Source organism: Schistocerca gregaria, chromosome 2, assembly GCF_023897955.1.
Source record: "Schistocerca gregaria isolate iqSchGreg1 chromosome 2, iqSchGreg1.2, whole genome shotgun sequence".
Lineage (NCBI taxonomy): Eukaryota > Metazoa > Arthropoda > Insecta > Orthoptera > Acrididae > Schistocerca > Schistocerca gregaria.
In genome coordinates, this window is record NC_064921.1 from 325,146,958 (window position 1) to 325,219,046 (window position 72,089).

The 72,089-nt window shown below is 42.0% G+C and overlaps 1 protein-coding gene across 1 annotated transcript; it reads right to left on the minus strand.

Moving 5' to 3' along the window:
- Nucleotides 1-2,243: 2,243 nt before the first annotated feature.
- LOC126336141 (insulin-like growth factor-binding protein complex acid labile subunit) lies at nucleotides 2,244-55,641 on the minus strand. The gene is made up of 4 exons (XM_049999634.1): nucleotides 55,442-55,641; nucleotides 35,165-35,385; nucleotides 22,193-23,494; nucleotides 2,244-4,269 (listed from the first exon to the last, which is right to left on the minus strand). Exons 1-4 carry the CDS (start codon nucleotides 55,443-55,445, stop codon nucleotides 3,865-3,867), a joined length of 1,932 nt encoding a protein of 643 aa, XP_049855591.1. The 5' UTR covers nucleotides 55,446-55,641; the 3' UTR covers nucleotides 2,244-3,864.
- Between the last annotated feature and the right edge of the window lie 16,448 nt (nucleotides 55,642-72,089).

Here is a 72,089-nt window from a genome sequence, read left to right on the forward strand (position 1 = left end):
GAGCCTGGTATTCATCCAGTGGAAAGTGAGAAACCACCTAAAATTCACATTCAAGCTGGAGACTCGCCAGTACCCTTCCTGAGTCCGCGAGGTGGGTCCGATTCGCGCCACGTCCGACTTTGCCAATATCGGAGGCGGCACGTAACGCACTCGTTTCTTCGAGCGCAAGGGTGTATCTGCAGATACCCACAATAATAATTACTGTTGGAAAATAATGTACAGCGTCAGTATTAACATTTTCGTCAAGTTTTCCAATAAAAGCGATGGATAAAAAGATTTTTTTATTTGTTTAAGGCATTAATATTACGCATTTGGGACGGACTGCCATTGTATTGCTATGGGTGTGTAGTATCCTGGAGATGTAAAATGCTTTTATCTTCTTTGAAATGCTAAAGAAGGTGATTTGGTGATTTTACTGGTTTCCCGCACTGGTACTCGTACATGCCGCTTTCGTAGTATTTTACTTCTGGCAGTTACCAAAAGCCACAACAAAGCCACATGAAGGCAGTTCTAGCACACTCCATCCACTGGAATATCCACTTTATCCTTTGACTCCTGTTCGTGTACCACATGCGACATAATGTTCGGTATAAAATTAGTGAATTAGACAACGTTTCTCTTAAATACACTGTAATGTGACCACCACTTATGTTCGACATCAACGCGCAGCAACCACTAAAACACGGCATTTGGCGACAGGTCGCAGCACTAGCAGTGAGGTTGTAGATAGACGGTCGGCGGACGCGGAAAACAGTGTTGTCGTTGTTGTAATACGAAAGCGGAGCGTTGCACCTGACTTTATAAGGCCGTGGTCATTGACTTTAAGCACAAGAGTGGATGCATTACCGTAACGGCTAAGTTCGTAACAAGTTCCCGTGCCGCCATGGTTAAAGCATACCATGCATGGCAAAATGGCACAATCCAAAACCAGCGCCATAGCAACTGTGGTACACCACCGCCCATAGATGACAGACGTGAACAACGGCTGTGGAATTGTGTACTAGTGAATAGACGTGCAAATGCTGGCCAGCTGACCGCCCAGATGAACCGAGGCGCTACCAACGGTGTCTCCTCAACGACCGTTTAGCGAACATTGCTTCTTACGACCTCCGCAGCGGGCGCTTGGTTCATGCACCCATGGAATTTGCATCCCATTTTTAAAACTGAACCTCCACTGATTGGTGGCAGGTGGCATTTTCAGATTATGTTTTAATCCATCGGACGGATGGCTGTTGGCTCTACGACCCTGCAACTACTACCCGTTGATCACAGACCGTAGGAGGAAACCTCATGGCCTGGGAAATGTTTTCGCGCATTTCCTGCGTTCTGAAAGGAACAATGGATCAACACAAGTATGCGTCTATCTTTGGGGACCGTGTCCACTCCACCATGCAGCTTGTTTTCCTCAGCAAGACGACGTCTACCATCAAGACAATGCAACATGTCACACAGCTTGCAGTGTACGTGCGTGATTCGAAGGGCACCTGGATGAGTTTATCGTGCTGGCCAGCAAACATTGCGGATTTAAACCTAATCGAGAATCTATAGGACCAACTCGATCGAGCTGTTCACGCCATGGATCCTCAAGCGAGGACCTAACGCAGCTGGCCACGGCACTGGAGTCTACATGGCTCTACATCCCTGTCAGTACCCTCCAGAAGCTCACTTCCTGCGTGCCCGCGCTGTAAATCTGGTTATTCAGAGGTTGGACGGTGATTACATCAATGTGACTGTACCTAGTATATTTAAAAGTACACATAGCCAACGCTTCTTACATTGAGAAATGTACCTAGCCACCACCTTACCATCGGTTGACGTAGCGTATATTTAATAGTCGAACTGTATGGATTACAAGACAGCCCGGCCAGCCGAGCGGTCTAACGCTCTGCTTTCTGAGCGGGAAGGCGTGACGGTCCCGGCACGAATTAGCCCGGCGAATTAGTTTCGAGATCCGGTGTGCCGGCCAGCCTGTGGATGGTTTTTAAGGCGGTTTTTCATCTACCTCGGCGAATGCGGGCTGGTTCCCTTTATTCCGCCTCAGTTACACTACGTCGGCGGTTGCTGCTCAAACAGTGTCTCCAGGTACACACACACCACCATTACTCTACCAAGCAGACTTTTGGGGTTACACTCGTACAAGGCGTTCCCGGAGGGGAGGGAGGGGGTGGGGGGATGAGTGAGGCGTCCACTGGGGGCCGAACCACACAATAAATTTGGAATCGGTGTGGGGTGGCGGTGGGGTGTATGGACTGCTGTGGTCTGTTCTGGGGTTGTGAACCACTGAGGGCTACGGCACGACGAAATCTCTCCGTCGTTTCTAGGTCCTCAGTTTCAACACACAATACATAATACAAAGGATGACATCCAACACTAAGCAAAATTTAAAGTATCTTCAGTGGTCAGGTTTTTTACTCCTACGCTGTTTCCGTCCATTATTCTACAGAAAGGAATTCGGTTGTTAGCATACTGCACTGCAGTGAAACACATTTTGCGTTCTTTTATAAATCTACGTTCTCCTCTTACACTTTCTGACTGCGCGGAATGGGATCGCACAGTGCATCTTTAAAAAAATGCAAACGAAAACTACATGCCTGTATGCAGAAGAATTGATGAATATAATGTAGGAGCCAGAAAACTAACCACTGAAGATTAAGTAAAGCGAAAGAAGTCTGGGCAAAATGAAACTTGTATCAAAGTCGCATAAGACAGAATTGTTGTAAAACTGCGACTTGCAGATGAAAGCCCCAAAAACAAAAAAACACGGATGTACAAGATGTGACGACAGCGTGTAACGAGGCATCAATATTGCTGAAACACTCTGCACAAAATTTCACAAAACCGGTTTCCGTAATTACTTCAAAAAGTAAGAACTAAACGAGAATACCAAACATACCACAATCTGCTTTGTATTAAAATGAGGCGATGATCGACATATTCTTTCTTAACTGTGGACTGAAAATTAAGGCCGGCTACTACAGTCCAAAATTCACGTCCGGTTCACACCTAACAACAAAACTCCATGGTACCGAACGTGTAAAAGGATTGTGCCTATAGTAACTTACCATCGACGTACGCAAATGCCTTGCATATGTAAGAAGCGATATGAAGGCAGTTTTTCTTTTTTTTTTTTTACCCGTGCAGATCTGCAATCACAAATGTCTGCTATCTGGAGAACAGGCGCTAAAGTAACGTGTGAGCGCTACGAATGATCTGTCCAGGCGGATGGATATCACTCTGGCTTTTCTGCTCTTCAGAAAGACTCATGGTCTGCCAAGAGCGGGGTCGGCATTAAACACAGATGGTAACAGATATCGCTTTAGTTCTTTCGCAGCCCAATAGAGTAAACTTTTGCTCTTCATGCAGTATCCGCAAAGCATTAACTTACTTTGAATTCTCTAGAATTGGAATTGGGCAGCTTACGAGTCGCGTTTTGAGGCTGTGTTACCTTCAAAGGTCTGAAAATGAGTCATTCCGTGGCATGTAAATGTAAGTCAGCTGCACAACGGTAAATAACGAGCTATAAATTGGTTAAAAATGTGGATAAATTTGACAATGCGCTGCCCTCACGCTGTGCATTTCAGTCGAGAATTGAAACCAATGCTATACGTACATTGCATGAAGGACAAATGTTCTTTCTTTTCGGCTGTAAAAGACCTAAGGCGATATCTTTACCATTTGTGTGTAAAGCCGACAAAGCTCTTATTTAACAGGCCGTACAAGTATCTCCCTACAGTCCAGCTGGCGTACTTACTCCACGGCACTTTACGTGTCCATTGAATATCTAATACTAATCCTAAAGCTAGCACCACTGACGGCTAGTGAGAGAGATGAAGAAAGTAGCCTGTCGATTCTGTAAGCTGCAGGCTACGTCCTGTGGCTCGCCGGTGGAGACGTAGGAGTGCCCCGTACTGAGTGTGGCTGGCTGTAGAACCAGGACCACGAGCCAGAGCGCAGCGCAGGGCTCTCGGCAGTGTCGGGCCTCCTGAAGACGATGGGCGACGTGGGAGCCGAAACGTCGGGCTCTTGGTCCGGCGGCTGGAACTGGCGCAGCGCGTCGGTCAGCCCGGTGGGGCGGCCCTCCTCCAGCGCCCACCAGGAGGAGACGCGCCTCTGGGCAGCCTCCAGTTGCCGCTGCCGCCCCCGCCGCCTCCGCAGCTTCACCTGCTGTCTCCGACGGCAGTGGCTCAGACAGAGCGCGGTTCCCAGGACCGCGTTAGCAACCAGCAGCACCGCAGCCACGACGCACGTCACGACCAGGATTGCCATGCGCTGTCGAAGGAAACTCTGATAAACTGCTGATAATGGAGTTCATTGTGTGGACTTTCAAAAACAACACACTGTATGAGGGCCACTCCGAAAGAAACGTACAATATTGTTCAAGAATCCAATTTTTTTTCTACATCTCATAAAAGAACTGCTTGGAAGGGCACTTTCATTTCTAGTATACAACACGATACACACATAAAATCACCACTCAATCCAGAAAATTTTTTCACAAAACTTCGAATTCTGATTTCCATTTACGTTCAAACAGGTGGTAAAAGAGTAATTTTTTCATATTCATATGTAGAAATATGATGTAAAAATGTTTGAAACAGGGGACTGTAACATTAAAAATATGTCAAAAACATTTTATCATCAGCCATCTTCACTTCAAGCATTCAGCCTTTTTTTTCTTTTTACCGTACCCATCCATTTCTTCTTAAATATTATATGCAGTGGTGGTCTTCCTCCACTCATTCTTTCGAGTTGTTTATTCCATTTGTAGGACATTAAATATGTTCAGTTCTTCCTCAAGTGCCGAATTTCGAAATCTATCGGCTCTTGTGCATTCCTTTATTGCTCTTACAAGCCTCATCTCTGTTACTCGTATGCAACTTCCCTAACGTTTACTTACAACCTACGATTTACTTCCGTAAGTAAGCACTGGAACTGCACATTATGTTATAAAATTTCATTCTTTCTTTTTAGACACCTGTTTGTTGTTCTACGTATATTCCCAGACTTTCCTTATTTGTTCTCTACGTCTTCTTCATACTCATATTTTATAATTTTTAAAATACAGCAGTAATAATAATTTATTATTGTCTCTACAATTTAATGATCACCTATTACATTTGTTATCTCAAGCAACAGAATAATAAATTAAAAATAAAATTGTCTTTGCCTTCCAGAGATTGAATTCAAACATATTTGTGTAACTAAATACGTCGCTAACTTATTTGCGTTTTCGACGCGCTTTTGGTAGTTGTGAGACGAGCTTTGTAACACGTGGTGGGGGTGGTGTGTCGTTAGCCGATGTGGTTTATACAAGTACCTGTAATCCAAGATTTTGTGCGTTATTGTGTGTTCTTTGAGGTGCAGAATTAATGGATGCAATTACTTATGAGAAAGAAATTCCCAACGAAACATTTCTAAAGTCAATGCATAACGGCAGTTACCGTCCTGGATTTCTGATCTTTAAGCATGAGCTTACTTTTAGATGTTCTGTGGCGTGAGAAACATCGAGAGAACCATGAAGGAGAGAAAAAGATAAGTAAGAAACAATGTTATAAGTTCGTGAATTATTATACCTCACAACGCCTATTGATTCTCTTTTATTTCCTCGGAGACTTGGGAATTAGTTACGCAAAGCAAACCGCTCTTTCCAAGCGAGACTTATCGGTAATTTTTAAGTTTGTTTCTTTATCCCTCTCCATAAAGGTAAGTCAGAATCTTTTGCATTATGGACGTCACAGAAACATTCTTCCAGCTTGTATTAAAGTTTAATAGAACATGATCCGGCAAGTTGTGCTGACGTAGCACTCCGTTCAGACAGCTGCTGTGTTTCATGTTCATCTGAAGCAACACGCTATGATATACGTCGTGTATTCTGACAACAAGACAGTGAGAAACGTTAACAAGAGATTGGGCAAGGTGTATAGGGGTCACGTGGTGTATCGCAGCAGAGCTAATCGTTGCGCAAGCTGATTACCTGGTAAGAATGAACGAACTGTCGATCCGAATGGGAGTTAAAGGAGTGTGTGCGAAATATTGAGAGAGTTGAAGTTGAAAAGGTCAAAGCCAGATGCGTTCCAAGAATGTTGACTGATGCCCACAAAGATTCACTGAAGACAGAGCACAGAGAACTTTTGGAACACTATTGCAATTCAGGAGATGACTTTTTTACGAAAATTGTGACGGAAGAAGAAACTCGTTTTCATCACTCTGAATAGGAGACGAAAAGGCAAGCGATGCAATGGCGTAATGAAAATTCGACGAAGAACAAGTAATTCAAAACTGCATCTTTAGTAGTAAATGTGACGGCTACTGTGTGTGTTTTTTATATACTTTTTATTTAGAAGGAACCGCCATCGATTCTGACGCATGAGGCAACTCTTAAAAACTTAATGCTCGAATGTGTCGCGTTCTACATCATCAGCAAACACAAGATGTTTTACTGCTGCATGATAATGATCACCATATGTCAATGAGAAAGCCACCCCCCGACAATGCAAAGTTTGGTTGGACAATTTATAGCCATTATCTGACGCTGTGTGATTATCACCTCTTCCGTAAACTGAAGAAATCCCTTCGTGCAAACGAGATTTGAAGATGACTCATACTGTAAAAATATCAAAGTCATGGAAAATAAATTGCCTGTTAAAAACATTGTGCTTTTGTGCTGGAGTGACTGTCGTAATGTATCATTCCACGGCTGTGCTTGTTTGCTCTTTCTGCAGCTATTCGACAGGCTGTTTCCAGGAGAAGGAGACTTTCTTCAGCCATGAATTAACGGCGGATTGCATTTCTGCCAAACATACTAGCTTCACCGCAAGACATCTTAGTTTCATTACCGCAAAATTGACATATCTTTACCGCAAAATGTCAGAAATCACTACCGCAACTATAATGAAACAATAGTTTACTTTTAAAAATGGCAGAGCAGCAGACTACTTGGGTTAAAAATTTTAGTGCACAAATTACGAATACCGTGCCACAAGCACTATTAGGCTGATATAGATTGGTAAAAATGAACAAAGGTATAAGTACGTAGCGTGTAAATCTGATAAAAGCGTTAAGGTGAAACGTAAAATCTCCCATCCGCTGCTATAGTATGGATATTAATACACAGATATTAAAGAGTTTTTTCGCAAGTGAAAAAATGCTATACACTATTTGGCAGGCCTACTAAGAAGCACCCTTCGTCTCGATTGTTAAAAAACCTAATCTGCTGAACTGCTCTAATGCCTTCTTTGCAGGACAAGGGTGGTGGCCATCTGTTTCCTTCGGATTGTGCACAGCGATAAACGAAAATTAGTTGTCTGTGTTTTTCATAAGTAATTGGCTTAAGTAATTGTGCTTGTATTATTTTACTGTAATGTGAAGTTTGTTCTTCATACGCTTTTATTTGAAATAACTCCGCGTAACATGTGATTCATCGCATGAGAGGTGTCTCTCCATTGCACCATTTCACTCATTTCCGCAATAGTTGCTACACAATTGTCCATGCACCACACGAAATGTTACTCATCCTCATTTTACGTTCTGTCCTGTACTTAAATTTGTCCTTAATAATACAGCCCCCCCCCCCACGATTTGTAGTAGTTTTTATGAAGTCCATTGTTTAAACGATTAAAGCAACAAGAAAAGGATAAATGCACATCTATACCAATGTCGGAACATCGTTCCCACCACTTACGTACCCGATACACACCGAACACAACGTTGTGTGGCCCCATCTACAGTAATTTTCGCCTGTGGCCATAGAGTCATTAGACAATCTGCGATTTAGAGACACTTACAAGCAGCAATACTTATGTATGAGGGATGGGATACTATAAAGGCACAGCTGCAAAGCTTACGTAGTATGTAATTAGGAATTTAATGTAGCGATATTGAAAATTTCTCTTTTGCAATAACGAAAAAGTATTTTTGCGGCGAAGAAAATGAATTTTTGAGGAATTTCTTTTCCGTTCTTGGGCATTTGCTATCCAGCTGGAATTAATGAAAAGGGCTTTCCTGAAACCTCATAAAAGGATATAGGGCCAAGCATAAGAGGCAAGATGACGTCGATATGATTTCTGCACGATGACCGTTGTTGTCCAATACCCACTACAGTTCTGGCCGGAAGCAGTACCTTACGAGGTGTTACAAGTGTGAGAACGAAATAACCAGCGAAAATGTCTACATTCTGTTCCTGATTGTGATTGGCTGGAAGGCCTAAATGTTAAATGGTTTCGTAGACCAGTTTGGAGTTTGCGGAATCTTGGAAATAAATAACAACAGCTGTAGGATATGTATTTCCAGAAAAAAATTGAGAGAATTGGAAAGAACTTTGCCTTGGCCGTACATAGATAACTGCTGAGAGAGGATGAGTCACTCTCTCACTTTCCTCCATCACAGTCTCGCCACTTGTTTTCAGCTGTACCAAAGTAGTATAACTTCTGAATAAAATAAATCCAGCAATGCCTATTCAGTGTTAGATAATTTCAGATTGCGTCTCTCTCTCTCTCTCTTTTTTTTGTTACCATTTCATATGCAGATTAACAACAGCGAACACAGTCCAAAGAAATAATAAGTTTAGCAGACACGTGGGCCAGATAGTCAAGTGAAAGGCTTACTAGCTGAAGTGATTGCTGTCAGGCCAACTCATAGTCACCGTAGGCTTTCAAAACATACCAAAAGTCGAATGTGGTCTCGCATCGTTGAGTCCTATCCGGTTTTCTAGGCTAGCGCTGTCGTTTAGCGACTGTGCACTCGCTCAGCAACCAGAGACCTCAAATTAGTTTGCGGAGTTAAGTAGCTAACTGGACAGGGTGTTTAATCAACGAAATGGACTTAATTATATTATGTATTTGTTTCCATGAAAATCTGAGTGTGGTGTTTTCGTGTGGCTTGTTCCTATTGTTTATCGTGTTCCTGTTTTATTGTTGGCTACCTTGCTCTGCAACACTAAGTCTAAATAGTGGATTGTGTAAATAATTTCTCGTTTTTCGGTTATGTTTATGAATAGTATAGTTTTTTTCAGGTTGTAACGGTTACTGACAGCAGACATCATGAGGGAATAAATGTACTGTGGTGCTGTTGGCTGTATACCAAACTGTTCATAGAGCTGTCCACAACAGGTCCTAGAGTTGACGTCACATATTATCCTTATTACTCGTTTATGTGCTACAAACATATGTTTTGTCAATGACGAGTCACCCCAGAATATTGAGTCATAAGATGTTATAAAGTATTATTCATAAAGAGAACATTGCAGAGCTTAGACATTTGAAAAGATCTGTAACACAAGACTTCGGGTTCAGGCTGTTACCTACACAAACAGCTAAGAATGTAGAATATTATGTCTCATTTATTGATTTACCATCATACTTTATTTCTAATGGTGTGGTCACTCATTGTGGACTATATTGCAAATATTGAGTTTTAACTAAACTAGCCTTCGGATTTCATTATTAATAAAACTGGCACCTAACAGCGTCAAAAGTCGAGTATCTTACTGCACTGATTTTACTGCAGTACAGTTTATCAGCTTAACAAATCAGTGACGTTACGCCTCTTCTGAGTACATTATCTCATAGTCAAGATTTGCTGGTAATAAAAATTCGCGGTTAACGTTGCCATGCACAAGAATTTAAAATCTGCATAGTTTTGACTTTTAAACTAATGAAACCAGTTGCTGCCTATTGAGCTTAACTAGCGTTATCTGGAACAATTTCAATGCATAAACTACAGGGCGGTCGTCGCACATTGGATGTCGTTTTATGGCCCTCGCTAGAAATCAGTCCACATCGGACATATGGTTATCTGTAATATTTAGCTTGAATCGACGACCCTCACTTTTCTCTGACCTTATTATCAAATTATTTTTACGAACTTCCACCATGCTGGAGTAGTTTGGGTCAGCAACTTCTGTCAATCAGTAGAACGAAAGACCAGTCCGAGTTACAAACTTTTACCTTTTATTCATTCGATGACTAGTTTTGAGCCGAGACACGCTTTCGAATCATTACAACAGAGCTGAAATTGGTATTTCCGAAGACGTCAAAAATGTGTAATAAACATTTACAGCGCATACAGATTTGTCTGTATGCTCTGTAAATGTTGATTGCTCATTTGTGACATCATCAGAAATGACATTTTCGACTATTTTATGATCATTTGAAAATGGGTCTCGGCCATAAACTAGTCATCCAATACATAAAAAGTAGAAGTTTGCAGCTCAGACTGGTTTATCGCTCTACAAATTGTTTTTCTTCGTCCTATGATGTAGATATATGCTTTCTCTCCGTCAGTTTTCCATATACGTGGCGACAGATGTGGTTAGGTTTGGCACTACCATTCTAAAACAAAAAGAGATGGTTGAACATAAATTTAAAGCGAAGTAGCAGGTGATGGGAAAACATGAAAACCTGTGAGGCCATGTTACCACCATGTCGACCAGTTTGGAAGCCACGATCTTGCATGCAACTCGTAATTTCCAAATAGAAAGGGGGTCATATGACATATCAGATAGGAGATCTGAAGGGTACAATAATGGTACGTTTGATTTTGGCATAACTTCATTTATTCTCGAAGTATGGCTGATGATTCTTATTTGCAAGTGACGTGAAAGCTGATGGTAACACTTCTCGAACGCACTGAGATCGTCCCGATATAAGGAAAATGGAGCACTCGTGTCTTGCAGAGCTTTTCAACGGACGACTCCGAGACACAACACCCAACACCCACAGTGCGGTGCTAAACCTTCCTGCTGAACCCCGTGAAACTACCTGTCATAGACATACCACAAACTGGACGAACGAAAACGGCTACGCTTGAAGCAACACCGACAGCTGTCCTGGCATCAAAAATGGTTCAAGTGGCTCTGAGAACTATGGGCCTTAACATCTGAGGTCATCAGTCCCCTAGAACTTAGAACTACACTCCTGGAAACTGAAATAAGAACACCGTGAATTCATTGTCCCAGGAAGGGGAAACTTTGTTGACTCATTCCTGGGGTCAGATACATCACATGATCACACTGACAGAACCACAGGCACATAGACACAGGCAACAGAGCATGCACAATGTCGGCACTAGTACAGTGTATATCCACCTTTCGCAGCAATGCAGGCTGCTATTCTCCCATGGAGACGATCGTAGAGAAGCTGGATGTAGTCCTGTGGAGCGGCTTGCCATGCCATTTCCACCTGGCGCCTCAGTTGGACCAGCGTTCGTGCTGGACGTGCAGACCGCGTGAGACGATGCTTCATCCAGTCCCAAACATGCTCAATGGGGGACAGATCCGGAGATCTTGCTGGCCAGGGTAGTTGACTTACACCTTCTAGAGCACGTTGGGTGGCACGGGATACATGCGGACGTGCATTGTCCTGTTGGAACAGCAAGTTCCCTTGCCGGTCTAGGAATGGTAGAACGATGGGTTCGATGACGGTTTGGATGTACCGTGCACTATTCAGTGTCCCCTCGACGATCACCAGAGGTGTACGGCCAGTGTAGGAGATCGTTCCCCACACCATGATGCCGGGTGTTGGCCCTGTGTGCCTCGGTCGTATGCAGTCTTGATTGTGGCGCTCACCTGCACGGCGCCAAACATGCATACGGCCATCATTGGCACCAAGGCAGAAGCGACTCTCATCGCTGAAGACGACACGTCTCCATTCGTCCCTCCATTCACGCTTGTCGCGACTCCACTGGAGGCGGGCTGCACGATGTTGGGGCGTGAGCGGAAGACGGCCTAACGGTGTGCGGGACCGTAGCCCAGCTTCATGGAGACGGTTGCGAATGGTCCTCGCCGATACCCCAGGAGCAACAGTGTCCCTAATTTGCTGGGAAGTAGCGGTGCGGTCCCCTACGGCACTGCGTAGGATCCTACGGTCTTGGCGTGCATCCGTGCGTCGCTGCGGTCCGGTCCCAGGTCGACGGGCACGTGCACCTTCCGCCGACCACTGGCGACAACATCGATGTACTGTGGAGACCTCACGCCCGACGTGTTGAGCAATTCAGCGGTACGTCCACCCGGCCTCCCGCATGCCCACTATACGCCCTCGCTCAAAGTCCGTCAACTGCACATACAGTTCACGTCCACGCTGTCGCGGCATGCTACCAGTGTTAAAGACTGCGATGGAGCTCCGTATCCCACGGCAAACTGGCTGACACTGACGGCGGCGGTGCATAAATGCTGCGCAGCTAGCGCCATTCGACGGCCAACACCGCGGTTCCTGGTGTGTCCGCTGTGCCGTGCGTGTGATCATTGCTTGTACAGCCCTCTCGCAGTGTCCGGAGCAAGTGTGGTGGGTCTGACACACCGGTGTCAATGTGTTCTTTTTTCCATTTCCAGGAGTGTATTTAAACCTAACTAACCTAAGGACATCACACACATCCATGCCCGAGGCAGGAATCGAACCTGCAACCGTAGCGGTCGCGCGGTTCCAGACTGAAGCGCCTACAACCGCTCGGACACACCGACCGGCGTTCTGACATCTTTCATTATCGGTCTCGTTATGAGTCCAGAACGTACTACTCGCATCATCTCTCGAGGAACTGCAGTCAGCCGTTCTTCAGCAATGAGAATATCGGTTTTACAGTAGTGACACATTTACATTATCTCACTCTGGAGGGGTCAGATCGTTGGGTTCAAATAGCAGAGTGAGTGTGATACGTAAGGTGGACCAAAATCGTCATTTCTCTATGATGTACTGTCTGCGGATGAAAGTTATAAGAACGGACGATTTTTTTTTCTGATTTCATGCTGCCCGCCACGATTTCGTCTCCTGTACCAAACACTTCATCTCAGAGTAGCACTTGCAACCTACGTCCTCAATTATTTGCTGAATGTGTTCCACTTTTTTTCTTCCTCTAGAGCTTTTATTCTCTACAGCTCCCTCTAGTACCACGGAAGTCATTCCCTGTTGTCTTAAAAGATGTCATACCATTCTGTCCCTTCTTCGGCTCAGCGTTTTCCATACATTCGTTTCCTCGCCGATTCTGGCAAGAACTTCCTCTTTCCTTACCTCAGCAGTCCACCCAATTTTTAACACCCTTCCGTAGCGCCACATCTCAAATGCTTCGATTCTCTTCTGTTCTAGTTCCCACAGTCCACGTTTCACTACCATACAATGCTGGGCTCCAAACGTACATTTTCAGTAATTTCTTCCTCAAATTAAGGCCTTTGGTTGATACTAGTAGACTTTTCTTGGTCAGGAATGCCCTTTTTGTCAAAGTCAGTCTTCTTCTCATATCCTCCTTGTTCCTTCTATCGTGTGTTATTTCGCCGCCTGGGTGCACAATTCCTTAAATTCTGCTACGTCGTATGCCAATTCTGATGTGAAGTGTCTTGCTGTGCTCATTTCTGCACCTCTAATTGGTTTCTTCAATTTAATCTCAATCAGTGTTCCTCAGATCTGGTAATTCTTCACTTTCACTGAGGTTAGCTAAGTCATCAGTGACTCTTATTGTTGATATCCTTTTACGTTGAATTTTTTAATCCCACTTTTGACCCTTTCTTTTATTTCCGTCGATATACAAACTGAACTGTAGATCTGGAAGACTGATCCCTTTCTTACTCTTTCCAATCCCAGCTCTTCGTTCTTGGTCTTCCACTCTGACTGTTCTCTCTTGGTTCTTGTATATATTCTATATTACATGTCTTTCGATATTGATTCCCCCTATCTTTCTCAGAATTTCGAACATCTTGCACCATTTTACATTATCGAACGCTTTTTCTTCAGTCGTTCTTCCACTGTCAAACGCAACGTCATAAATGCTTCTCTGGTTCCTTTACCTTCCCTAAAGCCAAACAGATCGTCATCTGTCTTCAATTTTATTTTCCATTTATCTATATTTTATTGATGTTGGCAACTGGGCTGTGTGAGATGTTAAGATGATAGTGCGATAACTCTCGCCCTTTTTAGCTCTTGCTTTTTTCGGAATTGTATGGATGATGTTCTTCGGAAAGTCTGTTGGTAAATCGGCAGTATCATGCATTATACACCCCAATTTGAACAGCCGTTTTGTTGACAGCCGGCCAGTGTGGCCAAGCGGTTCTAGGCGCTTCAGTCTGGAACCGCACAACCGTTACGGTCGGAGGTTCGAATCCTGCCTCGGGCATGGAAGTGTGTGATGTCCTTAGGTTAGTTGGGTTTAGCTAGTTCTAAGTTATAGGAGACTGATGATCTCAGAGTTAAGTCCCATAGTGCTCAGAGCCATTTGAACCATTTTTGTTGTTGACATTTCCCCAAACGATTTAAGGTATTACGATGATAGGTCATCCATCCCTTCTATCTCATTTGATCTTGAGTAATACAAAGGTCTTTCAAATTCTGACATTGGATTCCCTATCTCTTCTATATCAGCTCCTCTTTCTTCTTCTATCATCTTATCACACAACATAATTCTTCCCCCTTTAATGTACTCTTTTCACTTATCCGCTATCTACTCTGCATTTAACAGTGGAATTCCCATTGCACTCTTAATGTTACCATCATTGCTTTTAATTTCACCGAAGGTGTGTTTGACTTAGATGTATGCTGAATTAGTCTTTCCGACAACCAATTTCTTGCAATTTTTTCATATTTTTCATGCAGACATTTCCCCTTAGTTTTCCTGTACTTCATATTTATTTCGTTTCTAAATGACTTGTATTTCTGTATTACTGTATTTACGTGAAAATTTTGTGCTTTCTTGTTTCATCCGTCAACTAAAGTATTTCCTCTGTTACCTATGCTATGGATTCTTCTTTGTACCAAAGTTTTTCTTTCCAACTTCTGTGATTTCCCTTTTCAGATAAGTCAATTCCTCTTCAATTGAACTGCAACTGGCCTATTCATTGTCTCAGTACCTGTAGCCATTGTACCTCCGCGCCCCACTTCTTTGCGTGGTGATTCTTTATGACTAGTCTGTTTAACTACACCCTAGTTTTCATGATTACTACATTGTGATATGAGTCTATATCTGGTTCTGGATATGCCTTACAATCCAGCATCTGATTTCGGAATCTCGGCCTCACCGTGATGGAATCTAGACGGAATCTTGCCGTATTACACGGCCTTTTTCATCTCCTTCTCTTGTGACTCTTGAACAGAATATTCGCTTTTATAAGCTATAATGCAGAACTTAGTTTTTCTCATGTCTCATTCCTTCTACGAAGTCCGCATTCTCCCTACTTCTTTCCCTAGAACCACTTTCCAATCTTCCGCGACTATTAGATTTTCATCTCCCTTTACATACTGAATTACCTGTTAAAAACTGTCGCAGTACAACACACCTGGTCCTCTTTGCTACACAGCTGTCTGTCCTGTCTAGGAAGGCATTATTAGGGGCAGAGTAAATATCTGTATGAGTTTGTTTTCATATAGAGCTTAAAAAAAAGGTTCAAATGGCTCTGAGCACTATGGGACTTAACTTCTGAGGTCGTCAGTCGCCTGGAACTTAGAACTACTTAAACCTAACTAACCTAAGGACATCACACACATCCATGCCAGAGGCAGGATTCGAACCTGCGACCGTAGCAGTCGCGCGGTTCCTGACTGAAGCACCTAGAACCGCTCTGCCATCGTGGCCGGCAACTATGTCCACCCATACATGCAGTGTTTTTTCCTTGGTACGATAGCATCTACCTGCAGCATAATGTAACGTGCCACTCAGCTCACAGTGTACATCCGTAGATCGAGGAGCACTGCAATAAGTTTCCCCCACCAATCTCACCTAATTTAAATCCAGTAGAAACTCTGTGGGACCACCTCGACCTGGCTGTTGGTGCGGTGGATCCTCGAAGGAGCAACGTAGCACACTTCGCCGAGGTACTAGAGTCGGCATGGCTCCATATCCCTGTCGGTACCTTCCAGACTTTCACCGACTCTGCCGGCCGAAGTGGCCGAGCTGTTCTAGCCGCTACAGTGTGGAACCGCGCGACCGCTACGATCGCAGATTTGAATACTGCCTCGGACATGGATGTGTGCGGTGCCCTTAGGTTCTGATGACCTCAGAAATTGAGTCCCATACTGCTCAGAGCCATTTGAACCATTTTTTTTTTCACTGACTCTCTTCCTGCACGTCCGCGCTGTAAAATATGGTTATTAAGGCTTTTGTCAGATGGTCGCATTAATATGACTGGGCAGTGTATAAAATTAAACGAAGGCTTGTCACATTTTCCTCTAGAGTTCTTGTATTACAGAACTGGTTCTCTTTTGGATGATTCTGTAGAAGCCTCACTTTCTTTTGCAATGTTCGCTTTGAATACGAGGTTTACACTATTTTGAGAAGTTTTTGTAAGCATTTGGTCGCTTTGGAGTAATTTCAAATTGTGTCAAATTTTGAAATGCCACCGCGGCCGACCTGCCGTCTCAAGACGGGATAATTCCACCTTTCTTTTGGCATGTTCGCACCCACCTCATTACTTGCCAGCTGTGCAGGAATACCTGGATATCCAGTTTCCCTGGAGGTCGATAGGTTGGTGACGTCCGGTAGAGTGGCAGCGGCGTCAACTCGATTTAAGTCGATTAGGTTCCCTTCTGTGGGGCATGTGAAGGCAGTTGTCTACAAGTGATCATCCATGGAGGAAGGTGGAGGTTTTCATGGGGCTTATGGACTTCCCAAAGAAATTTTAGTAGAAGTATTTACATTTTTACGTATATCAGATTCGAAATTTCGTACGTAATTTTTGGAGAATAAAGAAGTAATCGTGAATGCAGAATTCGATTGTGTAGATTACAACACTATCAATTTCTCGAGAGTTTGTTCCTATTGTCGTTGTTAAATTAATTCCATACCATGTATTTCTCCAATTTTCGGCTGCCTGAATTTCGAATTATTTTTTCTGAACTGCATTAGCTACAATTCTATTCTGAGGAAATGTACCATTCAGTCACGTAAACAATTATTATTATTTTAAACCATTTATAGTAATTGTTGTCATTAAAAATTTACAAAAAAATGGTTCTGAGCACTATGGGACTTAACATCTTAGGTCATGAGTCCCCTAGAAATTAGAACTACTTCAACCTAACTAATCTAAGGATATCACACACATCCATGCCCGAGGTAGGATTCGAACCTGCGACCGTAGCAGTCTCGCAGTTCCGGACTGCAGCGCCTAGAACCGCACGGCCACACCGGCCGGCAAAAATTAACATTTGGTTATTATTATTATTATTACAATTTTGCGCTCTGTGGCACATTAAAAGTAGACGTGACAGCTAGTTATATCTGAGGGTGCTGGCGGGTGGTGGGAAGGGTGGGGGGGGGGGGGCAGGGGGAGGGGGGGAGAGGAGAAAGTAACAAAACTTATAATAACCTCTCACAACCAAACGCCTGATGGTACCTGCGACGAAGATCAGAAAACTGGCACGCATCATAGTTAGGATAGTTGATGCTGGCCATGTATGTGTTAAGTAAAGTCGATGAGGGATGAATAAGGCAAACAACAAAACCTCACAATGTTCTGGACAACAGGTCGAGTATATGCCGTAGGCTTTGTGTGTTATCAGCAGCATTTGCCTTGTTCTGAACAAAATTCGACATTACTCAAGAGTAAATAAAGCTATCCTCAAATGGAAGCAACTTCTGTTTCCTCGTGTAATTTAAAAATGGCAGCCGCGTTGGCAAAATAACCTCACAGGCTTCGCTTTTCTCCCATATCTTACTACGCTACCCGATATACGTATGTAACGAGGAATGGGCTACTACCTGTCCCGAGAGACATATCTCCTAGTATAAAAGGAAACGGGAAGCATTGGGTTGTGAACATAGAAGCAGTAACATCAGAATGGGTCGATCAGATTAGCTCAGCGACTACAAATATGGGCTGTTTACTGGCTGTCATCTGAGTAACCAATCCATCACGCATATTTCAGCCCTTCTAAAGCTCCCCAAGGATTATTATGACTGAAGTGGAAACGGAAAGGAATAATCACAGTTGAACGAAGCCCACCAGACTTCATTCACTGACATAAAGGGCATTACGGTAGGTGGTTGTAAAGAAATCGCATGAAATCAGCTTAAGTAATCACTTGAGACTTCCAAACTGTTACCAGTAGTCCAGCTAGTACAATGACTGAGCGTAGGGAGTTAAAAAAAAAGAGGTACAACGGTAGAGCAGCTTCTCATAAGTCACATATTTCTGTAGTCAGTCAAAGCGACGTTACTGGACAATGGGTGACTGGAAACGAAGATTTTGACGGATGAATCACCCTATAGGCTGGGGCAATCCGATGGAAGATCTTCGGTTTGGCGAATGCCTGGAGAATCTGCATCATGTGAAGTAGCAAATGTGAAATACGGAAGAGGTGGTGTTACTGTGTGGACGTGTAAGGGTAAGGTGTGGTCCCCGTATGACGCTCAAGAAAACGCAAACTGGGAAGGATATGAACACATTTTAGAGCATTGTGTACTGCATACAGATGAGGTACCGTTCGGAGACGATGAATCAGCAAAACAATTCACCCTCCCATAAAGCAACAACTTTGAGGCAATGGTTTGTGGACAACATTCCTGAGATGACTAGTCTGGCCAGAGCTCCAGTCTGAAAACAGCAAAGCTCCTCTAAGTCACAACGCCTACTTAGCTCCAGACCCCAACGTCCAACATCACAATCCTCTCTGATTTCTGTTCTTCAGGAAGAATGGTGCCGCCTTCCCTCCACAGACACCTCACTGAAAGCGCCCACAGCAGAGTTCAAGGCATTGTATAGGCGATATGTGGACACATCCCATATAAATGTCCACTTACAGGAATCCACATACTTCTGATCGGGTAGTGTAATTGACTTAACATTTCTGCTGATTCGCTGGTTTGAGTTTTAGAAGTGTGGTTTTAAAAATATTATTGGAGAAATCCGCGAGCACAGTATAACCACTGAAATTAATTATAACACTAGATCGCGAGGCACGTTTACAGAAAGGTGGTTGGCTTAGACCACCACATAATCATCTTCAGATTTACAACTATATAGATGAACAATGGCTGTGCATGGAGCAGGGAGCGGGAATCAAAACTCTCCAACCCAACAGAGGCAGGGACACTATTACCAGTTCTTACAATAGCAATAGCACACAAACGTTACCATGACGGAAGGTATCATTCTTCACAATGTCAAAATTGAAATAACAGCCAGCAAATACACATGGGCCGGCCGGCAGCTGTGGCCGAGAAGTTCTAGGCGCTTCTGACTGGAACCGCGAGACCGCTACGATCGCAGGTTCGAATCCTGCCTCGAGCGTGGATGTGTGTGACGCTCTTAGGTTAGTTAGGTTTAAGTAGATCTAAGTTCTAGGGGAGTGATGACCTCAGATGTTAAGTCCCATAGTGCTCAGAGCCATTTGAACCATTACACATGGGCCGCCAAGAGTAGACATAGAAGCAACTCCTTTTTAGCGACACTTGCTCTAGCTTATTATCACGACAACGCGCACGTCGATGACGTTCGTAGCGTGACATAGCTCAGTAGGTCCGTTCAATGCAGTTGGCTTTATCATGCACAGCCATTGTCCATCAGGACTGTTGTAAGTCTGAAGACGATCATGCGATGTTCGAAACCAGTCACCTTTCAATAAACGTGCTTGCAGTCTAGACTGTTATAACTAATTCCAAAGACTAGAAGTGTGCTGCCTCACCTATCGGCCACCTGTATGCTGCAAGTGTCAGAATGTTTAAAAACAGTCTTGATCGCAACTGATGTTACCTTCTAACCGGTTTCGGCCATTTTATTACAGGCCATCATCAGTCTGCGCTGTAATAACAAAAGTAAAAGTAAAAAACTACATAAAGAAGTCAGTCATGTTAAACTATGCTCTGAAACGTTGTATCATAACTCATCTGCATGACGGCGATGGCTCCTGAGCCGCTGTGGAGTCGTCAATCACTGCAACTGATTCTGAAGGCTAAGCAGCCACCAGCTATATAGGGCAGAGAGAGGGCGCTCCAGAGCCTTACATAGCGTTTTGGGTCTTCATTTTTAAATATTTGTCATTTAAATTTAACTAATCAAGAAATGAGTTTATAATCAATTAAGGTTAATAATCGGTGTTCCAGTCAACCTCATAAAATGCATTAAAAGTTAGTGTAATTCGTTAACTGAGGCCCAGCGGGACGACTGGAGGAAATAATTAGCACTATAAGATCGCTAATTCTACAGTTACTGCTATTTATTCGTAATAAAACCAAATGTGTGGCGTATTGATTTATTTTTATTAGTAGTCAATCATTTAAAGCCTTAAAAACACTAGGAAAAACTAAATACATCATTCTATATGCGTGCAATCTCTTGATCGCTGTGATAACGTATTAGGGCACCGTTTTCATGGAGACATCCTGGTTAATATGTCTGTCAGTTGTGACGCTTGTATAAAACTAGAGTGCCCACTCCCGACCCTATATAATTTGTAGCTGCTTGGCCATCAGCATATGTTATAGTGACTGAAGACAACACAGATTGTCAGGCGCCATCGCTGTCATCCAGATGGGTAATGATGCACCGCTTTAGAGTATACTTTATTTCATTGACTTCACTATGTAATATTGCACTTTTGCTTTTGTAATTACAGGGCAAACTCTGATGATGGCCCGTAATTAAAAGGCCGAAACCGGCCAGAAATTAATATCGGCATCTCTTAAGGGGAGTTGGATTGCCCTATCCCGACAATGTTAAATTTAGTGACTTGGCATCCCTGTATTTCAGGAACCACAGTAGCCATTGACGTTGAATTTTTATAGAACATTAAGTTGTATGTTCTGAGTTTACTGAATTACAATGATTGGCTTTCAGTCACTGCTTTCGGAAATACAATTTTTTAATCACACGGTTAAAATTTTGTATATTTTTTTGTACGTTATCGTATATAATTTTAATTATACCAACATTATGTTCTTCTTTTAGTTCAGTAGACTCACGATATGTATGTTAGTGCGTCCTGAAAATTTGGATACTCTACTCGAAGTAGTTTCTGTGATTTAGGGAAAAATGCAACAGAAAATGCAAATTTTCAGGAACGGCTTCTAAAGTTTCAAAAGACTGTAACTAAATATATGCTTAATTTTTTTAATTATTAGTCACTCATAAGCACCCTGCACCATACTGTATATCATCCTCTTGATTTTTTTCCAAGTGTTTTCTCCTTTTCTCCTTTCTGGTCTCCTTAGTGGCCAAGTGTATTGCATACTGTGCTTTATCAATGCGAACCTTGTCCATCTGTTCAAGCTCTCTGATGCACTTTGCTCCAGGATTAATTCCCACGTGCTGTAGCACTTTCACCCTATGAATGTTTCCATCGTTAAAAGCGATAACAGCATCACTGACCCCCAAGTTACTATCTTCATTCCAACAAAAACATGTTTTGGTAAGCGAGTACATATAAGATTATTGAACGAATCAGTGGGATTTTGAGTCTGACCATGCCAACACTTCTTCAGTAGCTCAGAATTTGCCAGGTCTCTGTAAATAGGTTTTATGATATCAATGACTGCTGCTGGGATGGAATGTTTATGGCTGTATGAGCTATTTGAGTACCAGTCATTACGGTAACTGCGCCACGAATCAGGCCCAGGAGGACAAAAGTGGGGTAATGGTTTTTCGTCAATTGACAGTCTGTGGAAGTAAGTAGCCCATACTGCCTGCTTCATTTTCAACAAATCCTCAGTATTATTTCTAACGGCCACCCCCCAATACTGCTGTAGTTGATCAATCATTTTGTCTGTCAGTCTGCCTCTTATGGTTTTACCATCAGAAAGTTTCTTGCTTCTCACACTTTGTTTCAACTTCCTCAACCTGGTGTCCATCCTCTTCTAGACATGACCTTTGTAACACAGCAATCCACAGCCTTCCATATAAAAAAATTACTGATTTTATTAGATCTTGAAGTAATGCAGGTAAAAATTTTAACATTTTCAGCCAGTGTAGATTATATTTAAAATATATATATATACCGGGTGGTCAAAAAGTCAGTATAAATTTGAAAACTGAATAAATCACGGAGTAATGAAGATAGAGAGGTACAAATTGACACCCATGCTTGGAATGACATGGGGTTTTATTAGAACAAAAAAAAAAAAACAGATTTCACAAAATATCCGGAAAATTGCAAATTTTATAAAGAAATAAAAATCCGAAAATGTGAAAAAAAATCCGTTCCAACTCCCCTTAAATAATTTTAAGAGAATTAAGATCGCTGTTCTCCCACAATGTTACATAAGGTTACGACGGAATGAAACTCACGGCAATCTGTGGGTCCATGAGACACTCCGGGTCAGACGGACAGGTGAGGCCGATGTCCGCCAGCCACGGAGGCGGCTGGGCGCCACATATGCAGCGCGGGCCGAGGCGCAGCTCGGCGGCGGCGGCCCAGTGGCGCAGGCACTGTGCGACTGCCGGCTGCAGCCGGTGCAGAGCGTTGCCCGCCACGTCGAGGCGGCAAAGCGCCGGCAGGCGGACCGCCAGCGACCGCCACTGGTCTGCGCGCAGCTCCGCCAGCGCGTTGAGCGACGCGTCGAGCTGCTGCAGCGCGGGCAGCGGCGGCAGGGCAGACACGAGCGCCGGCGTGGCCAGCAGGTTCCCCCTCAGCGACAGCAGGCGCAGGCGCCGCAGCGGCGCCAGCGCCTCCGCCGCCAGGCTCTCTAGCCGGTTGTACGACAGGTCCAGCACCGACAGCTTCCCCAGAGCCTCGAAAGCGTTCGCGCTGATCCAGTTTATCCTGTTCCGCGACACGTTTAGCTCCCGCAAATTACCTAGACCTTTAAACGAACTGCTGAAAAGCCTCATGACGCTATTGTTGGCGAGATTCAGAGAGTAAAGATTCGACAGCATGTAGAACGGGGAACGCGTGATGTTTTCAATTTTATTGCTGCTCAGATCGAGGACCTGAAGCTTCGTCAGATGGTTGAACGTTCTAGTTTCCACGCTGAACAGCTCATTGTTGGACAGCGAAAGCTTGTTCAGCTGTGTGAATTCGTCGAAAGCTTGATATCCGAATTGTTTGACACCACTACCTTCGATACTTAGCGAAACCAAGTCCCGCAGAAGGCGAAGGAGCCCAAAGTCGTATACAGAGAGTGACAAGTGCTTGAGCTGCAGCATCATTACGAAGGAATTGCTGCTGAACTGCAGCAGGGGGTTGCCCCTCACGTCCAACAGTCGTAAGTTCGTGAGCTTACTAAAGACAGAAGCACTCAGGTGCCGAATCATATTGTCCTTGAGGTACAAGTACCTCAGCGATCTCGAGGCTGCTGTGAGAGATGCAGGTAGAGTCTCAAGTCTGTTAGAGTCGAGAACGAGCGAGACGAGGTTGCCGTTGGCCTCGAAGACATCTTGCGGCAGCACAGACAGTTGGTTCCTGCGTAGTGATAGGTGCTCCAGCCTGGAAACGGGCCGGAACGCTCCAGGAGCTACTGTTCGCAGCAAGTTGTGTTCGAGATCCACCAGCCGCAGACCAGGTGCACCAGCGAGGGTCGTATTCAGTAATGAATGCACCCGGCACCGCTTCAGGCGAAGCAGTCGCAACTGGGGTAAGTTTGGCACGTCCTGTGGACAGGTGTACAACTTCATTCACTATCTAATTAATCAGTCTCACTGTCAGTCGCACATTATTAATAAATTAATTAAATATGGGGGGGGGGGGCTTAGAGTACAAGTGGTACAAGTGACATTTGATACGAAAACAATCTAAGCACACTTTTGTAAAGCTAAAGCCTGGATTTCTTCACAGGAAAAGAACTAAAAATGATTGCCCGCGTAGTTTTGCACTCTTTGATGATAAAATTCAGGTTCTAAGCCAATGACTGGGCTGCATTTATAATACTACTAGCACAACCAAAATGGCGGACGAAAGGATACTTGCTCCTATATTTAATGAAGCTTCAGATTTGCCTTCTATGCTTTTTACTTATAGTAATATTTAATGCATGCTTAATTAGGCCCTGTTCTGAAACTGTGGCTGTACATCTTGACGAAAAACCGGCATATTGACGTTACAGATTACAAGTTCCTTGAACCTGGCCATACGTATACGGAATGTGGTAGTGCAAAGAGACACCTGAAATATGAATGGAAGCAGTGAAGAAGGTCAGCCTAAATTTTTCCGTTGTGGGAATGAAAACAGAAAACTTTCTTTCAATTAAAGCTATGGATGCCATAGCAGAGAATAAGATTGTTAAGGGTTGTTAAAGACAATCAAGAAAACAGAAGACAGTAATAGAATATTTGTAGGATCAGAATCAGCAGGGATAATCCTGTAACAGTGCAGTTAAAGTATTCACTCAAACGTGTTCTTGAGCTCATTGAAGCGGATTTTAGGAGCCACAATACTGGTCACCAATAAATACCTCTTCTGCACCCATTGCATCAAAATGAGAATGCAATAAAGTCTTAGAAGTGGGAAAAATTCCCATCAATTGAAAAATTACATCATGAATCTAAAACAAATTATTCCATTCACAGACAACAGTTTCCTTGGGTTTAAGAAGATGGAGTGGAGAAACAAGAGGACGTGGTCAAACAAGGGGACAAGGAAGGCTGAAAAATGCGCAACACGGCGGTACAATACGACAGGTGTTGCCCCAGAAGGACGTTCTTCAAGAGGTCCACGGAAGGATACGATTTTGATTCTACATTAAGGCACTGACTGTGAGATGATTATCGAAAGAGACTGTGAAAAATGTTTCGTACGTGTTGGAACACCACCAACATATTTTCGAAATGTTATTTCTATTGTATTTGATATTGATCTATTTTCCACCTTATTGTGTTAATTTTGCACTAACTGCACACTGGTTCTTTTGTTTTGTAACGAACTTGTATTGTGAGCATTAGAGTGTTGTACCAAAGAGAATCTTGAAAATAAAGCATAGCAAAGAAAATGTTTTTGCATTTGTACCTGATTCACTCCAAATAGTTTTAAGATGCAAGCAGTATAATTATTTTAATGCATTGTGAAAAGAAAATGTAGAAGCACTGCAATATCGATCCATACTTATAGGTATACACGGACCAGAGATAATTATAAAAAAACATATGATAGCAACTCGCGTAATTTATAAATAGCCATTTAACTGTGGCAGTCATTTGCTCAGTATGCTTCAGCACGGACTTGTACCACTTCTGCTCTCAATCCCTCATATGTAGTCCTACAGAATCAGAATAATAAAATAATGAATCACCGAATGCCAGATGGAAAATATCAATCTGAATAATAATAATAATAATATATCAGTAACCGTCCGCACTCATGGTCTCGCGGTAGCGATCTCTCTTCCCGAGCACGGGGTCCCGGGTTCGATTCCCGGCGGGTTCATGGATTTTTATTTGCCTCGAAATGACTGGGTGTTGTTATGTCGTGTTCATCATCATCATCATCATTCCCCCTAATACGGCGGTGCGGCTCTCCCCCATCGTTCCCCTCCGCTCTATCAACTAGCATGGGACCATTTCCATTTCCATATCAGTCACCGGAGTGAAACAGCTAGTCCCTTAACGAGCGCCTCACAAATTCCCAGACAGGATAACGCCTTCTAAATATGGATATGGCATTCAACAGAAGGAAAACACGAAACAAAACATTAGCTGGTAGGTTATCAACGACGGAGGAGGATGAGCCGGTCGGCAGTCAAAGAGCGTCTGTTTCCCTGTTGCGGAGTTGTCTCCATGAAATATCTGTTGCCCTTGTTACGAAGGGCCTTATCACACCTGGTAGTAATTACAAAATAAATTTAATTAAAACAGAGAAAGTGAAATAAGTTTCGAGCAAAATACTTGGCAGGGCACCTCTGGGGGTGTCATTAGGCGTGAAAGCACGCGAGCTGGCAGTGTTGGGAACGGTCCCAGACGACCTCCCACTAGGTCACCCGAAACAGCTACTGTCACATCCACCTTATCCAGCTCACGCTCAGTCACAAGCCAGAATTGTTTTGGCTGAATTACTATCAAGTACAGCCTAGATGCCACCTACTAAGCCGGCCAAAGCGGCAGTGGATCGATTCATTTTCGTTCATTAAGCATACTATTACGTAATCATTAAACTCTATACGAATCAAGTGAACTACAGATCAAATCTACACAAGCACTTTAGTAAGATGTACTCATCTTTAAAAGACAGATAACAGAAATTTTGTAAGAAGTGATTTGCCCAATAGTAAAAGTAATGATAATGGAAAAGATGTTTGTGGTGTACAGGTGTATATCACTAACATTTACTGACATGGTGGGGTCTTTACGCCATTTCTATGTGTATGTTCACTGCAGTTAAACTTTTTATTGCTTGAATATCTTAATTGAAACACTTCATTTGTCAAGAAAGAAAAGTGAAAATTGACAAGTCTACGTCTTTAATTTTCGTGAGAGTGTGGAAAATAAAATGATACAGATATTTCTAGAGGCTGAAAATGGAACAAGTAGTGCTGGTTCATAACAAGTATGCCTCATTTGTTCTCACAGTCATCTGAAGCTCAAGTGCCCAAGATTAAACAGCGCTATGAATCAAAAGGTCTGACGTGGTAAGTTCCCCTGCCTGCCAGAAGGACTTCAGGTTGGCCAGAATGCTTCATTATCGTGACTCCCGCGATGTTTTTCGCCCGTCCGCTATAAGATTAGTTAAACTCTCCAGCATACACCTACCGTGGCTTGCACAGCCAGCGAAAAGAAAACGGAACTACGGGAAGTGTGTCGTAAAGATGCAAATGCGTGTCACCAGGTGCTTCAGTCGAACACATAATGACCACCTGTATCAACCTTGCAGGAACCTCCAACAAGGTTACGCGTAACGAGTTAGAAAATTACAACAGTGGCTAGTTATAAGATGTGCGTACCTGAGATAACATATTACCGTTTTAATTTTATACTATTCTACGTTTTCCTACTTCTGCGTTGACTTCTGAAGTATGCCTACTGATCTGATCAAAAAGTGATGACTGGTGAAAAAATTTACTACGGGAGTCCAGACATTGTAACAGTCGATGAAGACATCATGACGTATAATTATCAGTTTTCAGTTCCTTTAAGATACACCGTGAAGGAAACCGAAAAAGAAAAACTGAGAAAGTAGTAGGAATCATTAATCGAAATGGAAACCATACCTTATCTTTAAGGTGTGAAATATTAAATGTGGTCATCTATGCAGAAGGGCAGTTGTTTATGCTTTCTGTGAAAACGTAACACTTTCGAACTGCATGAGGTGACATTCAATGAAATGGAGAAAGCAGTTTCACTATAGATCGGCAAAAAAAAAAAAAAAAAAATTAGAAAATGCTTTAAAAGAGTTGTGTTTATGTAGGACAGGATATTCATCCACAGCTGGACATTATCTGATACTTCAACAGGTCTCGCTAGTTAAACACCGCAAACTGACCGTATGATTGAAATAACAACAATAGCCAAGTCAACGAAGATGAAAAAGGTCAATTAGGGGAAAATCGTGAAGTCGCACATTTTCTCTCACTGCTAGGAGGGAGCGCCCTGAGCAAAATCCTAAAAACTCTGACCGGTGAGCTGCAAGCGTTGAGACGGAGGTGAGTTTTTAAGGTCACATTTTTATATACTTCTCGAGTAACTAGAAGACCGCTGCTCGTAGCGAAAATGTTTCCCGATGCAAAATTAAAGTACTGTAAATTTCCTACATAAAAAGGCCTATTAATTTTTGCTCTAGAGGTAATAGTACCCGCGTTCAGGAGATACAAGTGTCGCAGATTGCAAAAATAATATTTTAACGCTATAAAAATAATGTTCATATTTAAACAAAGTCGGTTAATGTCATATGTTAAATACAGTAGAGCCGCATTAAGGGATAAATTGTGTTCGGGTGGGTGTAACAGGGTGGAGAGAGCTGGGTGGTGTGTGCAGGGGCGCGTGAAGGTGGACGGTTGGTCACTGGAATGTTGTCATGCAGTTCGTTCCATCACAGGTCTTCTAACTGAAGACCGATGAGGTGATTCTCCACCCTATATACTCCTCCACGTCACAAGAAGCCACTATAGGATGTCTCACAAAATTACCCCGATTCTCCACAGCATGCCTCAAGAATCACTGGCCACGCAGTGCGCAGACATGTACGATAAGTGTTTATTCCCCATACAATTCGTTAACGCCTCATGAAATGCAGATATAAAAGGCTGAACTCCGCCCGAGCAGGCCATGAAGGGCCAAGGTACTGACAGGCAGCAGAGTCATCCTCAGCGCATACAAGTGGGTGGGGCGTGCGGTCAGTACACCACTCTCCCGGCCGTATGTTAGTTCACGAGACCGGAGCCGCTACTTCTCAATCGAGTAGCTTCTCAGTTTGCCTCACAAGGGTTGAGTCAACTCCGCTTGCCAGACCAGATGGTCACCTATCCAAGGGGTAGCCCAGCCCGAGATCGCTTAACTTCGGTGATCTGACGGGAACCGGTGTTACCACTGCGTCAAAGCCGTAGGTAAGAGTTATTCATAACATTAGCCCAGGTAATGCATATGCATAAAATCTACATAAATGTCTGTATACTGTTCTTCACTGATGAGGAGGAATTGATTCGTAGTCATCCTGTGTGGCGTATAAGGACTCACTAAATAAAGTGAAAATAATTCTACTATAAAAACACGAGCTTAGTGACATTATTTTGTTTACTCGCATAAGAGAATTGGACAGCAAATGCTAGGAAGGTATAGTCTGTTTTTAAACTGAAATGCGACCAGCACTCATAGAGGAGCAAGTTGCCTTTACCCGAAGAGAACTACGGCTGCCGTACTGGATGACTAAGTATCAGTTTCTCCTTTAGCAGGGTAGAACAGCGCGCATACATTTATGTAGATTCTGTCCACATGCATTACCGGGGCCAATTTTATTAGCAACTCATATCAGCATTTCATAAAATGTTAACGCATTTTGTGCAAAATAAACGCTCCCCAAGCACTCCAGTGATTCATAGGGCGCGCTGTGGAGGGTCGGGGTAACTTCGTGAAACATACCATTCATGCTTCTTGTGACTTAATGTAGTGGAAAATCACCTGCTCGACCTTCAGTTTACAGACCAACGAAGGAGGGAAGTGCAAGAACACAATCCGCCGACCTAACTTCTCTTGTGCTTCTACCCCACACATCTCCTCCTCTACCCTGTTATATTCCAAGAATACAGATTATCCCTCGATACGAATCTTCTTCACTTATATGTTCTACACATATTTAATATTTGCTTTTAACCCACTTCATTTAAAGATAAACATTTTTACATCTCTAGAACAATATTTTTAGTAATATTCGACATTTCTGTCCCCTGAATGCGGAAACTATTATTACTAGATAAAAACTAAATGAGACTTTATTTTGTAGGAAATTTAAAGCAGTTTAATTTTGTACTGGGAGCCATTTTCGCTAGAAGCAGCGGTTTTCGTGGTATTCTATAAGAACATTAAAAAGTGACATTTAAACCCACTCCACTCCAAAGCTCTCATACCTCCGGTCTGGATTTTTAGTATACTGCAGTGCAAACGTTTCAAAAATGGCTTGGTTCAAATGGCTCTGAACACTATGGGACCTAACTTCTGAGGTCATCAGTCCCCTAGGACTTAGAACTACTTAAACCTAACCAACCTAAGGACATCAGACACATGCATGTCCAAGGCAGGATTCGAACCTGCGACCGTAGCGGTCGCGCGGTTCCAGACTGAAGTGCCTAGAACCGCTAGGCCACACCGGCCGGCAACAAACATTTGTGACTACACGATTTTCTCCCTAAGATTCCTTCGTTGATTGTGAGCCGTGCGTGGCTTGTGGCTCGTGATCCCGCCATCATGTATTTTACACCCTGTTTTTAACATACATCTACCTCACTACGTTAATTTAAATTACTAGTGTCACTGAGTTGCTGCTTTGCCTGGCCGTGAGTGACGTTATCAGCGCGTGTCGATATATCACCTCTCGTAGTGTCTTTGCTTGAGTGCTATTACTTTCGGGTCGTTGTCTGTCGTAAGCCAGTGAGTACGGGTTGCGAGTTCGGGTCTGCCAGTCAGTTGGAACGCGTCTGGGGCGCACTCCTGACCTGACAGTCGGGGAGTTGCAGTGCGGCACCAGTGCAGTCGGGATGGAGCAGTGAGGTCTGCGTCGACATGGCTCGTCCGACCATTGGCGCCACGCATCACTTGAGCCGGGCCACGGTCTTGGTCGATCGTCGGTCGGTCATCCTACCGGACGACGCATTTTGGCTCGTCGGTCGGTCATCCTACCGGACGACGCATTTTGGCTCACCGATCGTCCATGAGTCGGTTGTGTGTGTGTGTGTGTGTGTGTGTGTGTGTGTGTGTGTGTGTGTGTGTGTGTGTGTGTATCGACTCCTGATTTGTCTTCGAGCGTGCTTAGTTACTGTTGGGTATCGTTCAGGTCTTCGTGCAGTGTTTGTCAAGTTGTGTGTGTAGTAGGTGTTATTTCCACTGACGACTGTTTTAGATATTGTCGGCATTATGAGAGAAGTCGGTCGGTTGGTGCGGACCAGGGACTGACGTAAATTCAGACTGTGTTCATTTTTGGGTGAAGTTATCCGTATTATCTTGTTTCGTAGTTAAGTGAACCAGTGGAATTTTCTGCCTGGTGGCCGTTAACGTTCCGGTTACCCGCTCTGGTCGCTAACGTAATTTTTAGGCAGTGTCTTTTCCTCGCCTGTTAATGCTGCCCAACGTGGTGTGTAGTTTTGGCAGCTGAGTTCACATACGCGTTGGTTTGGGTATAGTGATACTTGTAAATTTTTTGGGGGGCCTTGAATTCTCGTGTACTCCGTCGTGGCAAGAAAGCGGTTGGTCGATCGGTTCGTGACTGTCCCTTGGTTGGGTTCGCACGAATTAAGTGTAGTTGGACTCACCATATGTCTCGCCGAAGTGAACGAGGGCAGACCGATCCACTGCAGACTCCTGAGTGCCGTTCTCTGAATTATGGTTTTGTCAGTGTTCATGATGTTGTAATTTAACTTATTTTATATTGTTTAATTTGGCGAGGTTAGTTGTGGGCTTTCAGTCCTGGAAACATGTTCTCAGAGTTTCCTTCAGGTCCAAACATTGTCGCCTTCAGCTCTTTAAAGGTTATTGTAAGTTCCTTTTAAAGATTTTACAAGTTTTTGTGGGCCTTCCGCCGTTGGTGTTGCAAAAAGGAAATTTTTAAACTTAATGTATTGTACCGATTGTTGCAATATATATTTCCTTAATTTGCAGATTTTTAACTTTGTGGCCTTCAGCCATCTTATTGCTTTTGTTTATCTCTTTCTGTGGACCTTGAGGACCATAAGCTCAGTAATCATCATAGTATATTTCGAATCTTGAATATTTAATCTGGCGGCCTTCATCCGCTCCGCATGCTCATCTCATATATGTATACGGTTTATCTTATTCGTAAATTTAACTGTGTGTCACGTCTTTTCAAAATTGAATTTACTCTAAAGCATCTATTTGGAGGCCTTCAGCAGCGAAGCAAATTTAATTCTTTCAAAAATGTATTTGTGAACTAAATGATAATAAATTACAATTGTGAAGAGAATCCGACCGCAAGTCCCTTGGCCCTTTCCACAATCCTAATTACCTGTTAGCCCTGCGTGATTTAGCGGACGTTTCATATTGGACTTCAACAAAAATGTAGCATTCAGTGTTATAATATGCTTCCTCCCTGACACATAATGACGAGATTCATGAAGCAGAACGTGTCAGCTATGGTATTGGTAAGAATCAGGTCATTCGCTTGCAATACTGATCAAGGTGGTTGGGATAGCTAAACAAACCAGACTTCTAATATAATAGTTCGGGCTTCAAGCCCCTTCAAGTGGATTAAAATCCACGAGCTTTCAACCGAGTACTCTGTAGCTATTGTCAACTGATCAGTGTTGTGTGGTTGTTGCTGCCATCCTTATATAGCGGCGCTACAGTCTGTGACGTTGATTGCTGCCCAGTCCAGCGCCATAAAAGGAAACGTTTTGGTTGCAAGACTGCCCCGCCCGCTTCAGCCTGCCGGTCACGGGGCCCGAAGCTGTGTTTAACTGCAAACCGCTGTCATTAATGAGAGTCTGTTCTGATCTCAGTCGCTTCTTTAGTGATGAATCCCCATGAGCCATGTGCGTCATAATAAATGTTTCCTCGAATGCAACTCGGTGTCTTTTTCCCAGAGCATGCTCTGCTATCACTGATTCTTCAGTATATCGTAGGCGGTAACGTCTCTCATGTTCTGTACGGCGCTGTTCAATAGTACGCACGGCCTTACCAACATAAAACTGTACAGACCCACACGGTATGGAGTATGTTCCTGCCGTTCGCAGGCCTATATCATTTTTCACAGGTCTCACAAGTTATCGAAGTTTTGCTGGAGACCTGAAGACAATCGATTTTATGCTTCTTTAGGAGCCGGTTAGTCTTTCCTGTCACTGAGCCAGAGAATGGCAGAACTGCAAGCTTCTTTTTGTCCTCCTCTGGAGTCCTCAACTTACGAGGCTTTGGTGAAATGGTATGCGAAATTTTTTGGTTTTTGTACCTTTTCTCTGTGAAAACTGTGTAAGTCGTTGAGTTTTTTTTGGTAAGTTTCTAGCAACTGAAATAGTTTCCGCTCAGTGCACTAAGGTTCTCAGAACAGAACGTTGCTGTGCTGGGTGGTATTAACTCAAAGCATGCTGTGTGGGTGAGTTCCCGGCAACTACCTTGGGTGAGAACCTAGTTGCTTTTCGGTGGACAAGGACGTCGAGGAATCCTCTTCACATGAACAGTTTTTCTAGGTTCAGAAGGTTGAATTGGATCTGAGCCCTATGGGACTTAACTTCTGAGGTCATGAGTCCCTTAGAACTTATAACTACTTAAAACTAACCAACCTAAGGATATCACACACATCCATGCCCGAGGCAGGTTTCGAACTTGCGACCGTAGAGGTCACGCGGTTCCAGACTTTAGCTCCGGCCGGCGTTTTTCTAGAGTTCAATTTATTATAGCAAGAGGCGTGACTCGACGATCAATTTCTCCCCGTAATGAACGTGCGATCTCTTTGACAAGGATATCAGAAAGATGAGCTCCAGACCATTCGCTACAATTAGAAGTCTACAACGACGACGGAACATATCCTAAATGACTGAGTGATGCACATTTGCCACAAAAGCTAAATGTCCAACAGTGTTAGAAGACATACAGAGTGATTCAGCTGGCCCTACTTCCGGGTTCTATGCAACGTGCAAGACCTTCAAAAACAACATATGAGATTTTCGTATCCTCTCGGTTGGTATGCACAAACTTTTAGTCCTATAGAAAGAATAAAAGAGTGTTCATTCCATTTACTGTTTTTCATCTTCTATTACAGTAGTGCCACCTCGTTTTCTTACTCTATTTACTGGCGTCACTAACTTCCTGCCTTACCTGCTCGTGAGTGGCAGTAGAAGCGCCTATCGATAAGTGCACTGTCGTACTATCTCTGGAGTGACCGATAGTATTTCCGGGTCGTCGAGCGTGTGGAGTGGGGCTGAGAGTTCAGTCGGGACGCAGCGCAAGTGAGACGGTAACGGAGCCCCAGTGAGGTGCAGACAGCCAGTGCTCGCTGACCGCTGGCGAAACACATGAACTGTGCGACGGAAGGAGATTGGAGCGGGGCGACCATTGGGTGATCATTCGGTCGGTCGTATCATCGGAAGACGTGTATTTGGTCGCCGACCGCTTGTGGAAACTCTCTGTGGGTCTAACTGATTCATCCTTGTTGTTCCATAGTGATTGCTTTTACGATTGTTCAGGTTCTTGTGTAAGTGTGTTCACGTGGAACCGTGTGTAGCTTCTGTGATTTCCACTGAGCAGATGAATGTTGTCTACGTACTCGGGTAGTCAGTCGGTCGATTGAAATAGAACAGCCAGTGTGTCGGGTGGTTGGGAATTGATTGGGCTGTTGGTTGGTTCCTGAGCCGTCCCTAGGTCGTGTTGCCACCCGATTGTTCAGTGTTACGCTTGGCTGCCTGTCTCACCTGAACTGTGGCTAGAGTTTCCTCCCCAGGCCGACCCTTAGAACACTTCTGACCACCACCGTGTGTTGTTTGTCATTTTATTTGGTTGCAGGCTCTGTGACAGACCTTCAGCCATGCATTAATATTGTCTGTTTTATGTTTAATATATGGCTTTCAGCCGAACTTCGTGACAACTATTTTAAGATTAGGCCTTCAGCCGTGTTTCATTTAAAATTTTTGTTGCTCTGTATTTAGGGCTTCAGCCGCGTTTTTTTCAGAATCTGTGGCTTTAATAAGTAAATTATTTGTCTGTAGGGTTTCTCTTTAATTATCTTGAATTCTTGAAACGACCATCAGCCGTGTTCTGTAAATTTTTATCTTATGGTTGACTTTAATTATGCTTGAGTAATTGTTTGGGCTTTCAGCCGACAAGATACTTCAAGTTTTCTTAAGCTGTTTATCTGTTGTACTGTGTAAAAGCTTATCTTTAAAGCGTCTCTTTTATTATGTAGAGAAAATTTTTTTAGTGGGCTTTCAGCCGAAGAATTAACTTGAATTTTCCTTAAAAGGCCTATGGCCTTTAGCCAGAATTTGTAAATGCTTTGTTTTTAAAGAATTTCCTTAGATGATCTGAAATATTATTTCCGCTTATAGCATAGATGATATTTTAATTTTACTTAAGTAAGGCCTTCAGCCATTATTCTAAATCCTGGTGTTTTAAAAGCAGTCATTTAAACTTACTCTGGAGAAGTTACTTGGGCCCTTGATCTTTGCTGTTTAAAGGAGAAAACGGTGCATTGGTTTGAGCAATAAAGTTATGTGTGTTCTTGTATAACTAACAGTAATTAACCTTGTCCCCTTTCCACAACGCGATCCGGTCTGTTCTGTTAAAGCACGTTTCAGGACCTTTTCGTACGAAATTTAATGTAATTAAATTTTGTACTGGGATACGTTTCCGCTGCAGGCGACGCTTTTCGACTTATTCAAGAAAAACTTGTTTGAAGATCACCTTTCTAATTTTTCTTGGATAATTCGAAATAAAGTTTCTAGCGAAAACGTATCGCACTGCTAACTTTAACTACAATAATTTCCTACAAAAAGACCCAATTATTTTTTTATGTAGGACTAACAGGTAAATGTTGTGTATGGTATTTGAAGGTGCTGCGGGATGCATAAAACCCTGCGGCAGGTGGACAGCTGAATCAGCCTGTTTAACGCACGAGGCACACAACAACCTCTTTCACGTGCGGCTGTGTCAAAGGAGAAGACGTAAGAGAGAGCAGCGACTAACCCAGCTGGGCCCAAGGACGAGGCCCTGCAACTCGAGGCGGTCCGTGGTGTTGACGACCTTCGTTGCGGAGGTCCAGGAGCCCCTGGCCGGTGGCGGCCCGAAACCGTGGACGCCGCGGCGCGGGCACTGGACCTGCGGCAGCGGGCAGCCGCCGTCTTCCGCTGCGCACCCCACACACACCGCCAGCGCCACCAGCAGCGGGGCAGCAGCGCGGCTCCCTCCTGGAACAATGGCCAACTCGTTAACACAAACAACAAACTGGCTGTTCCTTGTTGGTCATCTGCGAGTTATTGGACGACAACTAAAGATACGGCAGACCACGTCACCCATACCTAATCTCCACAAAGCGATCTATCGGTAGAGCTACGTCTGCATTTAAACATTCCTCCTAAAATATTAAATTAAATCGAAAGAGTTTGTATAAAAAATGAATCTTCTGCTAAGCGATTGAAAAAGGCGAACAAACGGGGACATTTATAACATTAACCTGCGTGTTTAAAGATGTTTCTCGTTGCTGTTTGCCAAAGAACCTCTGGGCTGTCACCCAGCATCTTGAATAATGAGCACAGAATATGACGAGGCAATCTCTGCAGCAAGCAGATGATTTTTTCAGGAGGACACAAGTAGAAACTTTCTGCAAGTGAGTCAGTCATTGTTTGAATTAGAACTGGGCTGTCAAATTTTGGTTCCGCCAGGAAGATTTCTTTTACTGCTTCAATTGTTAAAGTTAAGTTTATAACGAGGCAAAAAATGGTTCAAATGGCTCTAAGCACTATGGGACTTAACATCTGAGGTCATCAGTCCCCTAGACTTAGAACTACTTAAACCTAACTAACCTAAGGACATCACACACGTCCATGCCAGAGACAGGATTCGAACCTGCGACCGTAGCAGGTGCGTGGTTCCGGACTGAAGCGCCTAGAACCGCTCGGTCACAGCGGGTACAACGAGGCAAAGTGTACATAGTCACATATTTAATTAAGGATCATAACAACTGTTTATTTCCCTCTGAACCAATGAGAATATGATGTTTTCAGATGTACAGTTTGGCTATGAGTACATTTCCGCTACTTGTGAGGAGCCACATGGAAAACCGCTGTATTTCTGCACTTATATTATCACATATTATCACAAATAAAACGTAGTGCCTCAGTATTCATGGCACTTTCAACTTACACTTTCTCACTATCACTTAGAGCCAGCCAGTTACCTGGCATGTCACTTAGAACTTTCTTAATAAACTATTCGTTTTTCTACTTTGTCTTATTATTTTTGCAGTAATAGCTTTTCAATTTTTTTTAATACAAGTAAGTTTTGTGTACTCCGCTTTTCTTATTTTACTGAAAAATGTGAGGTTTAGTTCATAGAACATTTTGACTCTTCATTTATTTATTACTTGTCAAGTCAATTTTTAGTACACTTTTGGAGAGACTTCGCAAAGCAATGGAATATTAACAACACACAGACAGATGAAAATTTGGGCTCCGGTAATGATATTTCCATGGGAATAAATAGTTTATGGGGACACTTCTTGTCCCCTTAAAACATACCGAATTAAATTTTATTCACATCATTAGCGCTTGGCGTAAAGATGCCAAATGGGTGGTTTAGTTGTGAGTAGGCAGTTTAGGTTTTTTATTTTGCTACTTCTTCAAGATTGCATGAAAATCCACTACTCCCGTGTGCATTCCCTTTTACTGCTCAGACTTTGAGAAAAAAAAGAAAAACACTGCAATTTTACTGTGATGAATGATCAGGACTGTCTTTATGGACTGTGAGAAAATTTTAGCTTTGGCCAACATTGTATCAATAAGTGTGTGCATTTGATATCTTTGTTATTGTAATTATGAAAAATGTTATCAAATCATTATTGGCCACTGCCCAAAAGAATTTGTAAAATTTTTTGTGCGGAGCATGGGGGCTACGTGGGTAGGCTGTTTAGGTTTTTTATATTGGTAACGCCGCCGCCACGTAGCGCTCTATATGAAAATCACTGGCTGTGCTGTGTGCAGTCTGTGGCTGGTTGGCATTGTGGTCTGCCATTGTAGTGTTGGGCAGCTGGATGTTAACAGCGCGTAGCGTTGCGCAGTTGGAGGTGAGGGGCCAGCAGTAGTGGATGTGGGGAAGTGAGACGACGAATTTTTGAGAGCGGATGATCTAGACGTGTGTCCATCAGAAACAGTACATTTGTAAGAATGGATGTTAAGAACTGCTATACAGTATATATTATGACTATTAAGGTAAATACATTGTTTGTTCTCTATTAAAATCTTTCATTTGCTAACTATGCCTATCAGTAGTTAGTGCCTTCAGTAGTTTTATTTAGCTGGCAGTAGTGGCGCTCGCTGTATTGCAGTAGTTCGAGTAACGAACATTTTTGGCGAAGTAAGTGATTTGTGAAAGGTATAGGTTAATGTTAGTCAGGGCCATTCTGTTGCAGGGATTGTTGAGTCAGATTGCGTTGCGCTAAAAATATTGTGTGTCAGTTTAGTGTTGATCAGAATAGGTAAAGAGCGAAATGTCTGAGTACTTTCAGTTCTGCTCAGCTGTTTGAAAATCAAATAATGTAGAGGTTTATGAGCACAGTAATTCATTAATTTTTCTAAGGGGACGTTTCATAGTTTCTGTCACCGCCTGGAATACTGGGAATCGCAAGGCTCCGCACCACTACACCACGTCTTCACATACGTGATGTTAAAATTTCGCAACGGATAACGCAGAAAAGCCCTGGTCAAGGAACCGAAGGTGCCGATCCGCATTAATTATTTAAGTGGTTGGGGGCAGACACTATCTAACTACGGAATACATACAAAAAGTCCACATCTTCCCAATTTACTATCTCTCCTGTGTACACAAATGAGAAAAACGTCTACAGGGTATTAACAAATAAAGAGAAAGAAGATAGTGAATAAACGTGGGAAATAATCTGTTGGACTATACATTAAACACTTGCACGAGGGATGAAGGTAAACTTAAGACAATATGAAAGTTCTCATCTCTAACGGTTTCGACAAAATTTATATTCGTCGATGTTGCAGAAAGAGTTCCATGGATATGAAGGAGATATAATCAGATATGGAAGAAATCAATGCCACACCTTGGCACTGCGTGAGAAATTTTTGAGAAACATTTGGGCACGTTTCACTAAGATGATGTACAAGCGTGAACCGGAGGAAGGAACAAATGGAAATCGGCATGGAACGGAATGAGTCAAGCGTCTCCATCAACTTCGACCAGGGTGAAAAACGCCTAGTTGAGCGTACATCCTATCCAGTGAAGCAGCTCTCATAAAACGAAAAGTTTCCGTCAGAGTCTGACGGCAGTTTCAGCGCCCGTCGAAATCCGAAGCTGGAGAGTCCGTTCCCAGCGGGCCCAAACCCCTCACAATTTGATACCCGAGTATCCAAAAACTGTGTGTCTCTGCTCTTCTTAGTGTCCCCGTGGAGAAACTCACCCTTAGACTTGTGTCAGATAGTCAGAACACATAACCGCTTGCCACCCTATGAGACAAGCGGAGACCGACTCCTTGAAATCCCCTTCTAAGAAAATTTTGGGAATAACAAACTGAACGTTCCCGCAGAATAAGGGAAAGCTTACTTTTGACCGGCTTGTGTGGTGGCAGTCTGTCGGGATCGTTCAGTTATTCGGAAAGACTTGAAACGCCACCGAAAAATCATTTCTTCTAAGCAAGAGGAATGTTCCTGGGGGTTCCACTAATTAACGAGACGCCATATTTGCTTTCTGATCCTTTAGTCAGAGGAAAATTTCTAGTGTAAGTGACAACTCACTTCCCCCTTCAGGGCGATGCCTTCGCCTGAGAGATTACTGTTCTTAAGAGACGCTTACTTGACAATATGAGGCGTAACTGCCGTAGGGGGTCTACATGAGGGAGGGAGGGCAAAAGGACCACGTGTTAGCACCGGTGCACCTGTACACCAGGCCATGCCTTTTCCTAGGACATGAACGGACATAACTGCTTCCTGTGTCCCTCTCATGAGAATAATTCGTTTACTTGGCTTAACATCAATCAAGTCCCACCACTGGCCGACAGTTACTGTGGCCCTTCTCAGCGATGCCAGCTTACGTCAATAATGGCCAATCTCCCCATAAGAATTTAGTTACAAATTTCTTGCTTAGTGCCTCACAAGGATGTACCTCTGAACTACAAGTGAAATATGGGATGTGAAAGGTGCTAGTTACCGATCTGCTGCAATTATTTCTGTTTCTTTTCTTTAGACCTGTGCTCATTCTTTTTCTTTTCAGAGTGACGTAAAATTACGGTAACAAGGAACAAGTCAGCCAGAGAGCTGGTGGACGCGTTTGTCCTTTCTGCTGAGACAGACTAGGGCTCGGTTAGAGAATATTCAGTGGTGTATTATCCGACGTACAACACTGCAGACGCAGCTGTAGTGGTGACTATGTCGATGTCATGATTAGGCACAGCTACGTCCCATTTCACAGGAGTGTTTGTTACCTCGCAGTCCATGCAAAGAGAACGCAAAAATGTCTTAACATTATATTTTGATGACGGGAGAGGAAGAACAGAGTTTAAGTACTAATGGAGAAGGTAGAGGATATGTTGGAGTACAGTAAGTCTATAGTGTGCAAATAACGGAATGAGCGACGCGATGCTGAGGGGAGTGGTGGCTAGAAGGTGACGCAAAGCGCACACAACAAATATTCCATTGTCTTATTACGCAGTAATTCTTGCAGTATTACTAACAACGCAATGAAATTACCGGTTCTGCGAAATCTCCCGCACAAAACTGGCCTTCAAGGCTAACAAAAGAAAGACTCTCAGTAAGATTCTTAGGGCTATGACAAGACTTTTACGAAGATGTGAAGCATCACAATTAATTAGACGACACATTGATTCATACACATTACTCAGGAATTAAACGTTGGCAAAATCATAGTATGCAAGGACTACTGTCAAACAAAAGTGTAGGTCAACATTTAGTTGTTGTAGATGTAGGCACTGGCACAATGTTAATTCAGAGTTCACTTCGCATATGTCATCAAAAAGTAGAACAAAGAGAGATGTCAATCAGAAACCGATAGCAATAAATTTAGAAATTATATAAAGATGTAGACTATGAAGTTTTGCCTTTTTTCTTAGTGCTCTATAGTACAACAAGCAAAAAATATACCACCTTCCTTTAATTCGACTAAATGTGTGACACAGTCCTGGTTCGTTAGTAATTGCATACTGTACGATACACATCTAAGGAAATCAAAGTTTAGGCACCAGCTTTCTGCTGTTGATTTCACTGACAAAATTTTGCGTGGAAATAGATTTGTTCCCCAAAAACTGAAAACATACAATCCAGATCTAAATCCCATAGTTAGATCTGAATCATGAAAAGAGTAAGATCTGTAATAATAGTGTAGCCACAGGCATTTGGGCCCATTTTCAGTGTATATATGAACACCATATGCATATATGCACTATACCCATGGTGCCACAAATCATGCCCCTTTTTTATGATGTCATCATGCCTCTGTCCTTACCTTAGCCACATTCTTTTCCTGTAAATTTACCAGTCAGAGAGCTTTTAAGAAAATACATAACCATAGTAGTTTAGCAACCAATCCCCATCTTTGTTCTCTTACCTCACACTTGGCAGTGAGCAATGTTCGATATTTGTATCGCACTTGGTGTAGAGTACAATTAAATATTTTCACATTTCAATTGTCTGTATTATTTATCAACGTTCGCTAATAATTACTTCTATAACAGAACGATTATATAGATATTTTTGTCGGGAAGTCCAACCGAAAGTTGCTATTTTTTGACAGAACTCCTAGAAGATGCAACGAATCCATGAAACAAAACGCCCACACTAACCGTCCTTTTCTCAATTGTAGCTGCGTGCTATCGGATCCACATAGCTTAGGACTGGCGGAGGACATCCAAAAAGTTCAGAGAAAGACAATTCCTTTTTGTGTTATCGCGAAGTATGGAAGAAAGTGTCACTGATATGATATGTGAGTTGGGGTGACAAACATTAAAATAAAGGTTTTTTCACTGCGGCAGGATCTTTTCGCGAAATTTCAATCACCAACATTTGAAATGCAAAATTATTTTGTTGGTACCCACCTATATAGACATCAACGAACATAATAATAAAATAAGAGAAATCAAATCTTGAAATCAGACTGTAATGTTCGTTTCTACCGCACGCTCTTCGAGAATGGAACGATGAGAAAATATGTGATGCTTAATTGAGAATTTCAGATTAGTGATGTAGAGTTATGATTTTATTCACATGTTATTTTCTCAGCAACTGTAGAATGGTATATATTTCAGAATAAAATTCAGCCATCAGCTGCATTTTCCTTTACCGATATCGACAGATTTATTTGTCGTCTTCAGATCCCTCCAAATTTCGGACGATATAAATCGTAAGAATCAGGCCATACGTTTATGTAAAGTATAAGAAGCATTCTGCGAAAAGTTACTTAATATTAGTTTAGTAGATTTCAGTATCTTCTTCACAGAAGCATAATTCCCTGATATGTCCAAAAATTTACATATTGTATACGATAATTTTAATCACAGACTGGTAATTTACAGTAAATGTATCACATTTATTTACTTAGTGAAGTTTTAGTACTAGAACATGGAAACATACAAGATATAACAGATCTAAGTACACATATTTTTATATGTGGTACCCTAACAAAGCACTGAAAGACCTAAATCGAAACAAGGCCCCGGGAGTAGACAACATTCCATTAGAACTACTGACAGCCTTGGGAGATCCAGTCCTGAGAAAACTCTTCCATTTGGTGAGCAAGATGTATGACGACAACACTTCTTAAATGCCTTCCCTGTCTGTCTTATATAACAACTCGTACATATATTTAATTGTATTTTATATGCCACAGAACTGAGAAGTTTATCAGTTGGGGGCTTCTCATTATGTTTAAAAAGAAACATTAGAGGTAAAGAATACAGTGATGTAATATTTTTTAAACAAATTAGCTATACGACATCAAATGTCACCTAGAAATGGGACTGTAGTGTATTTATTAACGGTAAGGCTATGTATGTGTAAAAGTTTCTACCACACTTGCTGGAAACCATGACGTTATTATTGTCTAAATTATTGTATAACAGCACAGAACGCATAACAATAACTTATTGGCACTACTGATACGCAGTCGGTGTCACAATGTTATTTTTACGTCTAAAATGTCTGTCAAGAACCTGTAAAGATATTGAGACTGTTGCTGAAGTGCTAATTACATCTTACAATCATTGTATTACTACGTGTATGAACAGGGCAGCTAGCATAAATGTGTTTTACTGGTAGAATGTACTTTATCATATTTTTGTGGTCCTCATTATGTGCATGCTCCCCCAATCTGCAGCTATCTATTAAACTATTAGAGAGAATTGCAGTTGGTGATTGCAGCAAGGATGAGACAAACACCGTGAGAAACAGGCATGTGTGATCTAGGCACACGGTCATCAAATATTCCGATCCACGAACCTGTATTGCGTAACGTTAGTTACGTGTGTGTAATACTTGTATTTAGGAAAACTGATGAAGGCATTACCCCTATTTTTTAAGCTCCCGGATCGGTTATAAATTTACCGGGTATCTGTCAGTAGAAGCACAATTTTTACACAATATTCCCTAAATAAATGAGATTTACCATGAATATTTTCTATACGCGTGTGCGAGAATGCATCTTAGAAAAACTTATACGCAAAAATTTGTGGGCCTCTGCTCATTAAATCAAAGTTTAATCCTGTATACTCTACAAGCAACAAGAGCTGTTCCCACTTCTTAAAAGAATTAGTTCGTCATACATTACTTTGAATTCACACTACATTACACTTTCATGTAATTGCTTGAAAGAACGTAATTAAGCTTCAGGAAAGTGATTTCACTGTATGCTTGTTTGTGGAAGCTGACCATAAAATCTAAGACTCTTAGAAGGGCATAATGACACAGTTTGTAAGCTGGATCCCTTGATTAGCATTTGCACCTTAATAACCGCCAGTTGCCCAAATGATTTTGAAAAACTTACTGAAGCTGGAATTCGCTTGGCTCTAATCCAAGTTTCGTTAATCGCACGAGATAATAATATAACAATACGCAAGCGAAAAACTTGTGCTAATAAATTTTCACTCTTATCTGTATGCACTGTCAACGTACAATACACACTTTTTTGACATCTTCGTAAATGTCACTTTCGACTTTGTTATATTGATATGAGAGAGGGTCCTGGCCAGAAACTAGTCTTCGAACGAAAATTAAAATATTTGCAGCTTGGACTGGTTTTTCGTTCTATTGCTTTAAAGTGGTTTCAGAAAAAGCCTGCTGTAAAATTTGTTAATTTCTTCGAACGAACGAAAGATTCAACTTTTGTGTGTTGTGCGACTTTCTTTTTTTGTCCCCCCCCCCCCTCCACACACACATACACACACACAGACACACACACATACACACACACACACACACACACACACACACACACACACACACTTACACCCACACGCGTGGACTGGGTGGTTTTTTTAGGTTAGATGGCCTCGGGCAAGTACTGAAAGGGCTACAGCCTCAAAGGGTGCGGGGCAAAGTCAGGACATGCGGGGACCAAGCAGCAATCGGTATTGTAATTGTAAACTGTTGAAGCTGCATTGGTAAAGTACCGGAACTTCAAGGGCTGATAGAAAGCACCGAAGCTGAAATCGTTATGGGTACAGAAAGCTGGCTGAAGCCAGAGATAAATTCTGCTGAAATTTTTACAGAGGCAAAGACGGTGTTTAGAGAGGATAGATTGCATGCAACCGGTGGTGGCGTGTTCGTCGCTGTTAGTAGTAGTTTATCGTGCACTGAAGTAGAAGTGGATAGTTCCTGTGAATTACTATGGGTGGAGGTTACACTCAACATCCGAGCTAGGTTAATAATTGGCTCCTTTTACCGACCTCCCGACTCAGCAGCATTAGTGGTAGAACAACTGAGAGAAAATTTGGAACACATTTCACATACATTTTCTCAGCATGTTATAGTCTTAGGTGGAGATTTCAATTTACCAGATATAGACTGGGATACTCAGATGTTTAGGACGGGTTGTAGGGACAGAGTATCGAGTGACATTATACTGAGTGCACTATCCGAAAATTACCTCGAGCAATTAAACAGAGAACCGACTCGTGGAGATAACATCTTGGACCTGCTGATAACAAACAGACCCGAACTTTTCGACTCTGTAAGTGCAGAAGAGAGAATCAGTGATCATAAGGCCCTGAATATTGAAGTTAATAGGAATATAAAAAAAGGGAGGAAGGTTTATCTGTTTAGCAAGAGTAATAGAAGGCAGATTTCAGACTACCTAACAGATCAAAACGAAAATTTCTGTTACGACACTGACAATGTTGAGTGTTTATGGAAAAAGGTTAAGGCAATCGTAAAATGCGTTTTAGACAGGTACGTGCCGAGTGAAACTGTGAGGGACGGGAAAAACCCACTGTGGTTCAACAGCAAAGTTAGGAAACTACTGCGAAAGCAAAGAGAGCTTCACTGCAAGTTTAAACGCAGCCAAAACCTCTCAGACAAACAGAAGCTAAACGATGTAAAAGTTAGCGTAATGAGGGCTGTGCATGAAGCGTTCAGTGAATTCGAAAGTAAAATTCTATGTACCGACTTGACAGAAAATCCTAAGAAGTTCTGGTGTTACGTTAAATCAGTAAGTGGCTCGAAACATCATATCCAGACACTCCGCGATGATGATGGCATTGAAACAGAGGATGACACGCGTAAAGCTGAAATACTAAACACCTTTTTCCAAAGCTGTTTCACAGACGAAGACCGCACTGCAGTTCCTTCTCTAAATCCTCGCACAAACGAAAAAATGTCTGACATCGATATAAGTGTCCAAGGAATAGAAAAACAACTGAAATCACTCAACATAGGAAAGTCCACTGGACCTGACGGGATACCAATTCGATTCTACACAGAGTACGCAAAAGAACTTGCCCCGCTTCTAACAGCCGTGTACCGCAAGTCTCTAGAGGAACGGAAGGTTCCAAATGATTGGAAAAGAGTGCAGGTAGTCCCAGTCTTCAAGAAGGGTCGTCGAGCAGATGCGCAAAACTATAGACCTATATGTCTGACTTCAATCTGTTGTACAATTTTAGAACATGTTTTTTGCTCACGTATCATGTCGTTTTTGGAAACCCAGAATCTACTCTGTAGGAATCAACATGGATTCCGGAAACAGCGATCGTGTGTGACCCAAACCGCTTTATTTGTTCATGAGACCCAGAAAATATTAGATACAGGCTCCCAGGTAGATGCTATTTTCCTTGACTTCCGGAAGGCATTCGATACAGTTCCGCACTGTCGCCTGATAAACAAAGTAAGAGCCTACGGAATATCAGACCAGCTGTGTGGCTGGATTGAAGAGTTTCTAGCAAACAGAACACAGCATATTGTTATCAATGCAGAGACGTCTACAGACGTTAAAGTGACCTCTGGCATGCCACAGGGGAGTGTTACGGGACCATTGCTTTTCACAATTTATATAAATGACCTAGTAGATAGTGTCGGAAGTTCCATGCGGCTTTTCGCGGATGATGCTGTAGTATACAGAGAAGTTACAGCATTAGAAAATTGTAGCGAAATGCAGTAAGATTTGCAGCGGATAGGCACTTGGTGCAGGGAGTGGCAACTGACCCTTAACACAGACAAATGTAATGGATTGCCAATACACAGAAAGAAGGATCCTTTATTGTATGATTATATGATAGCGGAACAAACACTGTTAGCAGTTACTTCTGTAAAATATCTGGGAGTATGCGTGCGGAACGATTTGAAGTGGAATGATCATATACAATTAATTGTTGGTAAGGTGGGTGCCAGGTTGAGATTCATTGGGAGAGTCCTTAGAAAATGTAGTGCAACAACAAAGGAGGTGGCTTACAAAACACTCGTTCGACCTATACTTGAGTATTTGTCGTCAGTGTGGGATCCGTAGCAGATCGGGTTGACGGAGGAGATAGAGAAGATCCAAAGAAGAGCAGCGCGTTTCGTCACAGGGTTATTTGGTAACCGTGATAGCGTTATGGAGATGTTTAGCAAACTCAAGTGGCAGACTCTGCAAGAGAGGCGCTCTGCATCGCGGTGTAGCTTGCTCGCCAGGTTTCGAGAGGGTGCGTTTCTCGATGAGGTATCGAATATATTGCTTCCCCCTACTTATACCTCCAGAGGAGATCACGAATGTAAAATTATAGAGATTCGAGCGCGCACGGAGGCTTTCAGACAGTCGTTCTTCCCGCGAACCATACGCGACTGGAACAGAAAAGGGAGGTAATGACAGTGGCACGTAAAGTGCCCTCCGCCACACACCGTTGGGTGGCTTGCGGAGTATAAATGTGGATGTAGATGTAGACACTTTCTTTGCATTCTATCACCAGATTGAACTCTTCGGACTTCGTTACTTGATATGGACTTTCTTCATGCTCTGTAATGGTCGCAATTTCTGCTGGCGAACTATGCAGTTATTAATAGTGTTGTTGGTACAGATACAAAAGTAGCGCGATAACGGATGATACATGGATGTCAGGTAGTTGCGAATCATATTTGCAGTTCTTATTAGCAGCAGTCAAACTTAGACGGCTGTTGGCCGAGTAACGGTTTCATATGATTTTCATGGGGGTAATATTTCCATTTTCCTTCCTCATATGCATTGATGAAACTGTTTCAACACGAAAGATAGTTGGACAACAATTAAGCCGTGATTGTTTATTCTCATTTTTTTCGAATTGGATCTGGTTGTAACACTCATCTTCCGCGCTATCAGAAAATATTCTCTGTGTTCAGCAGCTAACCACAAACTGACTTTAAGTTACTTTATTGGAAAGTACCGTTACTGGTTCCGAACTTTTCACACTTCATTATCAGAAGGTTTTTCGTGTTTTCATCAAAACAGAAGATATACTGGTTTTCTGCGAATTTCTCTATGATAAACAGTAAAATACAATTATTGTTTTTCGTAGGGCAATTCACAGGAAACCAATGTATGATTTGCTTTGATGAATGCACGAAGAATCGGCCCGTGATGAACTGTGAAAAATTCGAAATCGGAAATGGCACTCTTTCAATAAAGTAACGTGAAACAAATTTGTGGCAGGTTGCTGTAAACCATCAACAATTTATTTTACGTAGCAGTCACGGTCTCCAACCACGTCTTCATCTGAAAAAAATTTCAATATTATGTCTTTCTGGTACTGCTAAAGTTGAGCGTTGGACCAAATACCCTTTCGATAACGTAATATCATCAGCAATGGCTGCAGCAGATTTGCGGCTTAAGCAGTCACCTGCCAACAGCATTGATAAAGGGATGGAGGAGCGAACAGGTGTTCAGGACACACCATTGAACTTAAGATGGGAAACTGCCCTTGAAAGGTGGAAGAATCAGCAATGATCAGCGACATGAGAATGCAGAAGGCAATGCGTTAAAGATTCATTATGTGTGTCCTCAGGAGATGTGACCTGTAATAGAAAAAAGCGTCCTGACGATCTCTTCATTTGCGAAAGATTCGTCGTTCCTCTCACATTCTGGTGGGGACTGTGAAGTGGCAGGCGAACATGAGAAAAAGAGCGAATAGTCAATGAAGAGATAACGTTCTCCAAGGTAGCTAACTAGATAGCTGCTATAGAAGCTAGTAAATGTGAAAAGGGAAATTCTAAGGCTCATTCTAGATACAGTGGGACTCAGTGACGTGGAATGAGAAGAAGAGAAGGATTTATGATCAGGCGAATATAGGGTAATATCTACTGCAGCATAAAATGGTGTAAAGGGAGTAGGAACGTGGGGCAGAGTATGAGCTACTATGAACAATTAAGTGATAGGATCGTTCTCATCAGAATTGACAGCAAACCAACACCGAAAACAATATGGTAAGTATACTTGCCGACGTCGCAGGCAGATGAAGAGATAGAGAAGGTATACGAGGATACTGAGTGGGTGAAAATCTAATAGTCACAGGTGATTGAACGCGGTTGTAGTGGAAATAAAAGGAAAGGTTACAGGAGAATATGACCTTGGTACTAGGAATGAGAGAGGAGAACGACTAATTGATTTCTGCAACAAATTTCAGCTAGTAATAGCGGATACTCTGCTGAAGAATCACGAGAGGAGGAAGAATACTTGGCCAGGTAGAGATCCCGAAATCAGATATTGGATTGTTAGGCGTACCTAGAAGCAGATATGGACTCAGATCATAATTTAGTAATAATGAAGAATAGGTTGAAGCTTTTTTAAGAGGCCACTCAGGAAGAACGAACCTGCGAAAGAATGAAGTACAGAACTATTAAGGAATGAAGAGATACGTATGAAGTTCTCTGAGGCTATAGCTACTGCGATAAGAAATAACTCGGTAGACAGTTCAGTTGAAAAGGAATGGACATTTCTAAAAAGGGGGTACTGAATTTGGGAAAAAAGGTAGGTACAAGGACTGTAAGTACGAAGAAACCATGGGTAACAAAAATACTTAACTGAACAACGAAAGAAGGAAGTACAAAAATGTCCTGGGAAATCCAGGAATACAAATCACTTAGCAATGAAATAAACAGGAAGTGCACGGAAGCTAAGGCGAAATGGCTGCATGAAAAATGTAAAGAAATCGAAAAAGGAATGATTGCCTGAAAGACTGACCTAGCACACAAAAAACGCAAAACAACCTCCGGTGAAATTAAAAGCATTGGCGGTAACATTAAGAGTGCAATGGCAATTCCGCTATTAAATGCAGAGGAGAGAGCGGACAGATGTAAAGAATACACTGAAGGACTCTGTAGGGGGAGGGCTTGCCTGATGACGCGGTAGAAGAGGGAACAGGGGTCAGTTGGGAAGAAATAGAGGATCTAATATTAGAATCACAAAGAAAATTGGATGACTTAAGATCAAATACGGGAGTAGGGAAAGATAACATTCCATCGTAACTTCTAAGATCATTTGGGGCATGTGCGTAAAAAAAGACTGTTTACGTTGGTGTGTAGAATGTGTGAGACTGCAAACATACCACGAGACTTTCGCAAAAACATCATCCATACAATTCCGAAAACACTAACAACGGACAAATACGAGAATTGTCCCACAATCAACTTAACAGAGCATGCATCCAAGAATAATACGCTGAAGAATGGAAGAGAAAATTGAACACCTGTTAGATGATGATAATTCTGGTTTTAGCAAATGTAAAGGCACCAGAGAGACAGTTCTGACGTTGCTGTTGATTATGGAAGCAAGACTCAAACATATAGGATCTGTAGACCTGGAAAAAGCGTTCGGCAATGTATAATAGTACAGGATGTTCGAAATTCTAAGGAAAATACAATGTCGATACGAACCAAAAGGGGTCATTATGACAGGAAGAACAAGGAGGAAATGATCCAGTTAGAAAAGGGTGTAAGACAGGAATGGAGTCTTTCGCCTACTGTTCAGATCTCTACATCGAAGAAGTAATGATGGAAATAAAAGAAAAATTCAAGAGTGGAATAGAAGTTCAAAGCTACAGGATATCAGTGACAAGATTCGCTGACGATAAGGAAAGCAGCAAAGTAACCCATGATGGACGGAGTAAGGAGGACATAGAAAGCTGACTTGCAGTGGAAAAGAGGGAATTTACTGATATCAAACGTAAACCTTAATTTGTGAAAGATATTTCTGAGAATGTACGTTTGGAGCACAGCATGGCATAGTAGTGAAACAGGTGCTGTGGAAGAAACGGAAGGGAAGAGAATCGAAGTATTTGAGAGGTGATGCTAAAGAAGAATGTTGAAAATTATGTAGACTGATAAGGTAAGGAATGACGAGATCCTCCGCAGAATCGGCGAGGAATGGTATATGTGGAAAACAGTGACAAGAAGAGAGGCAGGATGACAGGGACATCTGTTAAGACATCAGGAAACAGCTTCCTGGGTACTAAAGAAAAGTGTAAATGGGAAAAGCTGTAGACAAAGACACGGACTGGATTACATCCAAAACATAAATAAAGATGCAGGTTTTAATTGCTACTCTGAGATGTAAAGTTTGGCATAGGAGAGGAAATCGTGGCGAGCCGCTTCAAACTAGTCAAAAGACTATGAATAACTACGAGTACTTATTTTGTGCAGTTTTAGTCGATTTTGAATTAAGATGACGTTTCCCGCAATATATCAAAGTTAAAGAGTACCATACGTACAAAGCAATTTGCATCAAAAACAGATGATGTCAGTCCGCCGGAGTGTCCGAGCGGTTCTAGGCGCTTCAGTCTGGAGCCGCTCGACCTTTATGGTCGCAGGTTCGAATCCTGCCTCGGGCATGGATGTGTGTGATGTCCTTAGGTTAGTTAGGTTTAAGTAGCTCTAAGTTCTAGGGGACTGATGACCTCAGATGTTAAGTCCCACAGTGCTCAGAGCCATTTGAACAGATGATGTCAACAAGTTTCCTAATATTTGGTTAGAATGGCGTTGAGGCAGAAAATACATCTAGCAAACAGTAGTGAAATAATTTTAGCGGCATGAGTATTAATAGACTAAAAAACTAAAGGAACTATCTGGCTTTGTTTTTCTTGAAATGAATTTGATGGTTTTTAGCGAAGCAGTGCTATCTCTATCGACAGTGAAAACGCATCTTAAATATTTGTAGTCTAACGTTTGTTCCAAGCTACGTACATGTCTTTTGGTTAGAAAGACCGTATTTACTGTCTTTGGCGGTAAAAGTTTAGTACATTCCGAAATGGTCTTCCAAAGTTGTAGGTTAGGACAGATACACGACATACAATATTGCACTTCCTGTGTTGTTAAGAAGAATGTTGCAGTGTGGCTTTGGACAGGAATGCATGTCCGAAGGAACAGGCACTGTGACGGCTACAGTAGTTATGAGATATATGAAATGTATTTTCATTTGAGAATACGAACAACCATTAGGTCTCTCGGGGGGCTGAAGATAGTCAAAATTTGTTCCGGGCCAGGGCTGGAACCTGGATTTCCTGCATTACGTGAGCGGTAACCTTAACCTCTCTGGCTGTCCGTGCACAATTCACGGCCAGACCCTAACTCTCGTATGTCGTCGTTCCTGCGCCACAGCCTGGACTCATACACTGACTGTAATTCCCCTACAGGAGAGGATATTTTAACAAAGAACCTTCCGGTCATTGGACGACGAATACGATATTGCGCTGCCTGTGTTGCTAAGCTAAAAGATGCAATGTTCCTGTCACACTCACCCATTCAGCATCGCAATTATCTACTTATGTCTCTCTGTTATTGTTTCCTGTGTCACAGCGACGGTCCCCTTCGTTCTGTCCTCCTACTACAATCTCCTCTCAGTTTCACCATCTCTCTGCAGCTCTCTCTTACTCTAATTATCTCATTACTTCCTTCTTACAGTGATGCCTCCTCGCACTGTCACTATCTCTTTCATCCTCGTTGTCATTGTCATACGTCCTGTCTCTTATTATCAGTGATTGCTCACAACCACTTCCTGTTTCTCTTTTTCTGTATCTCCCTCCCCCCCCCCCATTCCCCCTCCGATGGGCACTGACTCCTTCATTCTTTTCCTAGCCCTGTTCCGTCAGATATGTTCCACTGAGTCTCTCTCTTACTCTTACAATAGCATTGTCTCCCCCTCTCTTTCTATAACACAACCACTGTCTTTCAGAATCTGCCTGACACTATCACCGTCTTCTCAGCATAAAAAAAACCACGAGTATCTACACACGCCAAACTTTTTGGAGATTTTTTAAAGATGATGAGGAAGGTATAACGAGGCAGCTGGTAGCCCACTTTTCAGTCAGTCATTTAAAAGGAGCATATAAGCCTTCCTGTGCTCTGATAGGTGCATTTTCCACTGGTCCCCTTCTTTTCCCTGCATCATCAGGGCATTTAACTCATATGAAATGTACTCGTCAGTAAAATTTAGATAGCTTACTTTTGAATAAATTAAAGACCTCAAAACTAATTTTACACCTCAGACTGTATTTTGAGAGCAAAAACATTTTGCATGTGCTTCAGTATTACAGCATGATGTACTCAAATGATAAATGAGACGCTTTACAGCTTACACTGTGTCATCAAAAGTATCTGGACACCCGTTGAAAATGACTTACAAGTTCGTGGCGCCCTCCATCGGTAATGCTGAAATTCAGTATGGTGTTTGCCCACCCTCAGCCTTGGTGACAGCTTCCGCTCTAGCACGTTCAGTCAGGTGCTGGAAGGTTTGTTTGGCAATGGCGACCCATTCTTCACGGAGTGCTGTACTGAGGAGAGGTTCCGATGTCGGTCTGGCACGAAGTAAGCCTTCAAAAGCAACCCTAAGGTGTTTTACAGAATCCAGGTCTGGACTCTGTGCAGGCCAGTCCATTACAGGGATGTTATTGTTGTGTAACCGCTCCGACACAGGCCGTGCATTATGGTGTTCGATCGCTTTGAAAGATGCAATCACCATCTCCGAATTGCTCTTCAACAGTGGGCTTAAAACATCAAAGCAGACCTGTGCTGTGATAGCAAAACAACAAGGGGTGCAGGCCCCCTCCATGATAAACACGACAACACCGTAACACCAACATCATCAGCTGTGTTTTACAGAATCCAGGTCTGGACTCTGTGCAGGCCAGTCCATTACAGGGATGTTATTGTTGTGTAACCGCTCCGACACAGGCCGTGCATTATAGTGTTCGATCGCGTTGAAAGATGCAATCACCATCTCCGAATTGCTCTTCAACAGTGGGCTTAAAACATCAAAGCAGACCTGTGCTGTGATAGCAAAACAACAAGGGGTGCAGGCCCCCTCCATGATAAACACGACAACACCGTAACACCAACATCATCAGCTAGGAATTTTACTGTTGGCACTACACACGCTGGCAGAAGACGTTCGCGGAGCATTCGCCATACCCACGCCTTGCCATCGTCACTCCTCACTACGTTTCTCCATTGCTTAATCACCCAATGTTTACACTCCTTACACCAAGCGAGGCATCGTTTGGCATTTACCGGCGTGACCTGTGACTTATGAGCAGCCGCTCGACCATGAAATCCAAGTTTTCTCACCTCCCGCCTAACTGAAGAAGTTTGGAATTCCTGTGTGATACTCTGGATAGATGTCTGTCTGTTACACATTACGACCCTCCTCAACTGTTGGCGGTCTGTCAGTCAACAGACGAGGTCAGCCTCGACGCTTTTGTGCTGCCCCTTCACGTTTCCTCTTCATTATCACATCGGAAACAGTGGACCTAGGGATGTTTAGGAGCGTGGAAACCTCCAGTAAAGACGTAGGACATATCGGAAACAGTGGACCTAGGGATGTTTAGGAGCGTGGAAACCTCCAGTAAAGACGTAGGACATAAGTGACATCCAATCACCTGACCACGTTCGAAGTCCGTGAGTTCCGCGGAGCGCCCCATTCCTCTCTCTCACGATGTCTAACGACTACTGAGGTCATGTCGGTGATATGAAGTATCCGGCAGCATGTGACAACACAATTCACCTAATATGAAAAACGTATTATTTTCTTGGGTGTCCGGATAATTTTGATCACAAAGTGTATTTCTGCGTGCTATGTCACTTTATCAACTAGGTTTTGGCCTCGCTTTTTATTTTATGTGCGTATTTTGGGTGTACAAGTAGGATAACTTGCTATCTCCGTATCTCGGATATAGATAAAATTATGATCAATCTTTTCAAGGTTGTTTTTCATCGGGATCTCAGGAATATACCATTAAAATTACAGGAATCTGCTACCCATAGCTCTTCAGAATCCGCGGCTTGGTTCTGGTATCCAAAAAGCTAGTTTTTGGAGTGTTTCTCGATAAAAGAGAAAACGAGTGAATATTTTCGTAAATGGTGCGACGGTTCCTCTAGGTTAATGCCTAAAAAACTTACCATTAAAATTTGACCAATTTTCTACAGTTATTTATTTTTTAGATCTCTCCTCTTACCAGATTTTGGACGTAGAAGTAGTGTCATTTTGAACCTTTATAACTGGGAAATGGATAAATATAGCAAAACAATTTTCAAGGTTGTTCGAGTTCGGGATCCCAGGTATATACTGCACAAGGTTCTGCTGTTTTCTGTTAATATTCGTCTTGGAATCCATGGCTGGGTTTTTGTCCGCTGGTGACGGCGACAATGTAGTAATCAAATCCTTTCTTGTTGCCTTTCGAGGAACCGACCTTGAAGTAATGGTGCCTCCACACATCTCATCAAGGCCACCGCAGACCACATCAAACACAAAAAGAACCAACCGATTTGCTCCATTTGCCTAAGCAGAGGAAGTGTGTCATATTCATAATTTGACCATATATTGTAGGTTAATGAGAGTAAGACGATCCTTCTTTTGGGTGTACAAATAGTCCGTAGCCCAACGGCTATCCAAAATACCTGACCCTACATTTTATCAGTAGTACAACCCTCGGCATAAGCACTAGAAAACCAATTTTTATGCTGTTTCAGGCATACCGTTAATATATGAATAAACCCAAATTGTAGCGTCGAGGCATAAACCGTGAGACGTATCAGTGGTCTACTCCTGACAGGAGTTTGATGTGGTGTAACCAGTTCTTGCCAGATGAGCTACTTGTGACTTGAACTCGCAAAACAAAGAAAAGATAGTCTTCCCTCCCTGGCAGGAATCACTTGCACCTCATTCCATTCTCTAATGTCCTCTCAAGGTGGCTGGAAGCTGCACCATTATGTGAGGAGAGGCTGGAATTGGTTTCGTCTGTAGAGCATCTGTTTTGTGGTCATATTCAGAAACTAACTCTCATACTCTCCTTGATGTGGGCTGCGGCATTCAACTAATGGTCACCTCGCGAATTGGAAAGTGAAAAACAATGGGAAGGTTCGTCATGGATCCAGCCTTCAGAGAAACTGACAACTGGAAGCAGGAAACTGTGAGTCACACGGAATTCACTAGCACACTTCGGCTGGTGTTTAGACGGATCCAACGAAAAACTTCACAGCTCGAGTGGCCGCAACCTTCTCTGTGATATGAACGGGTGATACATTCAGACCTATGCATCTGTTGTTCGTAGCCCGTAAGGTAAGTTTATGAAGACGTCATACCTCTGTAGCTCAGCTGCCTCTACGTGGCCCATTTCCAACCTAAAGCACTATGGTGTTTTGAGCTTCTATTTAAAATCAAGACTTCGTAAGCAAGTTAGAGCTTACAGCAGAAGCTCGGGAGAATGTAAGAATTGTGAAGTTCCCAGTTCCCCAGTCTACACTTTACAAACAACTCAGAGTAAATAGGAAGAAATCAGTAGTGTATACTCACTCATTTGTATTGGTTACAGTAGTTTTCGTATACAAATAATGTTTCATAACTGTGATCAGGAACCACTGAAACACTTCTTCAGTGACGCACTACATCACGATTCACTTTGTTTATCTCACTTAAAATGCTACGAAGTCCAGTTCCTTTTGTACCAGCTTGCAGTAATGTTCGAGTAGGCTATTCCATTCACTGGGATTTGTGTCGCACACTGACGCTCACTGCTTGTACGTTTCCCTCCGTACGCTATCAGCGTCACTGATAAGATAAAGCACCCACCTTTGATAGCCGAGTTGGTAAGTAAATTGGCTGCCAGTTTCCCTGCAGCGAGGCTATGTTTGTTTTGAACACGTTTTTATCGAAGTTGCTACCGCAATGCGATATTCAGTTCCTCGAACTGGAAAGATTTCTAAGGGAAATGAGTACCTGTTTCATATTACCACTGACGGTAATGACTCGGTACGGTATCTATCCTTCCAAGAAAATTTACTTGTATTTACAAACAAATGCACGAGCGGTGAGAAGCTTATCTGCGGAATTTGTTTCACTCGTTTCTTCGCTCTAATGTCATTACAGCACAGTTAGAACGGAGAATAAAGTGATCTCGTTGTGACAGTCGTTGGAAAGTTGGAAGAAAAGCGCGAGAAATATGCTTCTTGTATTGTGGAATCAACAATTGCCCTATTTCGTAGATTCATCACACTGAGCTATTCGGGAGAAACAAGCATATCAAGCTAGTTCAGTCTTGTTAGTTTAAATTTTCCTGGTTTTATGTAAAAAAACTTTAGAGACTGTGAGGAAGACATCTCCATCCTCATTCATCTTTGGCAGTGATGACCTTGGTGTTAACAGAACTTTAATAATTTACTGCTCCTTCCTTCCTTCCGATACACGTCGATCGAATCAAAAACTCAGAATGGTGGGCAGTAACATACCTTTACATTCCTTACATTTGTGTGCCATATGGTGTGGCGGCAGGAATACGCAAAACAACTATGAAATAAATTTAGCTTGTTTTCACGTAAAACTGAAGGTAAACTTCAAGCATGAGTGAAGTTGATAGGACCTAAAAACCTCTCAATTGTAGGCAAGCACCATATTCCGACACAAAGTGGATAAATAAATGAAATAAATTGTATTGGGTCATTTACCCACATTGCGTTTGTTTTTATTTGTAGTCATCAGTGTCACTTGATTCATATTTTCATTTAAGTTGTCGTTCTCTATTTAGCTAATATGAAAGTTCAAGCGTTCCAAACATCACTCCTCCAAAGTAACTTGGCATTGGACCAAGCACATGCTGCAAAGATCAATTTTTAAGTCTTACTGTATATGTAGAGGTAGAATTCCAAAAACAAAGAAAATATAAGTAGTTATTGTAGATTTAAATGTTGCTTAAGACAGAATTTGAAACAACGGCCTTCTGTAGAAGCTGAGTAAGGGAATTCCATGCCACACAATATTGAACTAATCAGCACCACGCTGTGAAACAGATACTTTCGTGCTATAGAATGCGACTATGTAAGAGACATAGATGAACAATGGACTACCGCAGGGGTCTGCTCTTCACATTTGCCTAATAGTGCTGTAAGAAAGTTTGACTACGCTGTTTACTTAGCCTTAACTGTCGAAAAACTGTGAAATCACCGAGACAGTTGTATCAGAACATTTGTCCACTGTGAATGAGTACTTAACAGAATGACTGCTTGTACCAAATCTTAACAACGGTGAAGTTAGTTGCTTTCACCTAATAACAGAGATCCAAATGATCAGCTGAACAGAGGAAGCCGGCGGGTGTGGCCGGGCGGTTCTAGGAGCTTCAGTCTGGAAGCGCGCTACCGCTACGGTCGCAGATTCGAATCCTGCCTCTGCCACGGATGTGTGTGATGTCCTTAGGTTAGTTAGGTTTAAGTAGTTCTACGTTCTAAGGGACTGATGACTTCAGAAGTTAAGTCCCATAGTGCTCATAACCATTTTAACCATTTTTGAACACAGAGGAAAAACATTGAATGAACCCTAAATGTCTGGGAGAGGGATTAGGAAGAATTTTATCCGTCAAGCAACTTACTGAAAATATTGGGTGCAAGAAGACAGCTAACAATAACATCCATAAGTTTACTGGCGCTGGGGAACTGCGGCAGTCCTGACGAACTCCTGCACTAAGCGTGATACAGCCTGCAGCCGGATTTTGTGCACCAGTCCGACTGAACAGCTATTCTGCAAAGCGATAGACGCCCAGTTGCAAACGGCAGTGAGGATTTCTACTGGATGCATAAATTCAACTCCACTGTATTAGTTTCCAAATTTCAGCCATATAGCTGCGTGACCTCTGCACAGACAGGAAGTATTCATCAAGGAGTAAAGAAAATAATCAATCCTGAGTTGGCCATCTACCAGGACATACTAGAAAGGTCATTAAACCCACCTTGGCCTCTTTCTCAGCAACTTGTTGGCGAGAGCTTCAATTTCAATGACGAAAGATTGGAAGTGTGGAATTAAAACACTCTATTATATACCCCGTAAGGAATTGACGTGGTTTTCAACTCCCTCTTCAGGAAAGGAAAGTTTAAGCAGAACATGGACGGGACACGATATTTGCACAAAAAATCTATACGCGTGGGCAAAACTGAAAACACCATACTACAAATATCAAGTTCCAAGCCAATGTATTCGTCAATCTGTCGAAGAACGCAAACATACATATCCTGGTGATCCGATGGAGTTTTTAGTTCCAACACCCGTATGCCTTGAGTGAATAGCTGCAATTAACCTTACCATACGAAGTTTATATTTTATATGTTTCTTCTTTTCATGTGCTCTGGCTTGTTAATACAGCATATAACTCCTGCACCTAATATCTTCTAGAATAATTTGTAGCAATGAACACTATCAGCTGTTGTATTATTTTTATTTAGTTGCTACTGGTTTCGGTGACACAATCCAACATCTTCAAGCCTCTCTACGGCACAAGGTTATCACGTTTTCAACTGGAATCACCACCATATTTCTCGTAAAAGAAGCAGAAAGCATCGGAGTCCATGGAACGTGTCGTGTGTGGTACGTCATGTTTGCTGCACATCAACGCCAAAGTTAGTCGATGGTTTCTGCTTTCTGCTCCTTTTACTATAAATATGGTGATGATTCCCCTAGAAGAAGTGATCACCCTGTTCCGTAGAGTAACCTGCAGATGATTTCAGTTTCTTTGTTTTCTGATAGCTGATCATTCACATTTCGCTTCCATACATCACTGGGATCGAGACATACACTTTCGGGAACTCCTTACTCGTATACAAATCATTATTTAAAACCATTATCGTTTATTTATTTATAAAAGGCCGCTTTCTTTACCTAATCTAATCTAGTTCTGATATCTTTCTCATTTTGAAATTCATGTATAACCTTACTTCCTATATAGGAGAAATTCCTCTGCTTTGCCGTTTCCCATTTTTATATTAAACTAGTCGGTTATCTCCTCTATACGACTACGCCTGCGATTTTGATTTGTTTATCGTTAAGTCAAATGCTATACTAAATATGTTGTTTCTTTCTCTCCACAATTTTTCTAACTCATCCTTACGTTTGGCCAGAAGGGCTATCTTCTAAGAACCTGGAACTTTCATTCCTTTCCGAATTTTTTTCAGATTCTTCATTATTTCGTTGATGCACAAGTAAAGCTACGATGGTGATCAGTTGTTGCTCTGCCTTTTACAATTTTTTTTCTTTACTTATTACGCCCACTTCCCTGATATGGTTTGACTTTAATGCAGTTGCATTCAGTGCTATATTAGGCGCCACGAGATGGACAAGACTCATTCTACTGACTCCCAGTCAGTGCCTATAGTCACATTCGTCATTTCTACAACCATTTTGAGGTTACAGTTTCGTGTGAAATTCGCAGTTCCTATTACGGGTCTATTTAAATGCCTCACTTTTCATGACGCTGCATTCTCATCTATGACATTGAGTGAACGTTCTCATTTGAATACTCGATCCGAATTTCCGAGATTTCGAAGCTAACACTGATTCTTTAAAATGCATTACAATTTGGCATTGCCAGGTAGGTGCCAGCCTAGTAGTACGAGCAATAGTAGCAGTTTTACTCATCCGTATATCATTTTCATAAGGCTGCTGGACATGCCTTGGTATTACAATTGAAGAACAACAAAATTAGCATTGTTTATGTATGCAGGTAGTAACATACTTAGACGTCAAGATGGACAAGGATAGGAAAGGTAGTCAGACTTAATGTAGGAACCATTATCTATATAAATCAGGAAAGCCTAAATCGTTATAGTTGTATGAAGATTGCAACCTCCAAATCTCACATACGACACTAGCCTTTTTAAAAGTGTTACCTAATTCGCTTTATCCCGAGGGTACTATACTGTTTTTCAAAGAGGTTATTAAATGATGTAAAGAAATGGTGCTAGACTATTCAATCACTTTTTACGTCCACTCACTTCACACAGTACACATACTATACGCACATTATTTCATAATTTAATACTACACACACTATTAAGCCGACGTCAGGACTATATGGACGATGCTTGGTTTCCATTTTCTGTGCAGCAATTTTCGATTTGACAGTCTGAATACCTGAGTGAGGTTCTCCATAGAACGAGTGAGGAACTGAGGTTTTTTTGTCCGTTTTGTGATAACCGCTTTAATATTTTTTTAAAATTTTATATTACAAATTCTTATGTTAGTATCTCTGGAGCAGAATCAGTTATAGAACTTGTGTAGTGTACAAAAATATTAACAGTTATTGATGTATGTGGAGAGGCAGAGCATCGACGTACATAACTAATAGGACTGGACCTAAACAAAAGCCTAGTGGGACCTCCTTCGTTACTTATCCCCAGACACTAATATTAATGAATTGAATATATGACATACCATTCGTCATGTATGGTGCAATGAGACTTGTGTATCCATATGTTTTTTTCTTCTGGATTCGTTTTCCTGTTCTTATAGAATGAATGTGGACTTACACTATGTGATCAAAAGTACCTGGACACCCCCAAAAACACACGTTTTTCATATTAGGTTCATTTTAATGCCACATACTGCCAGGTACTCCATGTCAGCGACCTCAGTAGTCATTAGACATCTCAAGAGAGCAGAATGGGGCGCTCCGCGGAACTCACAGACTGCGATTGGGTGTCACTTGTGTCATACATCTGTACGCGAGATTTCCACGCTCCTAAACATCCGTAGGTCCACTGTTTCCGATGAGATAGTAAAGTGGAAACATTAAGGGACACGTACGGTACAAAATCGTGCATGCTGACCTTGTCTGTAGATTGGTTCAAATGGCTCCAAGCATTATGGGACTTAACATATGAGACCATCAGTCCCCTAGACTTTGAACTACTCAAACCTGACTAACTTAAGGACTTCATACACATCGATGCCAGAGGCAGGATTCGAACCTGCGACCGTAGCCACAGCGTGGGTTTGGCCTGAAGCGTCTTGAACCGCTCGGTCACAGTGGACTGCGCTCTGTTGACTGAAAGAGACCGCCGACAGTTGAATAAGGTCGTAATGTGTAATAGGCAGACATCTATCCAGACCATCACAAAGGAATTTCAAATTGCATCAGGATCCACCGCAAGTACTATTACAGTTAGGCGGGAGGTGAGGAAACTTGGATTTCAATGTCGAGTGGTTACTCATAAACCACATCTTACGCCGGTAAAGGGCAAATGACGCCTCGCTTGTTGTAAGTAGCGTAATCATTGCACGATTGAACAGTGGAAAAACGTTGTGTGGAGTAACGAATCACTGTACACAATGTGGCGATCCGATGGCCGGGCGTGGATATGGCGATAGTCCGGTGAACGTCATCTGCGTAGTGCCAACAGTAAAATTCGGAGGCTGTGGTGTTATGGTGTGGTCGTGTTTTTCTTGGAGGGGGCTTGCACCCCTTGTTGGTTTGGGTGGCACTATCACAGCACAGGCCTACATTGATGTTTTAAGCACCCTCTTGCTTCCTACTGTTGAAGAGCAATTTGGGGATGGTGACTGCATCTTTCAACACGATCGAGCACCTGTTCATAATGCACGGCCTGTGGCGGAATGGTTACACGTCAATAACGTCCCTGTTATTGGACAGGTCGGCACAGAGTCCTGGCCTGGATCCTATAGGACACCTTTGAAATGTTTTGGAACGCCGACTTCGTGCCAGGCCTCCCCGACAGACATCGATACCTCTCCTCAGTGCAGCACTCCATGAAGAATGTGGTGCCCTTCCCCAAGAGACCTTCTAGCACCTGATTTAACGTATGCCTGTGAGAGTAGAAGATTACATTAAGGCTAAGGGTGGGCGAACACCGATTGAGGGCGCCACAAACTTGTAAGTCATTATCAGCCAGGTGTCCGGATACTTTTGATCACATAGTATACCAACAAACTGTCTCATTTTAGTCCAAGGTTTGTTCTGTAAGTGACTGTAGGTGTCATCATAAGATCGTTTGGCAGGCCTTCGTCTCAACACACGGAGGAACGAGCGCTCTGTGGAACCAGACTGCCACAAAGTAACCCACAGCACCAGCAGTGTTTCACTTGGAAACCCAACGGCGGTGATCGGAGCCATCGGCGGTGACCCCGGTAACTGTGGCGGCTACCCGGACCATAATGAGCAACAAATTGCCGCCCCCGGCCGGCTCGTTACCAGGGGCTGGGCGGCGCGGCTTATCGCCCTCCGTGGCTCACGCGCCGCGCCTCGCCGAACGCGGCGCCGCCCCCCGCCCAACGCCCACCGCGCTATCCGCCGGTCATCGCCGCTAACCCCGCCGCCAGCGCGGAAGTAACGACTACCCACCGCTGATCTCGAGGGACGTTCACTCCGTGGATCAGGCTCTGCGCTCGTCGCCGCCAAGTGACGCGCAGACGTCGTCCACGAGCCTCTCTCCTTATCCCTCTCTGAGCGGTGAGCCCGTCCTCATTTCAGGCCAGCATTCACACTTTCTCCAGAACTGGCATACTCGTTCTGTTAACGAAGAAGAGAGTCATTTCCCATGTACAGTTCCACGCATAGATTTTCATAACAGAGGATAAATATAACTATTTAGAAGCGTTTTTCATTCGGGGAAAGACACATACCTTCTACAGGAAGATTAAAGAGGCTTTTAGAAAAAAAAACAGAAGCACATGAAAAACCAGTCCTAAGCAAAGAAGAGAAAGCAGAAAGATGGAAGGAGTATAAATAGGGTCTATGCAAGTGAGATGAGCTGGAAGACAATATTGTAGAAATGGAAGAGGACGCTGATGAAGATATGAGAGATATGACAGAGCGCTGATAAACATAAGCCGAAACGAGGCTCCGGTAGTAGACGACATTCCGTCAGAACTACTGACAGCCGTGGGAGAGCAGGCATAACAAAACTCTTCCATCTGGTGTGCAAGTCACATGAGACAGGCGAAATACCCTCGAACTTCCAGAAGAATAAAGTAATTTCAATTTCAAGAAAAGCTGGTGCTGACACGTTTGAATATTATATTAATAAGTCATGGCTGAAAAATACTAACACTAATTGCTAACAGACCAATGGAAAAACTAGTAAAACTGACTTCGGGTTTATCTGTTTCGATTAAAGAGAAATGTAGGAACATGCAAGGCATTACTGACCCTACGACTTACCTTAGAAAATAGGTTAAGGAAAGGCAAACCTACGTTCGTAGCATTTGTGCAGAGAAAGATTTTGACATTATTGAGTTGAATACCCTCATTCAAATTCTGAAGAGAGCAGGGGGGAAGTAAAGGGAGTGAAAGCCTGTTAACAACTTGTATAGTAACCAGACGGCGGTTACAAGATTCGAGGGGCATGAAAGGGAAGTACAGTGGCGTTAAGTTCCTGGTTCCCGTAAGGGTCGGCGTTTTTGACGCTCGTGAGGAGTAAAGTATTAGCACATGCGTGCAGGGTGTGGTAGTTCTCCCTGCTGCCACAGAATAGGACGCGAGGGTATACGGTTGGTCACAGAAAGAGCTCAGAGAAGTACAGAAGGACGTGTGAAGAGTTGGCCGCTGTTCCCTATATTGCCCATGTGTGATAGAGAATCACACAGTGCTGGTGGCATATTGTGGTCCTCTTACTGTACGAGTAAGCCGATGTTAATGGGACTGTCTGCTTGTTGTTGCTCGCCGACAGGCCAGCTACATCCAGAATCTTTAAGTAACGATCCTTTTCTTAAATTAAAAGGTGAAGCCGTTACTGAATTTAGCTGTGCAGCATCTGTCCCTGGTGCACTGAATAAAGAGAAATATAAGAATAGGACTCTTTATATTCCCAGTCAAAATAGTGGTAAATAGGGTTTTACATTGATCGTAAGGTAACACGATCACATCATTTAAATCATGTAAGTAAAAGATGTGAAAATGCCATAAGTATCTTTCGTTCTGTGACAGGTGTCTGTTGAAGAGCAGAGCAAACGATCTGCAGTGCTAGTACAAAGCTATCTGCGTATGTATTGGAGAATTCATATCGACTACTACTAACGCTTTGCTGGTGAAATTAAATGAAATACCATTAGACCTACGCAGGAAATATTCCTCTTGAAAGTCTTTCCTTTTCTAACCCTTTGTTTCCTGACATAAGAAAAAATTTGCTTTTTAACATTTTCTTTGCTATTGTGGCCTCAAATGACGGTACGATTTTTGTAAAATTTTATTTTATTTTTTACAACTTTTTTCACCGTGGACAGAATCACAACATGCGCAGAAAAATATTCCAATTTTTATAACTTGTACAATATTCCACATAAATATTAAATATTTTTACATTAGAAAATTAATTAACAAAAATATATTTCTGATTTTTTAAAAATTTCGCATAAATTTACCTTCTAGAGCAACTTTACAATACATAGTAACTTCGCTTTACATTTTTGACAGTAGGGGCCTATATACATATCACATATTTAGTGATACCTCGTGAAATTGTAGGAACAGTTCTTTTCCTTATTGCAGCACAAATACACTTTACATGTACTACATTGTGAATGTGGTCTCAACTGAATTTTATTTTTCGCACACACTTCGCATCATCCTCTTTTACAACTGAACACCACAAAATGGTTTCCTCGGTTGCCAAAACGTACATCCTTAGGAACAGAAAAGTTACCTTTCCTTCTCTTTGGGGGAGTTATTTCATCTTTACCAGAGTTTCTCTTTTTGAGATTTGGCACTTGGTGTTCATTCATTAGCCCTAGTGTCACAGAACGCCTGAATTCCAGTAGTGGCAGTGCCACTTGTAGGTCACTGAAAATGACCTAAGCATTCACAAAAGCAATTTCTAATGCTCCCCAGAAGAGACATTTCTTTGATCGCCTGTCAAGACCATAAGTGAACGTAATCTGTCTGCATGATCCACACTACCCATGTTCTTATTGTAATCACATACAAGAACTGGACATGGTATAGTCATACTAGGTCCATCTTTCTGTTTTCTTGACACTACGCTCTGTTCAGTGGCAGGGAAGTTTGACGCAAAATACACTACTTTATTGTCCCTCCATTGAAAGACTCTGATTTGATTCCCCACGCTTTAGAGATTTTTCTTTAGGTAAATTCGCTGGCAAACCTTTCCTATCTATCTATCTATATACGAATCCTGCTCCAGCTACTGCCGGGTCTGGGTGCTGACGAGTCCTCTCCATTTGGCTCGGTCCTCCCACCTATTTTCTTCCTCCACTTGCTGCCAGGTCACACCTCTCCTTTCAACAGATATTCTCACTCCCATTTTCCACCGTGTTCTTGGGCGCCCTCAAGGTCTTTTCCCATTCATCTTTAGTTGTTCCATAATTTTGGGGAGTCTCTGTCCATGCATCCTCTTAACATGCCCATACCATCTTAATCTCTTTCTTTCAATTTCTTCTCTCATACTTTCTTGTTTGAGGTTCTTTCTAATTTCTACATTCCTTACTCTGTCCATTCTTGTTTTTCCCTTAACTGCTCTGAGAAATTTCATTTCCCCTGCTTGCAGTCTGCTCCAGTCCCTTTCTGTCATTGTCCATGTTTCTCCATCATAGGTGACAATAGGGATGTAATAATTCTTATACATAAGGAGTTTTGCTCTTTCTGGAACCTCATTATTCCAAATCAGATGTTTTATTGTTTGGAAGAAATTGCCTCCCTTCTGTAACCTCCTATTAATTTCGTTAGTTATTCTTCCATCCCTAGATATTTCACTCCCTAAATAAGTGAAACTTTCTACCACTTTGAGGGGTACTCCATTCAAGGTAATATTTCCATTGATTCCTTTCTCTCTTCCAAATACCATTACTTCACTCTTATCTATTTTTAATCCATATCTTTTCATTATTTCCTTCCACGCATCAAGCTGTAACTGTACATCTACCTCTTTATCACCCCATATTACCATATCATCTGCAAAAATCATCTTTTTGTCTTTTTCTTTTACTATATCTTTAACTGCCCTATTCATTCCCTCCATCACAACATTAAAAAGCGCAGGAGATAGAATACTTCCTTGCTTAAGTCCTTGTCTTATTTCGAAGTATTCAGAGTTCCCCAATGGTGTTCTAATTCTACAATTGTGGCCTCTGTACAATGGCTTTATAACATTAATGTATCCATCTTCTATATCTATCTTCTTCAGTTCTTCCCAGAGTCTTTCCCTGTCAACTGAGTCATATGCCTTTTCTATGTTTATAAAAACCATTATCACCCTTTTGTTATATTCCCAACTTTTTTCCATCAGATGACGGATAGAAAATATCAGGTCGATCGGGCTCCTTCCTTTCCTAAACCCATGCTGTTCTTCACTCAGCTCCTTTTCTATCTTTTCACTTATTCGATTTAGTAAAATTCTTTCAATAATCGTGGCTCACTGCATTCCCACTGGACCTGCTGCTCTTATGTCCACTGATACTTCATCAGATCCTGAGGCTTTCCCCCCATTCATCTTCTTCACAGATTTTTCCATTTCTTCCCGTGTAATTTGTCCTAATTCTGCTTCCCAACTTCTCTCAATTTCTCCATTATTTGTTGTTTCCTCATGTACCTGCTCCTCAGCGTTTAACAGCTTCTTAAACTGTTCTTTCCAGAGATCTTTTATATTCCCTGGATCATCCATAATGGTACCGTCCTCTGTTTCCGTCTTTATTGGTACTTCAGAAGCCTTCCTTTTATTTTTCATCATTTTATAGAACATTTTCTTATTGCTCTTCACATCTTCAAGTTTTTTTTGTAAACTCTTCCCATGCCTTTTTCTTTGCTGTTTCTACTATTTCTTTGCACTTCTTTTCCTCTATATATATATATATATATATATATATATATATATATATATATATATATATTTTATGGTCTTCGTCATAGTTTTCCACCATTGTCTCCATGCTCCATTTTTTCTTCTAACTGCTTGGATTGTGGTATCATCCCACCAACTTGTCTGTCTTATATTTTCCTTTCCAGATGTTCTGCCACATACTTTTTGTGCTGCTTCGACTAAAGTGTCTTTGAATAAACTCCATTCTTTTCCTACATCGCAGAAAACTTCTTTTGGAAATTTTTGTGTTTGTTCTAATTGTTCCACAGGCAAATGTACTGACGGATTTTAATTTCTCGAAAAGTGCAATAGAAGTAAAAAAAATTGTCGAAGTACAATTTTCTGTACTGACCCCAATACGGTTAAGACAATTTCAGTACTACTCTCTCCCCTAAACTGTACCCTTCAAAGTCATTCTCCAGTGTCTCATTTCTACCTTGATACACTTTAAAATTGAGTGTGTATCCTTTTTGATTACAAATTGCATATAGTTTATAGCCTATTTTGATTGGTTTTAATGGATCATATTGCTTTATGCTACTTCTTCCCTTGAAGACAATCATTGATTCATCAATACTGAGTTCTCTAGTGCCCCTGTATATGGACATAAATTGTTTATTCAAAGCAGTCAGAAGCCTGTGTATTTTATACAATTTATCAGTGTTTCTTTCTGGAATTTTTGTGTTATCATTAAGATGTAAATTACTCAAAATAAAATCAAACCTGTCCCTACTCATGCATCGCCTTACAATAGAAATACCAAGGTCATCACATGCAGACCAGTAGTGTTTCCACGACGGCAGCTTGTGGTAACCCATAAATAAATAAATTCCCAAAAAAGCAAACAGCTCATGTCCCTTCAGATTTAAAATTTTTTCCTTCTGTGTTCTGTAAAGATTGCTCCAGAAAATTATTACTTTTACAATTGGCTTCAAAATGAAAATAAAATCATCAGTAGCTGTGCGGCAATCCTGAAATAATTCTTCCATAGGCCCTGCAAAACGAATACAGGAATGGAAATAGTACTGCAGTTGTCACAGACAGAACAGTATTCTAGAGTAATTCGTGTAATGAAAAAGAAACTAACGCTGTAAAAGAATTTATGATTATCTAAGTGTAAGAAGATACCTTCACTGTATCTGTATTCACAGTTCCTTGTTTCAATGTGTTTGTCTCTCCAAATTCTGTTTGTCCGATATTCACATTGAGGTGAAGATGTAAACGGTAAAGAACTCTCTGAGGCGTAATTATCCAAACAAGAGGAGTTTGTTTCACTATCTGCCTCTTGCAAATTGCACGAAAAAGCTCTCCCAAAATTATTAACATTTTCGTCATGATCTTCGATGTCAGTATCCTCTGCAATATCAGAGGGGATGTTCTGATACAAAATTGCTTCAATCTCTGCATCACTCAAAGGTCGAAAGTAGCCACTAGTTTTACGATTTTCGTCCATCTCTGTGATAAAAAGTGGACAGATCAACTAGTGAGTGGTAACGCATTGTTGCTACAATAAAGTGTTCGTACAATCTGACGGTACTAAAAGTCCGCTTTATATTTTCAACTTTATCTCATTCGCTTGTAACGTAATGCTTCATACTATTATAAAAAACAAAGAAGGTAAGTACTTACAATGGAAAACTCAAAGGAAGTTTCAATAAATTGAGCAAAAATTCAGGCAACATTATGGAAACAAGCACATACAATCTTCTGTTTTCACAGCAGCGCTCGAAAAACAATTTCAAGCTGTGACCGCTAGAGGGGTCTATGTATTGTCCAATAACATCTATGAAACAGTTGAGCAGAGTGACTGTTACGTACCGACAGGCTCTCAGATCACGAAACTGCGCCACGAGAAAATAATGAGTGTCAAAACTTACTGATACTTTTAGGTACCGTCAGGCAACAAAGAGTTAAACAACAGTTTATTAGCAAAGATCAGAGATCTCATTACAATGTGTTAAGCAGACAGGTACTGGATTAAGAAGAAAATACCACCTTTAATGGAATATTACTCGCTGTGAATATATCTTCCCAAAATATAAGCTGCTTCAGTACGATCTACACTGACGCATTAGTGAAGCTAGATATAAAGACGCGCATTTCATTCAGAGAAGGTTCACTGCATGAGAAAATTCTATCAACCTAGTAGTGTGGCCATCGTCAAGACAAATCTATACAAAAGAAGAAGACTGCGTAGAAAGTGCATTAATAGACGGCAACACTAATTGAGAAGGCAAATTGAAGCTCCCGTTAGTTGCGTCCACATTCATTGCAGAAGTCTTAGTGGTTTTAGAGGGACATAAACAAGCAAGAGAAGTGCAAGATGAAACAAACGTAATTTTGTCTGTCTCACCCTTAGCATTCGCGCTTTTAAAATGCTACGACATCAACAATACTAAAATTATCTAGTATATCGCAATATAGAAGCAATGCACAAAGCGCACACTGGAATAATAGTGAATGAAAAAGTTGATACTCTGACCAAGGAAAACTGTACATACTGGTGCAGCTAAACATGATAACGTGCACCCGACGATAGTCTTCGAACCACAAGGACTATAATCATGGCGCGATAGAATGAAAATCTGTAAAAGTCGCACAAAATTAAACGAAGACACTAAGCTGCATTGGTGCCTAATCTCCCATCACGTTCTTGGTATCAAAATTGCAGGTACAACAGAAACTTTATAGTGACAGTGGTGCGACTTCGCTTCAGTCACGGGAGATTCCAGCAACATCCCTATCGGTTCAACACAATCATATCTTTTTCATATGAATGCAGCAGTCTAAAGGACGTTAATCAAATTTCTTTCAGTTTCCACCGAAGATTTTAAGAACCACGAAACTAACACAACATCCGACGACCTCTGAAAATGCCTTGCCCACAAGCATTAAAATCCTTTTGACAACAGAAGACACAGAAGTCTCTAAGTTTCTATACCATTTTATAACACAGGGACAGATAAGAGTAGAGAGAGAGACCTATTTCTCCGTTATAGTATAGTAAATATATTAATTTACTAAGTTAATTTACTTCAGTTCAGTTTAAATGGATGTAACAGATAGTTGTTTTCTGTGGTCTGTATGGGTAATGCCTAAAAGTCATTAAAAAATTTAAAAAACTGTTTTTCTGTAATTAACCGTCTTGTATTATTAAAAGGCAAAGTGTTTGTGGTTAGTAAATTCGCATACTGTCGGTCTTCTTTTTTTCCTCTTAAGAAAAAGAGTTTCTTGTAATGTGTATTTAGTAGTGTCTAGAACTTTTTCAGAGCTTAAGAAATAGATCTTTCTCTGTTTTAAAAAATTGTGTTTTGCTCTTATGCACCCTGTTTTGTAGCACGACTGGCTGAACGTACGGTGAATGGATGAACGCCTAATGGAAGCATAAGGTGAGGGTCACGTGGGTCCTGGTTGTGCATGCCTGTTGGTGGACCGGTATTTTTATTACTGCAATAAAAGTTTCCTTGCTTATGAAATATTGATTGATTGGGCGATGATGACGTTTGTATTGGGATTTTATAATGGTTTGTGATGTTTTCTTTTTTAAAATTTTCTTAAAATTTTCAATTGTTTTTGAAATTATTCTAAGATTATATTTGTTTAATTTTTTAAAATACTTACTTTAATTGGCTAACATTGTATTTGTTTAATATTTCTGAAACTTTCCTTAATTAGCCCTTGCAAATACATTTTGATTATGTACTTGTTTAAAATAATAGACTGTTTCAGAAATCATTAACTCAGAACTCTGAGTTGAAAAACTGATTGATTTTTGCATTTTTGCTCAGTAATACAAGATATATATGTATATATATATATATATTGGTATCTTTTCTCATGTGTACTTATTACAAGTGTGTATAGGCTGCGTATTGTGCGGAATAATGATTGCAACCTTTTTTTTTGCTTTAGTGTGCCTAGTAGCCACTACTCCGGATCCCGGATTCAGAAGGGATCTGTGGGGGGTAAGAGAAGGCTTGAATGCAGCAAAGAAGCTGAAAAAAGTGTAGAGTGCAGTAATTATAGACAGATTAGATGCACAGGATAGATTAGTGTCCAAACTTACAGCAAACAACTGTTCTCATTGAAGCCTACAATAACAATAACAGCCCTTTTTATTTTTGTTTGATACTATCGTCACAGAATCAAAACAAAAATTGATTCAGTCTTCACAATGGGCCTAATCTCAAACTGTCCACTCTATGCTCAGGGGCGGAGAGTGAAACATAAGAGTAAAGAATTCTGATGGGCTAATTCTTATTCCTACTTACCCTTCCAAGTATAGGTTTTTCATGGTTGTCCTGTATCCCCCAACGCAGATGCCAGTATCATGATTTTCTGTTCCGTCCATCCCAAATCTGAGTCTGTATTCCAGCTCTTATGTCTTTACTGTCAACCATTTGTTAAGCCCTAATGTTCCTTTCACCCTACTCTTGAGGAAAAAAGAACAGCCTCATTGTTATACCATCACACTTGGATCCAGGGTTTGGCACAGGGCCCAATACGCTTCCAGCTTGGCTTTTATCGGGGATCCCTGAGATGACATTTCAAATTCTAGGCAATGGGTGGTGATAAAGACAGAAGGGAAACTAATCTCTCATCGTGGAGGCATCTGGCTGTGGAGCTATTTCGCGTTGGACAGTTCACGGCTCGTATGTGCTTTCCGATATCGACAGCTTCAGCTCGTTAAGAAACACTTAATCTTCCTTTGACCTTTGATTATGGTCAACACAACATAAAAGATGGAGCCAAGCATCGATATGACGTGTTGATAAATCTGTCTAGTCCAAAGTACTGCGTCTCACATCGAATAGACGATTTGACACACTATGAAAGACAATGATGATGAAGGCGGTGGATGATTGAAGTTTTCTCAGAGTAAAGTCCATTCAGCACCCAATAATCGCTGAAGTTATACGGACTCGCTGGAGTTCTCTTTCCTTTATCGACAGACTGTCATGTTCTGCATCAGTATGACATAGCAAGCACTTGAGAGAGATGTGATTGGTGACGTTACTCTATATGCAAAATCTTGTATAGTAGTTTTGGATATGTTAGTGCACCTATCGTGGGAAAGAGTTTCAAAATTGAACACGATCGCATTGGACAACTGATTCGCTAAATGATGATAGAAAGTTGTTATCCTAATATTCTGTCGTGTAATAGATGAGTCAAGTTAAGTCTTATCCGCAGTGAACAGTGATGATCTTAAGCAATGCTCTAGGAACAGCCCAGGAAACGGGGTCTGCTGGTTTTAGTGACTATAGATACTCAAGGAACGAGCATAGGGGAGCAGATACAGGAACCGTGCGTCGCCATTTATGAAGTCTTAGATGTGTGTGGATGGCTATGATGAG

Excerpts from the sequence above, each read along its gene's own strand:
- LOC126336141 (XM_049999634.1), bottom strand. Across the intron at positions 23,495-35,164 it reads TCGTCCTTGGGCCCAGCTGG|GACGTGCCAAACTTACCCCA; the intron begins GTTAGTCGCTGC and ends ACCTGTCCACAG. Across the intron at positions 4,270-22,192 it reads TCATGGACCCACAGATTGCC|CGCATGGCAATCCTGGTCGT; the intron begins GTGAGTTTCATT and ends TTCCTTCGACAG.